Source organism: Schistocerca gregaria, chromosome 3 (assembly GCF_023897955.1).
Source record: "Schistocerca gregaria isolate iqSchGreg1 chromosome 3, iqSchGreg1.2, whole genome shotgun sequence".
In the NCBI taxonomy this organism is placed as follows: Eukaryota; Metazoa; Arthropoda; class Insecta; order Orthoptera; family Acrididae; genus Schistocerca; species Schistocerca gregaria.
Window position 1 is genome coordinate 760,452,972 of NC_064922.1, and position 72,089 is coordinate 760,525,060.

Consider the following 72,089-nt stretch of genomic DNA (forward strand, 5'->3'; position numbering starts at 1 on the left):
CCAGCCAATTTACCGCGGGAAGGGCTACTGGAAATTGAATGTCAGCCTTCTGCAGGATGCCCAACTTGAAGAGGAGGTGAACTTAACGTGGCAACAGCTCCAGCGGCACCGACGTCGTTACGCTAGCATTCTACAGTGGTGGATTCAGTGTGCTAAGCCTAAATTACGCCTCACCCTCATGAGCTACGCCCGACAAAAGAGCTTTTGGCAGAAACAGACTATTGAATTTTATTATCGCTGTTTGAGAGAACTGTACAGTCGCACTAACAATGCTTCTCGCGACATCGACGTAAAGATCAAACGATATAAAGCGAAAATCACGGCTATACAGCGCCAACGAATGCATGGCATCATCGTGCGAGCCCACCCCGAGGACGTTGCCGCCGAAGAACGGGCCTCTCTGTGACATCATCTCGCACGTCTACGACTGTTATAGTCAACTTCAAAAGAAGCAACTCGTTGATGAACACTCGTGCGAGGATTTTCTTAGGACCTTGAGCTGTCGCTTGTCACAACAGGATAATGCAAAACTGGAACCTGTTTTCACAGAGGACGAAATCCGACTGGCGGTCCACAGTGCAAAGAAAGGGAAATCACCAGGACCCGATAGTCTCAGCGCTGAGTTTTACCAGCGATACTGGAACCTCCTCGGTCCGACACTCCTCGAGATAGCGAATGAACTCTGGCACCTGGAAGTCATACCCAAGGCATTTACGGAAGGTATCATCCTCCCTTATCGAAAAAAGGGAACAGCAGGAAGGTCGAAAACATGCGACCCATCACACTCCTGAATGCCGACTTCAAAATCATCACCAGATCGATTAAGCTAAGGATGCAAACCGTTATTTACAAGGTTTTAGGCAGTTACCAGTACAGTGCAGTGCAAGGTCGAAGTGCAATCTCAGCTGCCTGCGATTTGACGGACATCATCTGTTCATATGCTGAAACTAAAGGACAGGGTGCTCTGATCTTTCTAGATTTTGAGAAGGCTTATGACCGTGTACGTCATGATTTCCTCTTTCAAACCATGAAGAAACTAGGATTTGGACCTCATCTCATAGAATTAATTCGCAAAATTACTACAAACGCCGCTTCACGGATTCTCATTAATGGCCATTTTACAAAAGTAGTTTCCGCTGAGCAATCCGTCCGCCAAGGATGTCCTCTGTCAATGATTTTGTACGCCATTGCAGTAGAGCCGCTACTGAACAACTTCGCGCATAGCGGGATCGGGCTTAGCGTCGAGTCTGTCACTATCCCGTGCATTGCTTATGCTGACGATATATGCGTAACTGTGTCATCATCGCAACAACTTCTGTCAGCAGCAACTCTTCTACAAACATTCACGTTTCTTTCAGGAGCAATACTCAATAGAACTAAAACCACAGTTTTGCACATCGGTGGCGGTATCGGAGACATAACCCATGTTACCTGGTGCAAGGTAAAGGATTCTCACACAACCCTCGGTGTTACTTTTGAGGCCAAACCAGACAAATTCCTGACGAAGAACTGGTCACACATGCTTAATAAATTACTTGCTGCTTTGATGCTTCACTCCGACCGTGACTTGAACATACTACAGAAAGTTAAGACCATCGAGATCGCCATTACGAGCAAGATGAATTATTTGGCGCAAATTCTTCCAATCTCCGACCACCTAGCCAACAGTATACAACAAGCGTTATGTTGGTTTAGTTTTAGGGGGCATATTTTCAAAGTTCAATTCAATACCTTAACCTTACCTTCGACCAAAGCTGGCCTTAACCTCATTAAAGTACACAAAAAATGTGTCACCCTGCTCCTAAATCGCATCAGGAAGGAGTTTCGTACCCGGAGGACCAGTCTCATCAGAAAACTCATCCAGCGGTGGAAGCCTCATAGCTTTGATCCACCCGTTAATATCGCCGACATTCCACTTTCTTACCGACATGTGCGACTGTACTACATGGAAATGAGCTACATTCGACACAACATCGTCGATACCGGAAGCCTGACGAACAGGAAGCTTTATGACCTTCTCATGACAACAAACCACAGGAAACGTCTCGAAGGAAAACATCCACATACACATTGGAGTATAATATGACGGAATGTGCACAACGACATGTTACCATCACGCGTCATAGCCGACTGGTATCTCACAGTAAACGATAAAGTAGCAACGAATGAAAAGCTAAATAAAATAGGCCTTCATCCAACGCCCAACTATGACGCATGCGGAAGAGTCGATACGCTCCTTGATAGGTTCACGTGCGGACATGCAGAAGAAATTACAACATTTCTTCGTCAACGATTTTCAGTGATAGACCGTACGAAGCCCAGTGGTGTAGACCTTTTAGAGATCATTCACCCACAAAAACTGAGGTATTCACGAGCAAAAAAAACAACGCTACAACGTGGATCATGGGCCACACAGCATCTTTTCTAATACAGAATAGGCATGCTACTTTCCTAGACTATTATTCTTACATAGAAATTGAACACTTTAAAATAAGCCAATATTGTGACTACAGGAGGATATTTGGAAATATGCTGAAAATCATAATTAACGGTTAAATGCTTCAAATACAATATTTGGATAGTAGAGGTTGCCAGTTACCTGTATGTATGAATCCTATTTGCTTCCTGGGACTTTAGTTCTTGCCGGAATTTTAAGATACTATTCAGATGCTCACCAATGCAGAAGGCTTTTTTTTTCTTTCCCATCTCCTCTCAACATTTTCCTTCTCTCGCAGAGCAGTGGAGCAATTTTCCTTTCTACAATGAAGTGATAGTCTTTTGTGCACCTCAAGAAGACATTTCCTTTCTTTTCTTATATTGCGCAACGGCAGCCTAGAACTGATATATACTATGTTCATTCTATTCTCATTACAAATCGGAGCACATGTTTATTTTTACCTTCCTAAAAAATTAAAAAAAATTTAAAAAATAAAAAAAAGATGGGAGAGCACTTGCCCGCGAAAGGCAAAGGTCCCGAGTTCGAGTCTCTGTCGGGCACACAGTTTTAATCTGCCAGGAAGTTTCATCTAAGCACGTTATTTAATAAGTGTATGTGACGTGGGGAGGAGATTCTAACAGAGATTCTAACAGTTCGGAGATTGCGCGGGTGATTTTAAAGCCAAGAGTGGAGACAATTTAAATAATGTTTAAGAACAAAGAGGCTTTAGAAGAGACAGTTGATGTGTAGATGACATCTTTCCGAGTCAGATTATGGAGAAGTGATTGGAAAATAATCACTTGGTGTTCTTAGGTCCTGAGAAAGCATATGACATAATGTCACTAGAGCTATTATTCGTGGCGCTGTGGTCAGGGAAGTGACAATACTTTTTGTGAGAAGTATCATAAACCACTACAAGTCGGCTGAATGTGTCATTAAAGCGGGGAAAGACATCTTTAGAGAGATTTCTAGAAAAACTAAATGACTGAATCATGGACACTGTCTGTCTCCTCTTTCAGATGTATTTGCAAAAGGCACTGGAACTATGGTGTAGAAAGTGCATGGGCACCGGTATGCAAGCACGGAACCATTGTATGTACACACTTTTATATGCTGATTATGACGTCGTTGCAGCAAAGGGTGAGGCGGATGTATCTTACATGTTTAGGAATTTGCAGGAAAAGTATAAAATGTGAGGATTTAAAATATATTTTGAGAATACGGAATAATTGCACTGCGGCGAGGAGGGAAGCAGCTTGAACACTGGCGGACATCATATTAACGTGTGTAAAGGGTTTAAGTACGTAGGAAGTAGCCCGTAATGTGATGGAATATGTGACAGAGACATCCAGAAACCTCTGAATCAGGACAGCGTGGCTACTCAGAAATTAAATCTTGAACTTAGGTCCCCAAAATGAAATTAAAATGCGTTCATTAAAGTGCGTCATGGAACAATTAGCGGGCTGTGGAAGCGAGCGCTGAGAAATCAAGGAAAGAAATAATAAGAGACCTCGAAATAGACCATTTGAGAAGAGCATATAGAAGTTTCCGACTCGACCACTTAAGAAATGAGGAATTAAGAGAAAGAATACAGAATCATTACATTATTGCGCATAGAATAGAAGTAAAGCAGCTTGGTTGGTTAGTACATGTCAAAGGAGTGGATGAAGACATATAGCCCGAGGAGTACTTTCAAGGTAACCTGCTGTAAGTATAAGAAAAGGAAGACTTCGGAAAGAGCTGTTAAGGGGTATCCTAGAAATGATGAACAGAGGACGAGGGAGAATGGCGTGATCGGGGGGAGGGGGGGGGGGAATATCGTGACAGCTGTAGGACACGTGTAAAAAGAAGACGAAGTAGCCGGAAGTATCTAACATACGGTGTCGTCGATAATCGATCACCGCAGTGGCGCCCTGAAGAAAAACATTTGTGGCCGTCGACAGAAAGGTGCTCGCCAGGGTAGTATCATGATGCCACAGGCAACCGCAAACATTTTTCCATGAAAGCACTGAACGTCTCAGCTCACAGGAGATATATTAAGGGTTACGGTGATTACTTTTGAAACACTGAACATTTTAGTTACTTCCTTTCCGTCTGTCTCTTTTTCATTTCACTGTCAGTTATATTTAATGAAAGAATTAATATGTTAAAAATTAATATAACCCTTAACCACATAGTTTAATTTTAAAAAAATTACAAAGTATATACTGGCTTCAAAATCTAAAGAGTCCTCATCCAACCAATTATGGTATTTGCTACATTACAGCTAGTCTTCCATTGGGGGTTCATTAAAGACCTCAGCAGATGCAGGACACTGCACTTTATTTGCTTTGTAAGTTTATTATTGTTGTTTAAAATATTCTCGTTCTGTGAAGTGAGCTTATTTATCAGTGAACATCTATTTTATTGGGGAGCATATCAAAACCGTTGCAATTTATATTTGCTTTGTAAGTTTATGTTTCTCTTCTCAAATATTCTTGTTCCACCACGTGTGTTCATTTATCAGTGAACATCTGTTATACTTGTGAGCATATTGAAACCCTTGCGCTTCAGCTTTCTTACCCAAGGTCTTCCTTTAGGTTTACAACCTATAATACATCGGTACTATGTGGTCTTAATGTGGCAGCTGCTTTTTTAGAGTATTGGTTTCTAATTATGGTCACCTCATGTACATTAGAATATTATGAACGCTTTGGATTAACATTTAGGTTTTTAGTCTGAGCCAATTTATTTTCTGTTTTGGTATCATCTGTAACAAGACAACGATCTCTGGATATTTCAGAAGCAAAATCACACCAGTTAAATACAGTGAGTTGGTAACGATCGACCTCACAAAGGTGGAACGCATTATTTGTATTCCTGACGATAGCTGCTTCGAAACAGTGCTCGACAGATGACGAGATCGTCAACTTGTGACAGTCGAATTGCGTCAGTCAACTAGCGCCAGTCACAGTACCTCAGTCAACTTATCCAAATCGGCTATAGTAAAAGTTTTTCAGCTTTCGAGTAGAGTTAACAAGAATAAACATGAGTAAAGAGTGATTGTGAAACTCATATTGTCTAAGGCAGATATGTGAGCAAATATTAAGCCAATATATAACCACTTACTCTAAAAAGAGCTAACGCTGAAAGTCTTGATAAACGTAACACGTCAGATAATGTACATGACAGTTACGTGACCCACACCGAAGTATACGACATAAGGTTCGTTGTACGAGTTATCAGTGTCTGACAGATTGCTATGAAGATGCTACCAGGAAATGCACAACTTAACTGAGTGACTGGCCATGCAACTCTATTCGTCAACTTGCTCAGTCTACCCAACTACATTTGCAATACTTTCTGATACATTACACGCGTATTCCTAATTGAAATGTGAACCCTGAGCCACATCCCACAGAAACACTACCGCATATCTTGCTTGACTGTACTTCCTTTTATTCTGAATGTGATTTTGACGAGTGAAGGGCGATCAGAAAGTTTTAGTTAGAAGGCAGTACAGTCCAGTATGGTATACCAATCTGGGTTGAGTTGGGTTGTGTTTGGGAGGAGACCAGACAGCGAGGTCATTGCTCTCATCGGTTTACGGAAGAATGGGGAAGAAAGTCGGCCGTGCCCTTTCAAAGGAACCATCCCGGCATTTGCCTGGAGTGATTTAGGGAAATCACCGAAAACCTAAATCAGGATGGCCGGACGCGGGATTGAACCGTCGTCCTCCCGAATGCGGGTCTAATGTGCCAGCCACTGCGCTACCTCGCTCGGTACCAATCGGGCAAAACCACCAGGTTGAAGACACCTGTTAGGTAAAACAACGTGTCCTGCTGCGTGAAGACGTTCGTAACTGCCTGCTGCAAATCCTCGTCCGATAATCGTCAACTTTACAAGACCTTTTTAAGGGACTACATGCAAACTGATAATCTCTTGTGGCAGATCAGGTCAACAGAGGTTTCCGACAGACATGCTGCCCCATGCACTTCCAAGAACCAAATAAGAGCACTTCAGTACTGTTTGGACACATTTGGTAATACACACTAATGCTGCCATAATTCATGTTTCTGCATCTATCGTATTCACAGCAGTAAGACACGAATACCACATTAATCCGTTACATAAATGTCACTGCTTATGTAGAGGCATTGATATGTTGCAGATACGCTGTAGCAACGCCCTCAAACAGAAACTTTTTGATCACTCCTGATAACAATAATCCAGCACAAAATTATGTCACGAGGAATAACACCAAGAAAATGAAGTATATGTAGCTCTGCAGAACTCCATTGTCTGATGACTGATGTGACATGTGAAAGGGACTATTACAGTCTGTTGTAATTTTGTAAATGCAACATGCTCCTCTCGGCCTCTCCTCTAAAAACATCGAGATAATTAAATATAGACATTTACTAATCATATAACAGGAAAGTGTGAAATAAAACCACGTAACTTCACCCCGGAGACCACAAAGATAGTCTTGAGGTCTAGTGTCTCGAGAAAAATATAAACAATCCTTACATCTGCATTTTTTCGCCGGCCGGGGTGGCCGAGCGGTTCTAGGGGCTACAGTCTGGAACCGCGCGACCGCTACGGTCGCAGGTTTCAATCCTGCCTCGGGCATGGATGTGTGTGATGTCCTTAGGTTAGTTAGGTTTAATTAGTTCTAAGTTGTAGGGGACTGATGACCTTAGAAGTTAAGTCCCATAGTGCTCAGACCACTTTAAACATTTTTGCATTTGTTCGATAATGCTACGAAAATTAAGAATCGCATTGCTGAAAACACAGCTGAGCTACCTTATTTTTACTGAAGTTAATCGATTTCCGTTCAGAATCAGACATTCTTTCGATTTCCAAAAGACTAAATTCAATTCAGTTTCGATATGTCCACTTGCAATCCCAAATGCCGCTTATAGAATGTTCTATTATTATTACTAACCCTCTTATGTGTAACAATTTGTGGAGTAAAAGCGTACCAAAGAAGCACTCCATATGCTTAAGTGGGTACTTAGACGAATTAACCAATTTAGAATAACCATTAAAAAAAGTAATTTGTTGGAAAGCATGGTAATTGATGTAACACTTTCTTACGCTAAGAATGGTGAAAAGAGCAAAACCACCAAACGATAAGTAGTAGAGGTACTTGAGTTATACACTGAGGAGAAAAAAGCCATTGCATACAACCTAATGTGTTCTCGGGTCTCCTTTTGCTCGCTGTAGCGCAGGAAATCGACGTGGAATGGACTCAACAAGTCATTGCAGGTCCTCTGCAGATATATTGAGCATATGCTGCTCTTTCATGGACCAAATTTTCGGAAGTGTTATTGGTGCACGATTTTCCCACGAACAGACCTGTCCGCGCATTGTCATTCATAAAAACTGCGTCGTTGTTTCGGAACTTGTAGCCCACGAGTGGCAGCATGTTGTCTCCAAGCAGCCAGATATAATCATTTACACTCAATGACCCAGACCATACCAAATAAACATAGCCATTACCATTCTGAAGCCATCGCAAGCTGGCACAGCGCCTTGTTGACAACCTGGAATCAAAGCTTTGTCGGTTCTGCGCCACACTCGACCATCAGCCCTTACTAAGTGAACTCGGACTCATCTGACAAGGCCACGGTTTCACCGACGTCTAGGGCGCAACCGATATTGTCACGAGGCCAGGAGAGGCGTTGCCGGTAATGTCACACTGTTAGAAAAAGCATTCGTGTCCGTCGTCTGCTGCCATAGTCAATTAACGCCTAGTTTAGCCGCACTATCCTAACGTTCGTCGTACGTCCTACTTTGATTTCCGTGGTTATTTCACGCAGAGTTGCTTTTGTGTTAAACTGACATCTCTACCAAACGCCGCTGGTCTGGGTCGTTAAGTGAAAGCCGTCTACCACTGCGTTGTCCGTGGTGAGAGGTATTGCCTGAAACTGGGTAGCCTGTTCACACTTTTGACGCTGTGGATCTCGGAATATTCAATTCCCTAATGATTTCCGAAATGGAATGTCCCATGCGCCTAGCTCCAACTACCATAACGAGTTAATTCCGTTCATGTGGCCTAAACGCGAGGTGGCCAGATAATATGTGCGGAGTCAGCTGTAGCCGGCGGCCCGCAAACATTGTAGTCATCGTGACGAAGCCACCTGGGTCTGGAAATCTGAGGTGCAGGGATGCAGAACAAGAGCAGGAAGTAAATGTTAATATACTGATTTCCAGCAACTTATATTCCTTCAACATGGTTCTTGATTATGAGTGCATCAGCAGACCCACATCAAGAGAATATTAATGTTGTTGTTGTTGTTGTCTTCAGTCCTGAGACTGGTTTGATGCAGCTCTCCATACTACTCCATCCTGTGCAAGCTTCTTCATCTCCAAGTACCTACTGCAACCTACATACTTCTGAATCTGCTTAGTGTATTCATCTCTTGGTCTCCCTCTACGATTTTTACTCTCCACGCTGCCCTCAAATGCTAAATTTGTGATCCCTTGATGCCTCAAAACATGTCCTACCAACCGATCCCTTCTTCTATTCAAGTTGTGCCACAAACTTCTCTTCTCTCCAATCCCATTCAATACCTTCTCATTAGTAACGTGATCTATCCACCCTGTCTTCAGCATTCTTCTGTAGCGTCACATTTCGAAAGCTTATATTCTCTTCTTGTCCAAACTAGTTATCGTCTATGGTTCACTTCCATACATGGCTACACTCCAAACAAATACTTTCAGAAACGACTTCCTGATACATAAATCTATATTCGATGCTAACAAATTTCTCTTCTTCAGAAACGCTTTTCTTGCCATTGCCAGTCTACATTTTATATCCTCTCTACTTCGACCATCATCAGTTATTTTGCTCCCCAAATAGCAAAACTCCTTTACTACTTCAGGTGTCTCATTTCCTAATCTTATTCCCGCAGCATCACCTGACTTAATTCGACTACATTCCATTATCCTCGTTTTGCTTTTGGTGATGTTCATCTTATACCCTCCTTTCAAGACACTGTCCATTCCGTTCAACTACTCTTCCAAGTCCTTTGCTGTCTGCGACAGAATTACAATGTCATAGGCGAACCTCAAAGTTTTTACTTCTTCTCCACGAATTTTAATACATACTCCAAATTTTTCCTTTGTTTCCTTTACTGCTTGCTCAATATACAGATTGAATAACATCGGGGAGAGGCTACAACCCTGTCTCACTCCTTTCCCAACCACTGCTTCCCTTTCATGCCCGTCGACTCTAATAACTGCCATCTGGTTTCTGTACAAATTGTAAATAGCCTTTCGTTCCCTGTATTTTACGCCTGCCACCTTCAGAATTCGAAAGAGAGTATTCCAGTCAACATTGCCAAAATCTTTCTCTAAGTCTACAAATGCTAGAAACGTAGGTTTGCCTTTTCTTAATCTTTCTTCTAAGATAAGTCGTAAGGTCAGTACTGCCTCACGTGTTCCAACATTTCTACGGAATCAAAACTGATCCTCCCCGAGGTTCGCATCTACCAGTTTTTCTATTCATCTGTAAAGAATTCGCGTTAGTATTTTGCAGCTGTGACTTGTTAAACTGATAGTTCGGTAATTTTCACATCTGTGAGCACCTGCTTTCTTTGGGATTGGAATAATTATATTCTTCTTGAAGTCTGAGGGTATTTCGCCTATCTCATACATCTTGCTCACCAGCTGGTAGAGTTTTGTCATGACTGGCTCTCCCAAGGACGTCAGTAGTTCTAATGGAATGTTGTCTACTCCGGGGGCCTTGTTTCGGCTCAGGTCTTTCAGTGCTCTGTCAAACTCTTCACGCAGTATCTTATCTCCGATTTCGTCTTCATCTAGATCCTGTTCCATTTCCATAATATTGTTCTCAAGTACATCGCCCTTGTATAAACCTTCTGTATACTCCTTCCACCTTTCTGCCTTCACTTCTTTGCTTAGAACTGGGTTGCCATCTGAGCTATTTTAATACACGTGGTTCTTTTCTCTCCGAAGGTCTCTTTAATTTTCCTGTAGGCAGTATCTATCTTACCCTAGTGAGATAAGCCTGTACATCCTTACATTTGTCCTCTAGCCATCCCTGCATAGAAATTTTGCACTTCCTGTCAATCTCATTTTTGAGACGCTTGTATTCCTTTTTGCCTGCTTCATTTACTGCATTTTTATATTTTCTCCTTTCATTAATTAAATTCAATATTTCTTCTTATACGTAAGGATTTCTAGCAGCCATTGTCTTTTTACCTACTTGATCCACTGCTGCCTTCACTACTTCATCCCTCTGAGCTACCAATTCTTCTTCTACTGTGTTTCTTTCCCCCATTCCTTTCAATTGTTCCCTTATGCTCTCCTTGAAACTCTGTACAACCTCTGGTTCTTTCAGCTTATCCATATCCCATGTCCTAAATTCCCACTTTTTTGTAGTTTCTTCAGTTTTAACCTACAGGTCATAACCGATAGATTGTGGTCAGAGTATACATCTGTCCCTGGAAATGTCCTACAATTTAAAACCTGATTCCTAAATCTCTGTCTTACCATCATGTAATCTATGATACCTTTTAGTATCTCCAGGAATCTTCCATGTATACAACCTTCTTTTATGATTCTTGAACCAAGTGCTAGCTATGATTAAGTCATGCACTGTGCAAAACTCTACGAGACGGCTTCCTCTTTCATTTCTTACCCCAATCCTTAATCACCTACAATGTTCCCTTCTCTCCCTTTTCCTACTGATGAATTCCAGTCACCCATGACTATTATACACTCCTGGAAATTGAAATAAGAACACCGTGAATTCATTGTCCCAGGAAGGGGAAACTTTATTGACACATTCCTGGGGTCAGATACATCACATGATCACACTGACAGAACCACAGGCACATAGACACAGGCAACAGAGCATGCACAATGTCGGCACTAGTACAGTGTATATCCACCTTTCGCAGCAATGCAGGCTGCTATTCTCCCATGGAGACGATCGTAGAGATGCTGGATGTAGTCCTGTGGAACGGCTTGCCATGCCATTTCCACCTGGCGCCTCAGTTGGACCAGCGTTTGTGCTGGACGTGCAGACCACGTGAGACGACGCTTCATCCAGTCCCAAACATGCTCAATGGGGGACAGACCCGGAGATCTTGCTGCCCAGGGTAGTTGACTTACACCTTCTAGAGCACGTTGGGTGGCACGGGATACATGCGGATGTGCATTGTCCTGTTGGAACAGCAAGTTCCCTTGCCGGTCTAGGAATGGTAGAACGATGGGTTCGATGACGGTTTGGATGTACCGTGCACTATTCAGTGTCCCCTCGACGATCACCAGAGGTGTACGGGCAGTGTAGGAGATCGCTCCCCACACCATGATGTCGGGTGTTGGCCCTGTGTGCCTCGGTCGTATGCAGTCCTGATTGTAGCGCTCACCTGCACGGCGCCAAACACGCATACGACCATCATTGGCACCAAGGCAGAAACGACTCTCATCGCTGAAGACGACACGTCTCCATTCGTCCCTCCATTCACGCCTGTCGCGACACCACTGGCGGCGGGCTGCACGATGTTGGGGCGTGAGCGAAAGACCGCCTAACGGTGTGCGGGACCGTAGCCCAGCTTCATGGAGACGGTTGCGAATGGTCCTCGCTGATACCCCAGGAGCAACAGTGTCCCCAATTTGCTGGGAAGTGGCGGTGCGGTCCCCTACGGCACTGCGTAGGATCCTACGGTCTTGGCGTGCATCCGTGCGTCGCTGCGGTCCGGTCCCAGGTCGACGGGCACGTGCACCTTCCGCCGACCACTGGCGACAACATCGATGTACTGTGGAGACCTCACGCCCCACGTATTGAGCAATTCGGCGGCAAACTGGCTGACACTGACGGCGGGGGTGCACAAATGCTGCGCAGCTTGCGCCATTCGACGGCCAACACCGCGGTTCCTAGTGTGTGTCCGCTGTGCCATGCGTGTGATCATTGCTTGTACAGCCCTCTCGCAGTGTCCGGAGCAAGTATGGTGGGTCTGACACAACGGTGTCAATGTGTTCTTTTTTCCATTTCCAGGAGTGTAGTTTCGTCTCCCTTCACTACCTGAATAATTTCTTTTTTGTCATCAATCATTTCATCAATTTCTTCATCAACTGCAGAGCTAGTTGGCATATAAACTTGTACTACTGTAGTAGGCATGGGCTTTGTGTCTATCTTGGCCACAATATAGCGTTCACTATGCTGTTTGTAGTAGCTTACCCGCACTCCTATTTTTTATTCATTATTAAACCTACTCCTACATTAGCCCTATTTGATTTTGTATTTGTAACCCTGCATTCACCTGACCAAAAGTCTTGTTCCTCCTGCCACCGAACTGCACTAGTTCCCACTATATGTAACTTTAACATATCCATTTCCCTTTTTAAATTTTCTAACCTACCTGCCCGATTAAATGAGCTGATATTGCACGCTCAGTTCCGTAGAACGCCAGTTTCTTTCTCCTGATAACGACATCCTCCTGAGTACTCCCCGCCCGGAGATCCAAATGGGGGACTATTTTACCTCCGGAATATTTTACCCAAGAGGACGCCATGATCATTTAATCATACAGTAAAGCTGCATGTCCTCGAGAAAAATTACGGCTGTAGTTTCCCCTTGCTTTCAGCCGTTCGCAGTACCAGCACAGCAAGGTCGTTTTGGTTAATGTTGCAAGGCCAGATCAGTCAATTATCCAGACTGTTGCCCCTGCAACTACTGAAAAGGCTGCTGCCCCTCTTCAGGAACCACTTATTTGTCTGGCCTCTCAACAGAAACCTCTCCCTAGTGGTTGCACCTACGGTACGGCTATCTGCCATTATGCTAATTGATTTATGACTCCCTGGAGATAAGTATTGTTATACTAATTGATTTATTATCCTCTGGGGATAATCTATACTTCTGAGAAACCCCACACCCCTCCCCCTCCCTCAACTTCTTCCCCCACCCCTCTGGTAAAAGGGATTGCCACACCTTCCCCACCTCAGTCCAGTTCTGAGAAACTTTTGCCCCAACTTAAAAATCAGCCAACCTTCCTCCCTGTCCACGCTTCGCCCTCCCCTCCCTGTGTCACTTTTCATATAAAAATGTTTGGTGCAAAATATCTCAACTGTGGTATCTCCACTCTTATGACCTCGCCTCAAAACCTATTGGTGGATACTGCATCGGTCACACAACTCATCGGTGTCCTTTTGATTGTTCTGTCCGCCGGCTACAGAAATGCAGGAGTGCTGGGAACTGCGCTGTGTGGGACATTCCATCTTTACACACGCACTTGTCTGGAGAGGCCCCTCACACACTGACCACGTCGGCAGTTTGTCGACCATCTCCCGAAAGCTCCGGGCGCTACCGCTGCCAGCCAGGGGAGGATCTAAGCCAGCGTTCCTCCAGCGTTCCTATGAGCGTTATCCTACAACGTCTGACAGTTTCCTAGTTCCTCTCCACCTCACATGGTGACGAGGTTAATGTGATGAAACAACTGCCTTGTACAACAAAGAAAACATTGATTCTTTGCAAAGAGGCATATCTGTGTGCCTCTAGTCCACTCGAAAACTTCATACAACCGCTGCTCGAAGAGTTTTCTGGTAAACCAAACTGACAATTGTCCTACAGCCCTTCTGCTTCAAACACACACATATCACAGTTTAATACAGACTACCACAACTGATTGAACGTAATGTAACACACGCACACGAGAAACACATACATCTATTGTAACACCGCACCCGTCGCTTATCTGGTTTTGGCGTGTGTTCACCCCAGGTAATTAACTAACAGATCAACAGAGAGTACAAAACTTCCGCAATGTCGGATAACGCAAAGAAAGTAATAAGGCCCTGTGACTCCTGATTGAACTGTGGTGGCAGTGTTGACATTAATTGATTCAGAATTGATCCCTTTTAATTAAAAAGGGGGGCACATTGATGTTATATTCAGCTATTGAACACCAGATGCAAATGTTGAACATTAAATTAATTAAGAAAGTAACTTCGGAAGTCAACTACTTGATTGAAAATAGATGCAATCGATTTGCACAAATTTATTTTAACTCACGAACTTCAATCATCACATTATATGACTCTCCTATCAGGCAGTGGTAATAAATTGCGTTTGCGTGGAGTAAAGCGCGATAACTCCTATCGACTGACCCAGGCGTAAAGCGAAGTGCGGGAAGAATTCTACAATACACGTCCCATGAAACCCTCGTGGAAACTTTGCTCACATGATCCACCAAATTAATCACTATCCTAACTCAAGCCGGAGCTGGCGCAATATCACCGAATTGGCAGGGCGTCGTCGTTGTGTGGACGTCGGCCGACCTTGTGTTGCTGCAAGACTGCGCTCGTCTATTCACTTCTAGCTATTTTGCTCAGTACATAGCTGAATGAAAACTTTCTATCTCCAGGCTCAATCATTCCGTTTGCTAAGTCCTAAACTGCAGAGATGCTCACTCTTTCTCAGACAAGCTGAGCAAAGAACGCCACATCCACACTCTAGTCAAGCTGGGAACGGAAGACTTCTATGGAGACTTCTGCCAGTCCGCTCTTCGTCTCGGTTTCCCCTCCAGCAAAATCACTTCCGCCAATTGCAGAACAAGTCAAGTTAATTATGCATCGCTTCCCAGTGCCGACCAATGCGTGCTCCGGGAAGTGAACAAATTCGGACAAAATTTCCCTTCATCTCAATTTCTGCTATTTAGCTCCTCCCAGGCCACCCATCAAGGTTAGCATCTGCACAAATCACCAACTTTTCCGGAATTATGACTCCCAGAAGAGTACCACAAATTCCTTGCTCTTATGTTCCCATCATAGGCCGGCATATTTCATTCTGTCGCTCTTCACCTGATTTACTTGTTGACCGCTCCACCGTAGCTTTGCGTGGCTTTCTCACATGTTTCGCTGAAAACAGGACGATGGACATTTATCAACAGGTGTACAGGTTCTCCGTCTGCCCCCCGGTACACCAGCATGGGGTCAACCACCCCCTCTCACTGTCACTCATCTTAAGGCTGCTGGAGGCTGCGCCCAGTTACTGCTTTCTCTGAGTTTGAGCTTTCTTAAGCTGCTTATTGTCGCTTCCCTTCACCGCTCCCCAGCCTGGCCGCAGTCAACTCTGAATACTTCCTTGGGATAAACTAGCCTCCAGTAAATCGACGTGTTTCCAAAAAAGTTTTCATGTTGCGTGAATTACTTTAAAACCATCACCCAACATTAATTATTCCAATGCGTTCATACTATACCCTCTACAAGATGCATTGTGACTTGTCAGTCATTTTTTTTCAGCTCTACTGTTCACTCAACGTGAGTTCGGTGATCTTTAATGACTTCATGTAAGGGGCATAGTTCTTGCCATCTTACAATATTCCATATTTAGTAATTAAATTTCTAGAAGAGAAACACTATCCATAGTGCTACATATATGAGAGGTCCTTATGCACCATCATCTGAGAATACCAGCACCATCCTCCACTTCTTCCATCAAACATACAAAATCGTGAAGGCAGTCCAAAGCATACTCAGTAGTTCTCAAAGAGAGCGCTCTCCCATCAGTTCCTCAAGAAACAATAGGAACCCAGCATTCGCTTCCTCTACCACCTGAATATTGATGGGAGCCAATATTAGTGCATAAACGCTACATCTGGTCACGTGACATTGTGGGTATTTAAGAGGATGTGCTCTCATTTGCAATCTATCAGTGGAAGGACCATAAAGCGTCAAAAGCAGCTAAGATCCCCATCTGTCTCTGTCTCACAGAAGAAGTGTAGGGGTAAGAACATGTGGTTTATCCCAGTATCCTTGTTCAACATCATGTCTTTGTTTGGGGATTATTATTGTTTCTTCTTTTTTGTTTAGCAACCTCCTGTATAACCAAACCAGCAGCGACCTCCAGTTTGTCTTGAACAGCAGCAGCCACAGACCTGCCTGGGGCCAGCAGTGGCAGCAGCACTATGGGTCTTTGTAGCACACCTGACTAAAATAATGGAGCAGCAAAATTATCTGTTTATTGATGAAGACACCCAGCTACTCTCCATCTCTCAGAATAATGGTGATGGGGAACATATACAACACAGTGCACATCATTGCTGGTCTCCATCATATGTACCATCCCATAACATTCTGGTGCTACGGCAAGGACACAGTGCTGATGTGAGAGAAAGAAGCTGCCAGTTCCTCCCATTATTCTATTGCTTTTCACTTCAACTTATAATTTAACAGTTAGCGGTTCAAACCGCGTAAATATTTGTATGTAAGCATTAGTGGACAATGACTGGCATGCTGTATTAGAGATCGAAAATGCACTGAGAAGTGTTAAAGTATAGTTCATGGAAATGGAATGGGATGAAATATGTCATGCAGACACTTACGTTAATCAACAGGTGACATCCAAGTATTGTCTGTCTCCTCATCTCCTGGATTTTTACTATGCTAACCCAGTGCTACCTATTATATCATTGTGTGACAGTGAGGCGCTCAGGGTAAGAGCAGGGGCTGATCCATTTATCTGCAATACTCCACTATTAAAAACTTGTTTAGATGGTGCTATCCCTTTAGTTAGAAAGACTGAACCATGTGCTTCCTCATGTTAAGCTAAGGGGTTACTCACCACTTTGAGGGAAATAAACGCTGAATTCTGCCCCTTCAAGAAAATTTTATTTGCCAATTTCTGTACAGGTGTGATGATAAAGAAACAATCAGTTGGTTTATTTCATGCAGTGCGTCATATGAATGACTTCTGATAAAAATTACGCGTGTCCCACAAACAGTGCTCTTAATTTGCTGTACCTCTCACAAAAATGTTACTACTATCAGTAATTTCAGTGAAATGTCAAGAAAACTGTTACAGCCGCAAACTGTCTGAATAACGTGATTTTTACATTACAGCCTACATCATGCACAAGGGGTCCCAGCTATCTTCTCCACCCAAAATATCCCTCGAACAATAATAGCTACTGGAAAACGATTTTAACCGGTATCAATGTAGGCTGGAGCCCATAAATGTACATATTTGGAAACATACTAAAACGAAAGCATATGTGTTTTTTAACACAAACTTATATTTTTTTTAAATGGTCCTCCTATATTTTTTTCTTCAGCAATCCATAGCATGACAAAGCACATACACAATGGCGTTGATTGCATCACAATATTCCCATTACATCCCGAGATGTTAAGACGCGAATTTGAAGCTTGAAACGCCCGACATGCGCTGCTAGCGCACGTCCTGAGTCTCAGGCGTGAACCCCATGCTGCCCGTAATCGCGATGTGATTGACATGCGGAATCACACTTCCATACTTATCAAGAGGTTCGAAACGAATAATACGGTCTGCTGCCATCATGCATTAACGTCGTGTATTCCAGCAGGTATTTATCCCATAGTCTAGGGTTGATGCGGTGCTGTAACATATCTGTGTACCGCAACGTTAGTCACAAAGTTAACGTTAAAACTTGATTTTACTGTAGATCTAGCGCAGGTGACAGTTAATCATTCACTCGTAATAGTAAAATTCATGTTGATGGTTTTAGTGAAACGAGCAAGTGGACTAAAAGTTTTACCGATGCTTAGGTAAAAATGTTTTGATTTGGGAAGTTCAGGTGGGACATAGAATATGAATGTAAACATGTTTAACCAATTACTTTTATTATCACATAATTATCAATGCTATGTTTATCTAATGCGTTAAGGACAAATTGTTGCAAACAAATGTTTCTTAACATCACTGGGTAAAAAGGCCCTTTGTAGAAACTTCCACTGTGATACCAGCACTACATACTAAACGTAGCGTTCACATCTCATGCTCAAAGTGATGCCCATTGGCTTGCATACATAGGGTCACTCTGCGGATGAAGGATGCCCTACTTCGTGCTACTGTTTCCTCTTTGATGGCTGTACAAGCATCAATAATGCGTTGCTTCATGTCCTCTGGTGTTGTTGGTTCATGTTGGTAAACAGCATCCTTCACTGATCCCCAAAGAAAATAATCCAGCTGTGTAAGGACCGAAGATCGTGCAGGCCACCTAACTGGGCCACTTCGTCCAATCCACCTACCAGGGAACTTATGGTTCAGAAGTCGTCGTGCTCGTAAGGGCATCCGTCAAGCTCATACCACATGACCTTTCTCCGGTTCAGAGGTACGGTGTCCAAGAGAACAGGAAGATTGTGTCGCATAAATCTGGAGTATTGTCTGCAATTTTGGATGTCATTTATAAAGAAAGGTCCGGTAATGGTATCTCCAATAGTCCGACACCAAACATTAACATTCCACGAACGTTGATGCTCTACCTGACGTAGCCATTTTGGATTGTCTGCGGACCAATAATGCATATTTCTCATATTGACAATTCCTTTGTTGGAGAATGATGCCTCGTCGGTAAAGAGAACATCTGCAAAAAAATTTGGATTAGTCAGAAGGTTTTGCTCAGCCCACCGACAAAATGTTACCCTATTGCGGAAGTCATTTCCATGAAGATCCTGGTGTAAATGAACATGGTAAGGATGAAATTTATGACGTTTTAGAATACGCTGTGCCCTTGATTTCGACCCACCAACTTCACGTTCAATTTGACGTGTGCTGATTTGAGGATTCACAGCTCTGGTAGCGAGCACAGCTACTTCAGCACGTTCATCTGTGCGTGTTCTAGAACGATGTCGAGGTCTTGGATTTAAGCTTCCCATTTTACGTAGACGAGATGTGAGACGACCAAACATCCGGTGCGAAGGCGATGGCTTGTCAGGGAATCTTCTTCGTCCACCTACAACAGGTATGTAGAGTAGGGTAGAAAACAGACATATTAACTTAATAATCATAATGTTCGCTAACAGTACTATCAACAAACAAGCAATCTCATAACGTATTTCCCGTCAACGTAGATCAGCAGCATTTTTACCATATCTTCATGTGTGTACATTATACTGTACAGTATAAGCTCCACAAGACAACGTTTATTCACAATGTGTACTACCTCGGTGCCGTCACTAGATTACTCTGATGCACGACTACACTGGCAAGCGGTGTACAGCACGCCAAAGCAACAACAAATGGGATGCTCGGAGGGTGGTGGAGTACAGGAGTTTGCATGGGTCGCAAATCATAAACAAGGCGAAGTGGTAACTGTGGCAGTAGTGGGAACTACGTTGGACAGTTGACTAGGTAGAGCCAGGCCCTGCGCGACAGGCAGAATGAGTCATTTAACGCATTAGCTAAACCTTATTTTGGGTGTGCAGTATAAATAAGACAACCTGACGTTTGTACGCAGATCGATACTGGTTCATATTGTGTAAGTAGATACGTAACACGTGCAAGAGGAAAACCATTATGTGCTTATGAGAGCTGATGGCAGCAGACAGTATTATTCGTTTCGGACCTCTTGATAAGTATGGAGGTGTGATTACACATGTCAATCACATCCCGATTACGGGCAGCATGGGGTTCACGCCTGAGACTCAGGACATGCGGTAGTAGCGCATGTCGGGTGTTTGAAGCGTCAACTTCGCGTCTCAATATCTCGGGATGTAATGGGAATATTGAGAAGCAATCAACGCCATTGTGTATGTGTTTTGTCATGCTATGGATTGCTGAAGAAAAAAAATAGGAGGACCATTTAAAAAAAAACATAAGTTTGTGTTAAAAACACATATGCTTTCGTTTTATTATTATGTCTCCAAAAATGTACATTCATCGTCCCCAGCCCTACATTGATACCGGTGAAAGTCATTTTCCAATAGCTGTTATTGTTCCAGAGATATTTGGGTGGACAAGATAGCTGGGACAGCCAACAGCCTTGCCCCAATGGTAAAACCATTTCCCATGCAAATCACCTAAGTTAAGCACTGTCAGGCTGGGCTAGCTCTTCAGTAGGTAACCATCTGGTCTACCACGGGCTGTTGGCAAGTGGGATGCACTCAGCCCTTCTGAGGCAAACAGGTGAGCTACTTGATTGAGAAGCAGCAGGTAATGCCTCATAACTGACATACGGTAGAGAGAACAGTGTGCTTACCACACGCAACTCCATATCTGCATCCAGTGATGCATCTGGATTGAGACAGACATGGCGGCTGGTCGGTAACATTAGACCTACAAATATATATACACACATCAAAAAAAGTTTAGCATCAGGCCAGTTTCCAGAACTACTGAATATAAACGTTGACTGTAGATGTTGTATCACAGACACAGTGTCTTTGACTGTTCAGAGATGTCACTAAACCCACTTGAAGATGTAAACAACCATACTTGACAGCGCCTATTAGACGGAGAGGGTATGACAGCCGATTAGTTCCAATCATTCCATCAGCAAGAAGGTATGCAGCTCGTGGTGTCTGTAGTTCAACCATGCCTAGGACTGTCAATACCGCTGTTCGATCCTGTCGGCATTGTTACTTTCTGCTACGAAGGGCTCTCTACAAGCGAAGTGTCCAGGCATCTCAGGGTGAACCAAAGCGATGTTACTCGGACATGGAGGAGATACTGAGAGACAGGAACTGTCGATGACATGCCTCGCTCAGGACGTCCAAGGGCTACTACTTTAGTGGATGACCGCTACCTACGGATTATGGCCCGGATTAACCCCGACAGCATCGCCACAATGTTGGGCAACGCTTTCTGTGCAGCTACAGGAAGTTGTGTTACGACTCGAATTGTGCAGAAAAGGCTGCATGATGTCCAACATCATTCCTAACATCCATGGCGAAGTCCATCTCCGCAACCATGACACCATGCATTGCGATACAGATGGGCGCAACAGCAAGTTGAATGGACCGCTCAGAATTGGCATCACGTTCTCTTCACTGATACGCATACGCCTTCACCCAGACGTTTGTCGGAGACGTGTTTGGAGACAACTCAATCAGGCTGAACGCCTTAGACGCACTGTCCAGCGAGTGCAGCAAGGTGGAGGTTGCCTGTTGTTTTGAGGTTTTGGGGAAAACGTGCGCCGCTGGCTGTCATGGAAGGCTCCGTAACGGCTGTATGATACGTGAATACCATCATCCGACCAATAGTGCAACCATATTAGCAGCATATTGGTGGCGCAGTCGTCTTCATGGACGACAATTCGCGCCCCCTCAGTGCTCGTCTTGTGAATAACTTCCTTCAGGAAAATGGCCTCTCTCGACTAGAGTGGCCAGCATGTTCTCCAGAAATGAAGCCTATCAAACATGTCTGAGATAGACTGTAAAGGGCTGTTTATCGAAGACGTGACTCACCAACGACTTTGAGGAATCTAAGCTGAATCGCCATTGGGGAGTGGGACAATCTGGACCAAGAATGCCTTTACGAACTTGTGGATAGTATGCCATGACGAATACAGGCATGTATCAGTGCAAGAGAGTGTGCTACTGGGTATTAGAGGTAATGGTGTGTGCAGCAATCTGGACCACTATCTCTGAAGGTCTCACTGTATGGTGGAAAAAAGGGCAGAAAACGATGTTTATGTTGATCTATATTCCAAAATTCTGTACAGGTCCTGGAACTCTCGGAACTGATGTGATGCAAATATTTTTTGTTGTTTTGGTCGCCATATGGATGTTGACGTATTTTACTTAAAACATTCTCCAGAATCGTGAACCCTCCGCCACACACCGTCAGGTTGCTTGCGGAGTATGGATGTAGATGTAGATGTAGAAATAGTTGGTATGGGATGATGCCAGTCTCCTTATAGCTTTCAAAGAAGACAATTTCAATTTAAAACTCATTCATCAGGCGCATGTAGGAACCGAAATATCATTGAGATATTTTGTAAAAGTATGTGTAGAATTCTGGAATCATATACAGTACAGGTTTCTTGTTATTCATAAATCAAGAAAATTGAATGACAGTAGGTATCGATGCAACTTTCAGGAGTTTCTTTACATTTTGGTATGAAAACGGTTATGAGTGCATGAGTTTACATCACATCATGATAGAGTTCACTTGTATGTCAGGCACTCAGCGAGAGTGGATAGGTGCATATAGACAGAAAGTGTGTCTATACATAGTTGGAAACTTTCAGCCCCTGGAATGTAGAGTTAAGGACCTAGAGACATATGGCAAGTCTTTCTGGGACTATTCAGTGAGTAGATGCTAGGATTGAGGAACTAGAGATGTACCCTGGGAGAATTCCGAGTAAGAAAGTAAATACTTAGGTGCACTGGTTGATGGAATGGAAAGGACACAACATAAATGTAAAGGTTGAAAAAAGTGGATGAACTGAGCTTTACGGAGAAGACAGGTAAACTCCAATGGAAGACTCTGCAGGAGAGACGCTCAGTAGCTCGGTACTGGCTTTTGTTGAAGTTTCGAGAACATACCTTCACCGAAGAGTCAAGCAGTGTATTGCTCCCTCCTACGTATACCTCGCGAAGAGACCATGAGGATAAAATCAGAGAGATTAGAGCCCACACAGAAGCATTCCGACAATCCTTCTTTCCACGAACAATACGAGACTGGAATAGAAGGGAGAACCGATAGAGGTACTCAAGGTACCCTCCACCACACATCATCAGGTGACTTGCAGAGTATGGATGTAGATGTAGATGTAGAACTGTATGTACGGTGCCTTCACAATTGTGTGTCTTGCATGGAATGCATGAAGGAGGTGCTGGTGTTCTCAAATGTTAGTACATGCAAGACTTCTGATATATTGAGCCCCATGGCGAGTGTTTCCCTTTCCTCGAAATAAATTATTTCATCTTAAAAATATGTGTGTGATTCTCATTTATATATCTATCTTGCATTATGAACCATTGTTTATGAGTGGCTGTTTTTTAACTACAATTTTGACTTAATGACAGTAGTGAGGTATCTTCCATCTGTTGTCTAGCATATACTGAATGAGAATCTGTGCATGTTTCAAGCACCATGGCTGTAGCGTAACTGTCAGTTTCGTTTCCCTGAGAAATCTTCCAGCAGTAATTGTAGAACCATTTCAAGTAGAACTGTGCACTGTCGCACACAGTAACGCCTCGTTACAAAGAATCGATATATTTTTTTTTTTTGGTGCACTACGTAGTTATTTTATCACCTCAGAGAGAGACTTGCAGTATGAGACACTGTAGGATAACTCCTACAGACGGGTACAGGAAGAATGCTGCGTTTGAACCTCACCCAGCTGGCGGCGGTGATGCCCAGACCTAACGGGAGATGGACACGCAGGTGCCGATACGGTGAAGGTGTGAGTGGGTGCCTCCTTACGAGCTTGCATGCGAAGACACAATGCCCCATAGGGCACAGTCCTGGTATGTCTTTAGTTGGCAAATATTGAGTTCAGAAGAATTTGTCGCCAGATATTAGTTATGACGGGTGTTTTAAGTGAGCTTTTTCCCGCAAATCGCAATATTGCACACAGTCAACAATTTTGTGAGATATCTTCTGGAAAAATACCCAAATGAGCTGCAGCAGTCGAACGAAAGTGTCTATTCTATGTGGGAAACTGATGGATTAGGCATCGATGCAGTAAAGAGTTTTACCTAAGTGCACTGGTGTCCCCAACTGATTGTGGGATGACACCATAATAGTGGAGGTACACCAGCTGAGATATTTCCACCCATTTTTTTATTATATGGATGTGCAGGTGACAAGTTGCAGGAAGGGAGGTAGGTTGGCTGATTTCCCAGAGGGGAAACGTGGTTCAGAACTGAACTGGAGAGAGGAGTGGGTTGCAATACCTTTCCCCCAGAGAGGTGAGGGAGGACGGTGAGGGGAAGGGGAAGAGTGTGCAGCGTCTCAGATTATCGCCAGCAAGTAATAAATCAATTAGAAAAATCAATCGATTAGCATAGTAATAGATTAAGTAGATTACATTATCATCAGTAGCATACAAATTGATATCAAAAGCGATGTAGAAAGGACTTTGCTCCACAACTCATCGTTTCTCTTTAATTGTAGGTGTACTAAACTTCGCTATGTGAGGCTGTGTTGAAACTTAATTGGCAGCAGTCTCATACAACACTTCACTGCAGGCAAGGTCAGGTGAGTTTGATGGGCTAAACAAATGTGGCTGGCATAGAGGAATGCAGATCTGGCTGGTAGTATATTACTGATGTACGGTCATGTACCTTGTCAACTGCCATTTATTCTAACGGTGTATTATGTTCACGAGTGTGTTATCCAGCATGGTCTGTCATTGCAAGTTCTTTCAGAATCATCTAGTGTAAAATATGTTGTGCTTTTTAGGAAATAAAAAACATTAGTACTGCCTAGACATTTATGTTAAAATCAAATTTACTCAAATCTCAGAGAAACAACCAACAACACCACATTGCAGTCCACAGTATGGTGTCAAATATAATCGAATGCGCTATGATAATTACAATAATCATTCCTATACAACCACCTTAAAACTATGACATATCATTGCTAGTGTTACACAAAATATTTTCTTAACCAAATGGTGCAGCAGAGGAACAATTCACAAATACTTACCTGACGTTAGCTGGTAAGGAACCAGATAACTACATACACAAACTGCCAAACAACCTGTATACCATTCACCATACATGACATATCCCTACAACTGAACATAACGTTCAAAGTGGGCACGGTTATAATACTCACAAAGGCCCATACAGTTACACACGTGATCTCAACACTGTTGTAAAAATACCTCGCAGCAACACCCCTGCTTTCCTCATCATACCCAGCCAGCTCTGTGTCAACACTATTCTGCAGCAAACTCTGTTCATGTGCCACGCCAACTTCTATTTCCTGGGACCGCATTCCTCCAGATGTAGCAAAGCATGCTCCACACCATTCATCATTACATGTGACAGGCATTGCCCAGTCAAGTGAAAGGGTGTGTATGGAAATTATCGATATCAAACTTCTGCCAGCTGGCAGTTATATGCACACAACAGAGTCTCGCCCCCCCCCCCTCCCCCCAAAAAAGAAAGAATAAATTGGTGTGATCTTTCATTAGAGATCCATTAGAGATCAATGTCATCCTTAATCCTATCATGCATCTTAAGTTGGCTAAGGTGCAACCTGAACAATCTTCTAGTGGAGACAACTTGCAGTAAGAACTTTACTGGTGAGTTCACCATGACCACTCTACAATGTCTCACAAATGACGAGGCGATATTTGCGGTGCTATTGAGTCCTGTAGTTCAGTGCCCCAAAAGTTCTTTACATACACACAATCACTGATCCACAGTGAGATGGCATATATTCCCTTGTTACAGGTGAACACCTGCTTCCAGTGTGAAAGCCCTATATTTCTGCCAGTGGCCTTCCAATTGCTTTGATGACGTTTGAATTTTTATTCTCTGGAAGACTGTCTTTGACTTTCCCTAAATTACAGAGTGACGATTTCTCTGGGCAGGTAAGCATCAGTTTGGTAGGGGAGGTCCAGTGGGTTCATGAACTGTGGAGTTAAATACCAGACCCAGAGACTAGTCGCTCTTAAAGTGACGTTTCTGATGCATATAATGAGGACCAATTTAAGATTTATATTTGCCCTTTCAGCAAAAGAGGGCTGTGGCTGATAAATTGTAGTGGCTATGTGGTAAAACGAGAACATTTCAATTCCAAAGACTTAAATGCAGTGGCATTATCTCTTATGATGTCCTTCGGTGTCCCAAATATGGTGAATATGTTGCTCAAATGTCTGGTTGTTATACTGCTGGACAACAACCATACAAAACAGTAAAACCCATCCAGCATCACCAGAATGAATTTGTTTCCCAGCTTGGTATGCAACAGCTGTCCCAAAGATTCAGTAAAAACCCTGTTTTTAGTGTGCTCCGCTTGGTCTGAACTGATACGCCAGGTTGGTATTCTCACTGGATTTTGGCTCGACAGATTCCTCACACTTACTTACGGACGACCCTATCGAAGGTAGGCCAGATGAAATGTTCTTTCACCTTCTGAATGTCTGTGTACTCTCGCAAATGTCCCCCAAAGCAGGAGCGATGAAAATAATCAAACGCATTTGGTATCAGTTTTGAGGAAGACCAGAACAGATAAATGCTGAGTCAAATAATAGGTTTCCTTTAAATTTCTGGCCAATAATAGAATTTGGTGGTCTCAGCGAACGCACATAAGCTATTCTGATATTCTTCCAACGCTCTCAGCAGCTCTTCTCTGAAACAAGATTTTGAAAACTAGACATCAGTATGATTTATTTAAAAATGTTGTTTACCAAAATGAAAACAACGTTGTTTATAAAATGAGACTTATGCAACTATTTACGATTTAAAACCCTCAATTTATTTAACACACATATATAGTTCTTATTTTGTTTTTATTGTAGTGTCAAACTTGTTGAATCGAAGACACAACATTTTTCTTTTTCAGCTATCTATCTACTGGAAGTAGCTTTCAGGATCTTTCCTTGCAATTTTACAGACGTAAATCAACTGTCATTTACATTGTTCATTCGACTTGTGCTGCTATACGGTCTCACTTACAACTGCTCTACATGAGGCAACCAACGGAGGAAACTTGGAGGCAAATATCAAAACGTTATTATGAGCATTGAAAATTAGGTAACGGTGTTGCTTCTATCGATGGCAAACATTTCCGCACTCAGTGTTCCCCAAATACTGGGTCGACAGATTACAATTATATAGGAATCTTTTCAATAGTTGTGATGGCTTTGTTGTCGCAGATAGAACGTTCACCGCAATAGAGGTTGGAGACTACGAACAGATTAGTGATGGCTCTGTGTTCCGCAAATCAACGCCCGGATAATTATTGCACAGTAATAAATTGAGAATACCGGAAGCAATTCTCTTGCCAGAAGAGGCAAATGACAATCCTTTTCCGTTCTACTTTGTGGCGGATGAAGCATTCCCTCTCCAGCATAATGTAATGCGGCCATTACCAAAAAGAGATTTAAATGATGGGGGAAGAATATTCAACTTCCGTCTATCAAGAGGCAAGAAAAGTAGCTTTGGAATGCTAACCTTAAAATTTCGTCTATTTGACCGACCAATTTATACCAACAGAAGTAACGCTGTGAAGACTATTAAGGCAGCATGGGTACTTCATCATTTTATATGCAGACGAGAAGGCCAACTGTATGTTCCACAACAATTTAATAAGTTTTCTGTTATAGCAGCATTACCAGATAATAGTGCATTCAATCAAAGCAACAATTTGAACGAACAAATGGCCTACGAACTAAACTAGGTGAATACTTTCTGAAACCAACTATCCCAATCCCTACACAACTGAGATGTGTAGGTTAACAAGACCCAACCATTTAGTACAACAAATTCTTGATATACCTATAAACAGTTCAAACTAATATAAAAAATACGAAAATTTAAAGTAAAACCGTTGGGTAATGTTACTTAAAAACCGTCTTGATTGCATTTTTTTATTTTTTTTATTCATATGACCGGTTTTGGTTCATTCAGAACCATCTTCAGATCTGATATTTCAGTTACATGAGTAACCCGTCCAAATCCAGCAATTTTCACACGCTACGTCACATAAAATTTTATGTTCTACCTCACATAAAATTTTATGTGACGTAGCATGTGAAAATTGCTGGATTTGGACGGGTTACTCCTGTAACTGAAATATCAGATCTGAAGATGGTTCTGAATGAACCGAAACCGGTCATATGAATAAAAAATAATTGCAATCAAGACGGTTTTTAAGTAACATTATAAAATCACTAATTGCTGTTATCCCATAAGACATTATGTCTGTTTTTGCAAAACAGTTGGGCACACTTCATCATCCAGCATTATTTGTTAATTTAAAATAAAGTTAAATTCTTAAATTTATCACGTTAATGAAATTTTAATTTGAAGCAACGTTTTTGTAAATGACAATTCTGTCAAACTGAATTGTAATTAATCTTTGAAATATAATTGAATTACTTATTTCGTGTGAGGGTTTCTAAGTATTTACGGTAGTAGTTAATAATATTACAACTTAATTACTTAGTTGTCCTTCACGTAATAAATAAATAAATAATGCATCCACCTGTGTCTTTTATTTCTGATGAAATTTTCTTCTCTGCCGGTTTCGTCACATCTGTCTTAATGTAAGCGGCAATGGAATAATTCCAGACGCGCTGATGAGCTTTCACTAAATTTATGAAACGAAATACAGAATTGTGTTCTCTTCTTCCCGTCTTGTTAACAGCTCGAAATATCGTACTCTGCTTATCGCTGCAGAGACTGGCAAGCGGCACTGGGGGAGTTATGTCACTCCCTTTAAAGTTCAGGTATCTGTCGCTTACGATATATCGCTTATCTTATATCGCCTTAGTATGAACGGCACCCTAGAGTAACACTGCCACAATCATTTTGTTCGGGGAATCGGTGTACAAGTGCGATCCTTCCCACTGGAAGTGTTCCCACTTTGTGTCCTAAGTTATTTGGGTTTGGTAACTGCATGAAATTTAGTATAAACTTATAAAAATTTACATGTCGGTCAATCCAGCAATGTCTCTCACCCCTTGGTACTAAGTTATTTGGGTTGGGTAATTACATGAAACTGGGTATAAACTTATAAACAAAAGGTACATGCTGATCAATCCAGCAGTGTGTCTCTTATCTCTGAGTCTGAGAAACATGTGAACGGCTTTGGTTCGGTCATGATTAGTTCTCACCCCTTTCTTTGCCAAAATGTATACTGGGAAGGAAGACTCCCTGCACACAAGATTAACATTAGCCAGTTTAAAGGTATGACCCGCCTCCTTCATCAGCCGAAGCACCTGATCACTGTAAAATAGTAATTCCTCAAATGTTTAACTGTAAATAACCAGATCATAAAGGCACTTATACATTCACTGGAATTTAAAGGCTTCTAACGCAAAATCCAAAACATGTGGCAGCACTTCTGCTCCAATGGACAGTCCAAAAGGGGTACTATCATATTCAAATAAGTTCAGGTCAACAGAGGAAACAGTGGGAGGTTTATATTCGTTAGTCAATGGAATATGATGACATTCCCGATTCAAGTCCTTAGTAGTAAAATATCCCCTACCAGGAAACCACGTAAAACAATCGTGGAGCTCCGGCAGACGGTGTGATTCTTGAATCACCTTGTGGTTGAGTGCCTGGCGGCTATTTTACTGCTTTAAAAATGTGCTTCGGATTGTTGCTATTCTGATCAATTATAACATTTAAATAGAATTCATAGTCAATATTCTCACAACATATCGGTTTTTTTTATCTAACTAAAGCTTAAAATCATTAAATATCAAGATCTGATCGCGTAATCTTAAAGACTCTGTTATTGCCTGATGCTCTGCTGAGGTCACAGACTAGAAGTAAGATGAAGCTACACATCTATTATATGAAAGTTAGCCGAAGTTATATAGTTCTTAAGTACCTTTTCTGCAAACGGTTTACCTATTTAGTGATGGAAAACGTAATTATATCTCTTAAGTAACAAGAGAAATGAATTTTACGATCGCTGAAGTGGAATCCTTGTAAGAGTTGATGCGTTTACGCTCCATTCTTTTAGAAAGGCGATATGTGCAATGGGAGACAGTCTTTCTCTTTCTCACAGCCACATAATTAAACTCGCTCAAAACCAAGGAATGGTAGAACTTTTGCAAATGGTTCCGAATATTATAACTAGATTATCGACTATCAGTCAATAGCTACAACCCAAAGCACAATAAAACTGTGCTTGGTGAAACTTAGTGATGATTTCCTCTGTAGAAGACACTCAGCAGAGAAAGAGTCTGCAGTATGAATTCGGTAGCGCTACGGATAGCTCATTTGACCGCTGCTGTTCAAAACCTGGAAGAGTCACTTATATTTTTTTTTAAATTTTTACAGGAAAATGAAAACAGCGTGAGCAGGAACTGATTACAGCAGTTATTTCAATTTTGGGATGTGTTATATACAGCTTCTCATTAGTCTTGGTCTGAGATATGGACACCACAGAAGGCCGGAGTGGCCGAGCGGTTCTAGGCATTTCAGTCTAGGCTACGGTCGCAGGTTCGAATCCACCCTCAGGCATGGATGTGTGTGCTGTCCTAAGGTTAGTTAGGTTTAAGTAGTTCTAGGTTCTAGGGGACCGATGACCTCAGATGTTAAGTCCCATAGTGCTCAAAGCCATTTCAACCATTTGAGAAATGGACAACAGAGGATAAATGAATTTAGTTTTCGGACAAGTAATTCACTTTTTTGGAAGGCGTTGTTAGTAGGGAAGATATCACCACACGCTCCAGTACAACAAGGTGTAGGAAAATGAGTTTATGCAGAGAGATACAAAGCTTGCACAACTCGCTGGTGACACAAAAAGACTGTGATGTTTGGGGGTGTGAACTAACGTTAGTATCTGAAGCAAATTTACGTCTACTTTATGTAAGACGATGAAACTGCAAAAGTTTGAACAGTAAGGATCCTAGCAAGACAGTACGAAGATAAAGACATTGTTTCTAATGAATTAAGAGGTGTTGCTCACATTAACTAGAAAATATCTTTTTGAACGTGACGTGAAGTTTGTGACAACGATTGCAAACGTAAGCGCGTCTAAACAGCAAGAAAATTACAATAACGTTCTCTTTCTGTTCAATATGGTGAAGTTTTGTAATTGTGATTTGGTTTTCCATATGAGAGCACTAGCGAGTCATTTTACAAATGATGTAAAATATTCCTTCGGGTTAGATTCGAACTAGCGATCTATGGATCTCATCTTACAAAATTCGACGGTCTATCGCTGTAACAACTGAGCTACCGAATAATTAAGGTGCAGCCGGGTAAAACGACAATTTTCACTAGGAGTTCAATTTCGTTGGATGACGCTATCCTTCGTTGCAACAGGGGGAGGGAGTATCTAGGAGATAAGTTAATGTTAACTTGCACGTCGATGTGGTGGCAATTTACCGGTACAGTGCAACAACATTTTACGCATCTTCTCATTCTCTAGAACACTCGAAAACAACTTTTCAGGAATTTTTGTAGATGTATTTCTACAGTATGGCAATACACACCATTTGTAACCAATTTTCAGAAACATCAATTCCAAAACAAAACATCGTTGTGAATTAGAGGTTTGACAGTAGGTGCTGCGAGCTAGCCAGTGACGTCACAGACATCACATGACTCGATTGGAGCATTTTAGTTGACTTTCGAATTATTTGAATTTCATTTCCGTTCTTATGACAGAATACTGGAATTCAAGAGAGAAAAAGCACGTTGTTAGTATAAAATGACATAATTCTTCATTTAAGACAATCTCCAGAAATCAGTCAAATATCCTATTACTTACGACTGGATAATACCCTTCTGTGTTAGGCTTGGGGACTGGGGACATGGGTGAGGAATATTGTGATACTGAGGCCATAATTACCCATTCCTTCAACTTCTGATTATCAGTGGGAATAATCTATAGGCGACTGCTGCACAGATAGTTAGTCAGTCAATTATGCTTTATTTTATTAGTGATTCACAGCCTCTCAGTGTGTACCTTGGGATATTGCCCCAACACATCTAACAATCTCCCTTCCTCTTCTTCAGTCGGATGTGAGGTATCAAACACTTATTGCTACGCCCTTACAGAACAAACAACGCTTGCTCCCATGCTCACATGAGGAAAACTTCTACCCGAGCCTCAACTCAAATGTGAAGACTTTATCTACATAATTCAACACCCTACCCATCACTGGCTAGGGCCTCTTACTTACTGCCTGACATTTCTCATCCTTGCCTTAAACGAGAGGTAACTTCCTGTAGCCGACCAGATGAAGACACCACTCATTGCGGGCCGATATGGCCGAGCGGTTCTAGGCTCTTCAGTCTGGAATCGCGTGACCGCTACGGATGCAGATTCGAATCCTACCTCAGGCATGGATGTGTGTGATGTCATTGGGTTAGTTACGTTTAAGTAGTTCTAAGTTTTAGGGCACTGATGACCTCCGATGTTAAGTCCCATAGTGCTCAGAGCCATGTGACCATTTGAACACCACTCATTGCTAATCAACAAGACATTGCTACCAAGTCTAGCGGTGCTGACACCAGTCCACCACTGATGGTCACAAATATTAATAGTAGTCTCCAGTATGCGACACCCTTGGCTTTACGCCACTTCTTTAGTAGCCCACACATGTTCATGCATTAAAATACTACAGCCTGGATTCAGCTCCTTCCCACTTTATCACGCGGTACCAGGTAATCATGTACAAAGTGCCTGTATCTTTAAACCTAAAACTTGCTCTCACTAGCTCCTCCTTTGGTATTGCCCTCTCGTCGCTAACAGTGAATATTCCTGCTTTAGAGGACACCCTGTTCTCATTACGACACTGCACATTCTCTATGCTCACGACTAAGTGGTCTAATTCCAAAAACGTTCGTGGTTTACTTAAGAATAACGGTCCTCCAGTCTCATTCCCTCTAATATATTATCCGTTTCCTCACCCTCAGGCATATTCAATCAGAAGGCTGTCACTAGGTTTTGTCCCAGTAATTTTCAGCTTAATTCGTTCGGGGTCTGCCTTGCATAAAGAGCTTCCAATACCCACCTATCAAACTTAACCTGTGCCACCGTATATTGGTTCTCAAAAACTACCAAATCAGGGATGTGAAAAACATTCTCTTAGTTTTCTAAGTGGACTGAGAACCAAATTACTTGGATTACATGTTCGTAAGTGTCAGTAGATAACCCGGTAATACCTTGGACCAGGGACCAAAGAGGATTAAGTACTTCGTTAAATAACTTCCAACCATCCCCATAATCTGAAGAGATAGGAGTCACACTGTGCTACACCGAGCTCAAATCATCTTTACTTATCATATTCTCTTGATAATTAAACTTCCCTCGACTTGTAGCCAAATTACCTGGAATCTCAAATTCTCAGTTACCCTTTTCATTTTGGTATCAACATAATCACAGCCAGGTTCCATACACAACTTACTAGATGGCTAAGCGGCTCTGGATTCAGACAACTTAGGCTCGGAGAAGTACCTTGCAATTGTTTTGTGTTTGCCTCAACCATGGAAAAGACACTTGCACAATCTGGAGAAGCTTTACCCTCATCACACACGGTTTTATGGTTTCATTTGTGACGACTAGGCTACGCCCTAACACCCCACATAAGTATTGTGCCAAGTCTGCAACACTACCTTCCACTTAGGACCCTCGTATGGCCAGTTTGTATTGCACCTATCTCTGCAGTAGTTCTGAAATCCCAACCACACTCCTTGGTGCCATGACCTCTCCTCATAACAGTAACCTCAAACACAATTTTTTATCCCACATACTATATAACATTTTATCCTTCCCTACCACGTACACAGGATCAGAATCCCAACATTCAACCACAGCCGCTCTCTGCTACCAGCGAGGTGGTACAGCAGTAATAAGGTTGACTTTAGCATCGACAGTATTTATTTATGCTTTCGTGTTAAAAACCTCATAGTAATACAGTGCTTCCAAAATTACAAGTTAATCAATCCACAAAAGTCAGATAATAAAACTTCATAGAATAATTCGGAGACCAGGTTTACACTAAAAAAAAGGTAAAGTACTCACACACAGGTATTATCTAACTACCGAATCAAATAAACCAATTAATGAATACAAAAATTTCACTGTAAGTGTCTTATACACTTTTGCAGTTTACATAGAACAGTTCCACACACCTGTTGCCTGGTTAGACATAAACTCAATTTTTCACTTGTTGGAGCGTGGAACAGAGCTTGCATTCTTCCCCAGTCCCATAAAATAATAGTAGCAAAATAATTTTGAAGGCTCTGAGGACTGAACATAAGATCCAAGCTGGAATGGAGATGGCAACCATTACACATTCTGCTCAAACAATTCGGTTCGTCAAATTAATGCAGTTAATAGAAGTGGCCCAAACCAAAACATTCTGAGCAATTCCCTTGTAGGATTACCAATTAATGACCACTTCTATCAGTTCACGGTTGTTATTAATTAATCTTTTGGAGACTCTGAACAATATACTGCAAGAGCATAGTCCCACAAGAATTGTTTTAACAACAACAGCGAGTTGAAAAAGAAATTAGCACGGTCAAGACAGGTACGCAGGTGAGCAGATGATATTAAACTTACCTAAATCCGTGAGTATCAAACAATACCTAACTTCAGAATTTGGTACATTGTCAAACAGAAATGAATGCTCTATGACATTTGTAACAATCAGCCCTGTACCACTATCTTAAACCTGTAACACACGTAATTGGCAGTTATGGTGTGTGTATATTGTCGCTAGTGTCAACCAAAATATTTACTTTAGCAAACCTCGAAAGATCAAAAATGAGGAATAATTTACAAATTCGTCACACTAGTAGCCAGTAAGGAATCGGACAACTGCAAATAGATAGCCATGATGGCTAGAAGTTCAGCCCCACAATACAGTGCGTACAACTGCGGTCTTAATGCTGCTGGTATCAGCCTTAGCAGCCTTGCCAGCCTGATTTAGCAGCAGTACGTCTCTTCAATACAAAAAATCGAATAAAGTTTCTCAAATGACGGCAGCTAAATCTAAAAAAAAAGACAGTGGGCATACATACTCTCTGCTAAAGATCTTAAAAAACCGACCAGCAAACATTCAGAGCCACTACACTTCGGATGCTTATTAAATGACGAAATGTATTTTCGATCACCTGTGTTCTCACCGTTTTTCGTTACTCAACTGAGAGCAGAATCCTATTTCTCGGGATCGACTTCCTCCAGACGCAGCATGCATCCGTGTAAATATGCTTCTCATCAGCCAGCCGAATTAAGGAGTACACGTACAAAGTATTGATATACAAGCTGCCCCAACTGGCAGTTAGTTACATTCACATGGCATAAAAATTAATTAGGATAATTAGTGGAAATAGTGAGAATACACAACAAAAGACTGTAAATTGTTGTGGTAGTCGAAAGAGGGGTGAAAAGGTACCCACATAATGTCTATAATAACCAAAGTTACACTCATTCTCATAAATAAGGATAATGCTGATACATGGTGAATCAACGCTCTGGTGGGCGGTTTCCGGGTTTACGACACCTCGGGGTATGACCATTGCAGTGCAGTTGACCTGCTGTCGTCGCACAGTGGCATTGACAGCAGTCCACATACGCAGAGGTGTGTTGGTGCATGTCAGAGTACAGTGCAGCGAGTAAGTGTGCAGACGTTTTCAGACGTGCTGATGGTGACTGTGTATTGAAAATGACTCAGAGAACACATTTTGATGCTGTTATGAGGGGTAGAATTCTAGGGTGACTGGAGGCTGGCCAAACACAGCAGGTCATAGCACGGGCTCTCCATGTGCCACAGTGATCTCCAGATTATGGCAACGATTCCGACAGACAGGAAACGTGTCCAGGCGCTACAGTACGTGACCTCTACAGAGTACAACCCCACAAGAAGACCGATATCTCACCATCAGTGCCGCATACGGCCACGGAATACTGCAGGGAACCTTGCTCGGGACCTTACCACAGCCACTGGAAGAGTTGTCTCCAAACACACAGTCTACAGAAGACTGAACAGACATGGTTTATTCGCCTGGAGACCTGAACGGTGCATCCCACTGACCCCTGGTCACAGGAGAGCCCGTTAAGCTTGGTGTCAAGAACACAGTACGTGGTCATTGGAACAGTGGTCCCAGGTAATGTTGACGTACGAGTCGAGGTATAGGCTGAACAGTAATTATCTTGAGGTTTTCATCTGACGCGAACCAGGGACCAGATACCAACCCGTTAATGTCCTTGAAAGGGACCTGTATGGAGGTCATGGTTTGATGGTGCGGGTTGGGAGTGTGATTGGTGCACGTACACCCCTGCATGCCTGTGACAGAGAAACTGTAACAGGTCAGGTGTATTGGGACGTCATTTTGCCCCAGTATGTCCACCTTTTCACGGGGGTGGGGTCCCACCTTCCTGCTGATAGATGGTAATGCACGGCCCCACCAAGCTGCTATCGTGGAGGAGTACCTCGGAAAAGAAGATATTAGGCTAATGGAGTAGCCTGACTGTTCTCCAGACCTAAACCCCATCGAGCACGTCTGGGATGCTCTCGGTCGACGTATCGCTGCACGTCTTCAAACCCCTAGGACACTTTAGGTGCTCCGACAGGCACTGGTGCAAGAATGGGAGGCTATACCCCAGCAGATGCTCGACCACCTGATCAAGAGTATGCAAACTTGGTGTGCGGCCTGTGTACTTGTGCATGGTGATCATATCCCATATTGATGTCGGGGTACATGAACAGGAAACAGTGGCGTTTTAAAGTACATGTGTTTCGGGACGGTTTTCTCAACTTATCACCAATACCGTGGGCTTACAGATGTGTCGCGTGTGTTCCCTACGTGCCTATGCTATTAGCGCCAGTTTTGTGTAATGTCATGTTGTGTGGCACCACATTCTGTAATTATCCTTAATTTATGATCATGAGTGTAGTTTAAGATGTTGGTATCTGAAACTCATACAGAGTTTAAAAGCACTGGAGGTATGCTCAGACATGTCAGTACGCTGTGATAACAATGTAAACTCTAGAGTTGACAATTAAATGACTTTTGCAGTTAAGCATAATCATTATCATAAGTAATTATGTTGGAAACTTATTAACTGATGCAGTATATTCTTGTACTAAGAATAGTCAAGACAGCATAATGATCGGAGGATATGTAATGAGATATCTGACATTAAATTCAGCGATCCTGTCCGAATTTTCTCAGTAGTGACTGGAATGTGAGAAGAAGATAGCACATTGAAGGGCAGGTGCCCCTTTCAGCCCCCAGATATCGCTATTCAGCGTGGCGGGCGAAGTCACCAGGATCCGGAAAGTGGGAACACAGGCACAGGGGTACTGAAACAAAAAGAAAAAATAAAACTAAAAGTTAAGACATAGTTGATAATGGCGGATATCTCTCACTTTGATCCCTGTGGTGAGTCCAACGATGAGCCCTTAGCAAAGGACAAATAATCTATATTATTGTTTATTGTCGTGGACAGGTGAGAATTTGCTGCAATTATTAAAGTAGCGTTTGCGGTTTGTCTCCATATCAGTAATTATTTGACAATAGTTAAGTTTCAGGTATGGAATACTACAGCGTCTGACGTCACTGTCACTACGAATAGGGAGCAGTGGGAACAGTTGTTGGAAGGTAAGTGGCGTGATGTTTGGACCAGGTGGATGCGTGTCATGTGTCGCTCTGTGGGAGTGATCATACATTTTGCTAATCCTGATACTGTGCTATTGACTTTGTCCACAAGTAAAACCGTACGGCAAGAGAGGTTTATCAATGTGTTTTAAGTATATCTGTGCTGCCGACAAAGTGAATGAAGGAGCCTATGTTACGTTTGGCACAACACTCTAGAATATAGTGGTAGACTGGGCGCGGTGTACTGCTAACCTGTTAACTACTCAATTGTTGTGCTGTTGTCTTTGCTGATGACCTTGTGGTCATAACTAGTAATTTACCGGAAGACGTCAACTCGCAGAACATGTGCATATTTCCAGTTTTCCAAGTTAAGCTGGCGATCTGTGATAAGTCTTGCACGACAAAGAGCATTAATTGCATCTCTCCAACAGATACTGGAAGTGTTGTGGCGAATACAGAACAAAAATTCTTACGTGAGTGAAGTTTAGCGTGTGACCTTTCTTGCCTCTGCCATCGGCACACTTGCGTTTGAGCATGTTCTGTGAATTCTGACAGGTGCCATCTTTCACTTTGTTTCGACGCGATTGTAAATGTACATCCACTTGTTCTGGGGACACTGGACCTCCTCAACTGAGATCATGTTTAACAGAGATTTTTTCTCTTTATTTGATGCTATATTAAAATTTCCCAAGTGTGGCTGAGTCGAAAACTTAATTACGTTAAATCCTCGTGTTGGAGTCCCCCTTACCGATGACTGCACTGTAGGTGAGTGATGTGAAGTCATGTAACAGGTTTGTTCTCATTTCTAATTGGTTTGAAGGTTGTGTCAGTGCTATTATGCACGCTATAAATCATAGATCAGACTCACAGGTCTTACAGAGACTTGCTTCTTAATCACGCATTTAGATTTACCCATCATCAGGTCAGTCTGAAAAATTCCGCAGAGAACCACAATTTATGCATGGAGCACAGTAGGTAACGACCGGTAAATACAAACAGGAAATATATCAGAGTGCAATGTGAAAACACCACTGGGGATTGGGTGGTCAGTTAATATACAGATAGGGAGCCATCTATCTTAACCATAAGACAATGCAAGTCTGAACCATTGCCGAAGTTGCGCCATTCAGAAAGACAGCTAGGCCAGCAGGTGGCAATAATGAAGAGCCATAATTATGAGACTTAAATTCAATTATTATAACACCATGAACGTAACGAAAATACGATTCAAAGGTTGATTAAGTGCCCCTGGTCTTCACGAACGCAGTATGGCAGGTAGTTCAGTGTCGATAGGGGGCCACGCACCCATATGAACTGCCGCGTATTGTGTAAGGGCGTTATGTGCAATTGTACTTTGCCTGACGTCCTACGTTCCCTCAGAGTCAGGCAACGCAAAATTTATTGCGATAGTTAGCAACACCATTGTAACACTCAGTTATACTCAGTTTCTGAACAAATCTGACCACGAGAAGATGTTAGAAACATTGCAAGTTGTGATCTGACAGTATTAGAGACTGTTCTGTCCACCTTTCTCTCACTCTGATTGCAAGAAGTAATCAAGTCCGTCTGGCAGTAGTTGAGCCGCAGTCGGGGTGAAGTGTGTGTGTGTCACGTTGTTTTCGCTGGCAGGAATGCTTCTGTCATTTCGTAGCTTCACAGAGAAAATAAGCGTAAGTCTCAAGAAGACTGAAGCATTTTTACATATGATGATGGCCACTGTGGCTGATTTTGGAGAACTAACAGAGTTAGAGAAACCATTGTGGAACGATAAATCAAAAAAAAAAAAAAAAACTTGACGATTTATACGTAGACCTCCTCGGCTGTTGTCACATTCAATAAAATTTTTCTTGGTTTGTGTCCGCATTCTCAATATGTAAAACTACCGACGTTTCGGTCCCTGTTGCAAGTGGTCTTCTTCAGGGTGTCTTTGTTTACACCTTGAAGAAGGTCACTTGCAAAAAGGTCCGAAATGTCTGTAGTTTTACATATTGAGAATGCTGTCACAAACCCAGAAGAAATTTATTGACCTTTATGATTATTTTGATGATAGGACGGGCCTAGGACATCCAGCTCAAAAATTTAAAGCAGTTTTCGACACAGTGTGAGCAAGTCACATGAAGCTTCAAAAATGCTGTGATTCTAATGTTTCTTGCAGGCTTCACAACAAATAACTAAGCGAAAGACGAAACTCCTTTTCAAATTGATGTCAGTTAAGCTAATCTTACAAGTTTCCTGTCAACTGGCAGCTTGAATATTGGGCATCCTGTAGACTAAAATCAGACTTTTGCAGAAACAGCGAAGAAGCAAATTCTCAACTTGTTTAGCATTGCAGAGGGAGCACTGGGAATTGCATTGCTATAGATAATGTTGTTACAATCTTTTACAATATAATGAAACAAAACTTAGTCAAAGCTCCTCCAGTATTCTCTTTCTAAAGTAAACAGAAACAGAACAGCAGACGGAGTTGACAACCTAATAACAGAAAGCTTAAGGTACCGGTATCTGCCAGTAACAAAGAAGGAGTGCTGGGAATTTCACATGGATAAAGTGGATATTGACCTTAAAATAAAACTGTTTTCATTTTGTGAAAATGGTTGTGTAGCATTTGTTGATACAAGAACCACAAAAATAACTTGTCCTGCTGAAAAAAACAATAAATGTCATGTATTATTGCTAATGTCACCATTAATCCTGGGATGCTACGATGGTTCCATGTAAGCAAACTCCCTGCCACTCATTCTATCATGCAAAAAATGTTAGTCCGGATGGTCCTGATTACGTACAACAGATCATAAAGTGTGTTTTTACTTTCCGTCTATCTGCACTTTTTGGGTGTAAGTCAATAAATTCTTCATTTTACAATATGAAAGTGGCATTTGGCATTGAAACTGAACAAAAGATAACTCAATAGCTTTTCGAAACCGTGAGATTGATTCTGGAATGATATCAACTGTCTTCAATACAAACAAGTTCTATTTATTGTACAATGCTGTTTCTTTTTCAGCATTGCCTACACAAAATAATGCCAAAGACAGTATTAATATTGTCATCATTTACAAAATAATTATATTATTACTACGCATAAGTTGATCATAGTTCGAACAAAAGTAGAGAACAGTGATTACTTCAGAATACTGGAAAATATCTCCTTTAAAATTCATTTAAACAGCGTTACTTTAACCCCATTGAAAGAACCCGCCTTTACTTGGGGACTAACTTGCACTACTGTTAAATTTCTTCTTTTTAAGTACTCTGAAAGACATAATTGCGCTCACGCATATTGGTCCGGGGAAGGCACAAATCTGCGAGAATCAGGTGTTTAAATATCGGGGAGATGCATAATGAGAGTTGTCATTCTGTTAATAATTAGATTGGTTGAAATATTTCGTTTCCATTTTCCACTGTGACCTTAATTAAATTTAAAGTCTTCAGTTTAATTTAGTTTGTTACTTCCATCTTTTCTGGTTATAAATGCCCATTTGCCTGCTCACGGACTTTTTAACGAATACTGAAACTTTTATAAAGTAATCTCACCACGGGGTGCGTCCTTTGCGGCTAACATTGCGTTTCATACTTTACGTGGGACATTTTCCTTTTTTTCATCCTGTCTCATACGAGCACACTTAATTTTCATTTTCATGTTGTATGCAAGCGTATGTTATCATACATATCTAATTGTACTGCGTAGTAATCGGTTCCGTCTCGTTGTCTTCACATGCAATATACAACTGCACATGAGCGCTAAAGAGTGAGATTGCATGGAATAGAATTTACAATAAACAGTTTGACTTAAGAGCTTTCTTTAAATAAACTGAAGGAGGCCATACACATATTTTGATGCGCTAACAAATATTTTTGATACAAATACGCGATGCTTAGTAAGTAGCTATGCGTATTACATCGAAGAAATATGTATCTTCACAGAAGTGAAACAAGAGCCCGCGGAAAATGTAATCACAGACGAAACTAAGTGCAAATAAAGAAGAATTATTAGCGGAAAATGGTTGACAGTTATTGTACAACATAGATTTTAGCGAAGAAGAAATTATATTAGCCAAGGGCTTTTTGCATTTTAAGATCTGTTTCAAAAACTCACAGCAAACACCCATTTCAGGAGTCGTAAGGTAACTGTACCAATTTTGAGACGTGACTAAAGTTGAAAGATGATATTTGGAACTGTTCCCGAAGAGGAAGATTTCAAATTATTAAAGGAGAATATCTTAACACTGTTAATCCTAAGCAATAAGGGAAGAGTGAAAGCAATGGATGGAACAACGATGAGGAAGGACATTTCAGTGAGATCGAAACACTCGATCTGCTAACAGTGGAGAGAATGAAAAGAGAGGAGGCAGCTTAATAGAAAAGTTAACCCTTCACTTCAACAGGAAATAATGGAAACTAAGGAATACATCTAAAACAATGAAGTAAATGGGTCAGGGCAAATAAAGATATACACGTTTTTTTTCCTGGACGCACGATACAAACATGCACCAGTAGACTGCACATAGAACTAAATAAGCAGGAAATATGCCAAAGCGAGACGAATATGGGTAAGTCGGAGACATAATGAGTTAAGAGAGAACAGTCGGTCAAAACTGGTTAAGTGTTTGGAGAAAGTGATACGAAGTGATTAGGTCATCCGCGTTATAAAATTGGGCTAAATAAAATACAAAGACAAGCATATAAACTTTCGAACTCTGATATAACACTTCACGCTTTCAAATATCTGAACTGAAGACATCATGACAGAAGTTATATCGATTTAAAAACGTTACGGATAATACGAAGAACTTCTCTTGTTTTATCCGTGGTAAATCTTTCCCATTAATTTGCCTGGTAGTAGAAAGCAAGTTAAAGTTCAAGAATCATATCTGGAATCGTTTCCGCTAAGCAAGGTTTCCAATTACGTAAGGGGAGTAACAGCTGTAGAAGGAAATGATTTTAGAGGAGGAACAGTGACATAATATATGCAGCTCTGCGATATCGTGGTGGAATAATGTAAGCTGAACGTCAAGAAATATAAGGTACGTCATATTGAGGAACTTGGACCAGGGAATAATTATTTGCTGATGATACTCTCAGCTTATTTTTTGTTATGTTCGAAGAGAAGTAATCTGTTGTTCACTTTTAGACGCACATACGAAAGGACAGATAGCGTTCCCAAAGTAGCAAGTGTCTACATTCTGCGGTGGCATCTGGTGAAACCAGGGAGAGGGGATGGAAAGTCTGTTGGGCACAAAAATTAATTTAAGGTTAGGGGAAACACATCGAAGGTTCTACAGAGAGGGACAGGAAATATTATCAACCAACTAAAAATCAACATTCTGTTTTCGTTTTGTGTCCAGCAACTTTATGTAGTGAGTTCTGAAATTTTCCCGGCGTATTTGTTCTTCTAATAATTTCCGGGTATGCAGCCGGATCCCATCGACATTCTGCCACGATATTTCGGCCCAGAGACGTCCGGCCATCATCAGGTGAGTACAGTAGTTGTGTACTCACCTGATGATGGCCGGACGTCTCTGGGCCGAAATATCGTGGCAGAATGTCGACGGGATCCGGCTGCATACCCGGAAATTATTAGAAAAACTTTATGTAGGATTTTATAACAGTCATTACTTTATCTTACCTTTTGCCTACAAGCCGCAATTAACATCTTCAGAAATTTGCGAAATATGTACTACCATTCGTGTTTCACAATATTTGTTCCTTGACGGCTTACCAGTTTTACGAATGCTTTGATTCTTCTCATTACTTTCTTTCCAAAGGTACATTTCTACCACCGAGATGGCTCACTATACACACTCCCTACACTCGAATTTCGGGTGAGCGGTGTTCAGATCTCCAGATAATTCAAATTATGAAATTTTTTCATTTCTATATCGATTACAGGAGTAGCAGGTTATTTTCTTTGAAAATGTTAAAAACTCTCCGAGTTTTCGGTCGTTTATCCTAAACTTTCTTCGATCCTGCTATTCATCTTCGTTTCGTGCTTTACCTTTTCATGCACTTTGTGAAGTCCTGCTGTAATGACGCATTCTTTCCATTCGATTGAATGGCAACTTAAAACTTGTACTGACATCCAGGTTTATGTTTCGTTGAATTCCCTAAATCGCTTCAGGCAATTTCTTGTATGTTTTCTTTGAAAGTTCACTGCAAATTTCGTTCGCATCCTTCTCCGATCGGAGTTTGTGTTCAGTCTCCGGTGACCTCCTGATCTATATGATATTAAAACCACATTTTAATTCCTCGTACTTTTATTCTGTTCGATTACCTAGTGTATAAGCGTTGCTTATTTGATACGTTTCTTTTCTTGAAATAAAGCACTTTCCGTATGCACTATTCTCTTCGATAGTCTTGTACTATTTTCCTTTCCAGACAGAGTGTAGATCCTTGTATTAACTCTAAAATGCAAACTAACACTACCTAAAATGTCAAATTTATTAAAATGTTACGGGTATCACCTCTTGGTCGGATGAGTTTCTTGTTGAACTCCAGCGCTTGGTTGCCATTTGCGGAGGACATACTCCACAGGGTTGAAGGTTTTTTGAAGGTCCGGTGCACACCCTGCGTCTTTGCGATCTGAGGTAAAACTGGGTTTAATAAGGTACTGGAACAGATGAATCGGATTTTTCGTGCCGATGGTGAAGACGTACTTTAAACGGAACGATAGCTTCTCCGATGACACGGGTGGTGTAGCCACAGAATCTTCTTACCATCAGTGGTAGCCAATTTATGTAAAAATTCAAAGAACAGATATTAGGAAATGTCAACAAAAACCCGAGTATATGGTTATGTTGCGTGGTTGATACTTTTGTGTCCTGGAGATATGGAGAGCATTTAGGCCGTTTCAGTGAAAATTTCAGGGAGTTTAGTCCGAAGGCCCAGTTCACTGTCGACGAGGAGTACATAGCAGATTCCATATCCTTGATGTACATATCTTGAAGAAATAAGATCGTAGCTTGTGTCTCTTGCCACACTGAAAAAGCCCGCACATGGGCTGGCACGTGCACCGGGTTTCCAATCGTCATCCACTATAAAAGTGATATGTTATGTAAACGTTAGCAGATGAAGCAATGGACTTCTCAGAACTGGAACTGCTCAAAATGGAATTGACATTGGCACCAACGTGTTGCAAAAGAACCGATATTCGATGGATCAAATAAAAAGAGCATTAAGACAACCAAGTAAAGATTACATCTGTGTTCAGGCACCTGCAAAAACCAAGTTTTCGTACCGTTCGTAAAATAAGTTAACTGAAAGCGCAGGAAAGATATTGACGTAACGGAATCTCCCAGTATTGTACAAATGCAGCCGGAAGACAAAGGAACATCCTATGTTGGCCATGGACGGTACTAAAACGATGGAAAAAGAAGGAATTTAAGGGAAACCAGGTAGTAGTAGAGGCGTGTACGTGGGTACTTCTAAAATGACTGTCGATAAACTACGGGAAGAAAATAAAGGCTATTGTATGAGGGAAGATATGACACATCAGCTGTTCCGGAATATCGTTAGAGCCTATAGACAACCGGATTCGATTTAAAAGGACTCAGGTAGTGGTAGCCACAAGATTATGCAATAAATGGCTTTTCGGAGTGGCTGCATAATTAGTAAACATTCCAAAATTTTAATCGGAAACAGTGTGAAAGTGAGTGGCGTCTAGATTCTGCTAGTGACGAACATATGTACTCTACATCCACCTTTTGGCAATAGCAGCAGTGGAAAACAGCAACTACCAACGGCCATTTGCACGTAAGTGTCGAAAACATGGCGTCATGCCTCTGCCCGGGAATACGTGGAAATTTTACTTAAGTCAGTACCAAGCCAGGCTCGGTACCTGTCCTTCGAAAGACCTACTGCTCCCCTAGAAGATGCCCACCGCAGATGGGGTTAAGAAAATCGGATTTTATCAGGATGTTCATCTCACCGCGGCATAGCTGGCGGAAATATTTTACTAAGTGTCAATAGGGACTCAGCATTTTTATGCGAAATATGTTAAAAATGGAAAACTGATAGAAACCGACCTCGGGGAAGATCAGTTTGGATTCCGTAGAAATGTTGGAAGACGTGAGGCAATACTGACCTTACGACTTAGCTTAGAAAATAGATTAAGGTAAAGCAAACCTGCGTTTCTAGCATTTTTAGACTTAAAGAAAGCTTTTGACAATGTTGACTGGAATACTCTCTTTCAAATTCTGAAGCTGACAGGGTTAAAATACAGGGAGCGAAAGGCTATTTACAATTTGTACAGAAACCAGATCGCAGTTATAAGAGTCGAGGGGTATGAAAGGGAAGCAGTGGTTGGGAAGGGAGTGAGACAGGGTTGTAGCCTATCCCCGATGTTATTCAATCTGTGTATTGAGCAACAATAAAGGAAACAAGACAGCTAAGGACTTGGAAGAGCAGTTGAACGGAATGGATAGTGTCTTGAAATGAGGACATAAGATGAACATCAACAAAAGCAAAACGCGGATGATGGAATGTAGTGGAATTAAATCGGGTGATGCTGCGGGAATTATATTAGGAAATGAGACACTTAAAGTAGTAAAGGAGTTTTGCTATTTGGGGAGCAAAATAACTGATGATGGTCGACGTAGAGAGGATATAAAATGTAGACTGACAACGGCAAGGAAAGCGTTTCTGATGAAGAGAAATTTGTTAACGTCGTGTACAGATTTAAGTGTGAGGAAGTCTTTTCTGAAAGTATTGGTATGGAGTGTAGCCATGTATGGAAGTGACACGTAGACGATAAATAGTTAAGACAGGTAGAGAATAGAGGCTTTCGAAATGTGGTGCTACAGAAGAACGCTGAAGATTAGATGGGGCGATCACATAACTAATGAAAAGGTATTGAATACAATTGGAGAGAACAGAAATTTCTGGCACAACTTGACTAGAAGAAGGGATTGATTGGTAGGGCGTATTCTGAGGCATCAAGGGCTCAGCAGTTTAGTATCAAAGGGCAGCGTGGAGGGTAAAATTAGTAGAGGGAGACCAAGAGATTAATAAACAGATTCAGAAGGATGTAGGATGCAGTAGGTAGCGGGAGATGAAGAAGTTTGCACAGGATAGAGTGGCATGGAGAGCTACATCAAACCAGTCTCTGGATTGAACACCACAACAGCAACATTATACAAATGTCATACACACTATTAAGGAAGTGAGACATAAATCGTCATTTTTGGAGGAAATGGAGATAAACTGCAAAAGTAAGATATTCCATACGGCCATGATTTTGAAATTTATGTGATTTCGTTAAGGGAACTGACTAAAACCACATTCTTATTGATAAGGTAATGACTCAATAATTTAGGATATATTTTGTAATTGAATCGTGCCTATTGGAAAGAGAGGTGCTCGTATTTATCAAGAGAAGTACGTGGTCAGGATCGCAGATTTCCAGACACGTATTGGAAGTGGACGGCCATAAGCTACGTACTATGCTTCTGGCAGAAATAATATCCCACTGTGGCTGGCCATACAGTCGCGACCGTTTCTTGTGTGATTGGCAGTTACTGCAGATCGTGCAGACAAACTAATATGGCTCCTCGTTTCTTCTATGAGACTGCCAGCTTACTTCGTTCAGTTATGGCAAAAGCTCGCGGCTTATCGCTAGTGAACCGACTACTCGTGGACTTCTATCTGGAGACGTTGTAAAACAGTAAAACGAACTGACGTTTAGAAAAGAAAGGAAAAGATTTTCGAAGGTACCGTGTTATGTAGGATATAACGCATTTAAAAATTAGACACATATTACAACTAGGTGCCGAAACGTAAATCGATTGTGGACTGTCGTTTATACTCCAACGTAATATGTAAGTAATTTTCATGTAATGGGCTCAGAATAAATCTTTTATTAGTCAAAAGCATAATTTATTATTTTTATTGATTAATAGCTTTGGCTAAAGTTGTTAGCCGTCTTCTTATCACAAGGGTCTATGTAATACAATAATTTCACAATGAATACGACATACTCATATACTATGTGAAACTCGTGCCTTATTTTCTGATGCTTCACCTCTAGAGTAACGTAGTGGGTTAATTGCTATCTTACACAGTGGATACGACGATCTCTTAGTCTTGGATGATTTTATATTAATGTGTCTTCGAGGTGTGTAGCACGCCAGCGATTTGCAGAGAATTTTCTATCTGTTGGCGACTGTACACAGAAGAAAGGTTTTTATCATCTGAACTGAAGATAGCTAACAAGTTTAGCCGAAACTAATAATCAATAAAAATAATAATTGCAATCTTGAGTAATAAAGGATTTCTTTTGACTCCAACAACCGTAAACAATTACAGATCGTGTGTCTCCAATTTGTCAATACCGTGTTAATGAATTGAACTGAAGGTCGCAAATATTCCTCAAGATTTCAAATAAGGAGCCAAATTCTCTTGAGTTAGGATCATAAAAAGAAGTAGATTACAGCACATTTCCCTACTTAGTGTTTCCAGAGCAGGCATTCACCTACATTATAAAAGGAAAACTAACGACATCAGGCTACCTTCCACTAGGAAAGTGGGGGCTCTCAACGACTGTTACGTAATTTATAAATGATAGAGAACAGAAATCAATCGTTCTTTTTTTGCAAAACGAGATTTCGGCTAGTGCCTTGTCATTATCAATGCACTATCTTTTAATCTCAATGCATGCTAGTTCTCTGTTCTTCGGACGTCGGTGACTTGTCCTTTGCAATTTCATCCTTAGTTTGTTTATTTTTGTTGATAAACAGTGTACATAAACCAAACGTCATTATGTACCACTGGACACTGCCAGTTATTGAAAACCGGACGCCACTAAAAATGCTATATTAGCACAGTAACGCCTGAAAATATGGCAGCTTCCATTAAATACCGTGATTTTCTAAGGACCACAAACAAAACATGTAGCAATACACTTAGAGAAGAAATTGAATAGTAATGCGAATGTCCCAGTTGTACACAGTACAACTGCTCACTAAGGAAGTGACGAACGAGCAACATTTTATTGTAATAATAAAGTCATCATGAAACAGTGTGAGTCACAAGATTGTAAAAATGTATTTACAACAGTGTTAAACTACAGAGGAAAATTTCTGTATTCGTCACTAAGCGATAAGGATCACTGCTTGTATATTTTATTTTGCTTGGTTTACGAGAAAGTCTATTACCATAACAGGGAATGTTCTGTCGGAATGGGCTGTGATACTTGCGTAGCACTGAAACATGTGGGGAAACTATATATGCATGAACTGGTAATTTAATTTGTTATAATCTAATACCTCCTCTCTCTGTAACCAGAAATTTTATTTATTTGCGAAGGATAAAAAGGTCGTGTGAATAATTAGCTGGAATTAGTTTAGCGGACATGTGCCGGCTTGCGAATAAAATCAGAGAGAGTGCTGAATATGCATGCTCACATCTCTTACGTATTACAGTAGATCCGATTTAAGTTACACATTTCAGAGTACTGGTGTGTTTCTGGCGGGCAGGCTCAAATGCATGTAGGATGCAAGGGTTATGCAGGGATGAAGGGCTAATCACAGGGCAGAGTAACGTGAAGAGTTGTATCAACCCTGCCTTCAGTCATAAGGCCACCGCAAAAGGAGTCGTTTAACAGAAGTCCAAATTTAAAAATATGGAGCAAAAACATGCACAATGGCTGTGCGTTTAACGCTTTTGGCATCTTCTCTATAAATAACCCGTTTAGTAAACGCACTTGGGGGTAGCAGAATTCTGAGTATACTAACTGAGCATGCATCGATTGAAGGACACAGCTATCAGTCAAAATCTCATGCACTTTACTAGGTAAACAAAGGGAGAAACTGAATTGATTCAAAGCCCCGTAAACTAGCAAACTTCTGAAACATAGCCCACATTTAAACGATCATGTACAGCTCACAGCTGCCCGGGGTAGCCTCACGGTCTGAGGCGCCTTGTTACGGTTCGTGTGGAGTTCCCCCCCCCCCCCCCACCGCCCCCCTCCCTTAGGAGCTTGGAGTCCTCCCTCGAGCATGGGTGTGTGTGTTGTCCGTAGCGTAAGTTACTTTAAGTTTGATCAAGTAGTGAGTACGCTTAGCGACCGATGACCTCAGCAGTTTCGTCCATAAGACTTATCACAAATTTTCCAAAACCACAGTTCACAGCTCCCCTGCCCTAGAATTCTCCTCACTCTTCGTAGACTGTTCCTACGGTATCTACTGCAGCTTTTGCTTCAATCTTTCACTTTATTTATTTGAATTATTATGAATGTTGGCGTATACAAAATTACTGTGTATTCTTTTGTACTGTTACATAATCATCTTCCTTTCAATAAGTGTAATTCATCATCCTTACTGTTACATTACATATTTCCTGTTATAATCGTCAGCGATATCTGTTTCCGCCCCGCCTCACATTTGTAACAAACTCATTTTCTATGTTTTCTCCATTACTGTTGACCTTTGTTTGTAATGTTTTATTGTGATGCTAATTTAATTTAAATTGTTATATACGCTATTAGGTTGATTGCATCACGTAGAACGTCACCTTTGTCAAGCGCAATTGTTTGACTATGTTCTCTTCTTTCTCTTCAAATTATTATGCCTGCACGTGCGCATGCACACAAACACAGTTTTCTTCTATGTTTATTTTGTTTTCTGCGAGGACGACCCGGGACATACTTAAGACAATTCTTGAGCTGAAACGGGCAACAACGCCTAATCCATGAAATCTGGAACAAAAATAAGAAATTCTTATTTTAACTAATAAAAGTTGCGGAAGACATTAAAAACTCGGTAACATTTTATGAAGAAAGAGGTGGTTGTTCTGGGTACTGATTTCTGAGGATCGATGCACCCAAATTGCGTGAAAGTGTAATCACATGTCAGTTTTGCTGTAATATATTTGTCCAATGAACACTCGTTTATCATCTGCATTTCTTCTTGGTGTAGCAATTTTAATGGCCAGTAGTGTACATACGTGTAATTTTAGCAAGTGTTTTCAGCAGACCTGTAACACTGTCTGTGGTATTTTGAATTCTAAAGAACTGCTATAACATTTGCTTTCTTGAATTATTACTTATCAGATCCACCGGAATAAAATTAAAAAAAAAACCTTTGACCCTATTTTCCGAGAAAACGTTTCATTGTACATAGCATATGGAAGTCTTTTGAAGAATTTTACTATACGTGTTTTGTTGTCTGTTGTGTCAGTTGTGGCATTAAGACTTCTTGAATTAAGTTCGCGCTACAGTCTGGAGCCGGGCGGCCGCTACGGTCGCAGGTTCGAATCCTGCCTCGGGCATGGACGTGTGTAATGTCCTTAGGTTAGTTAGGTTTAAGTAGTTCTAAGTTCTAGGGGACTGATGACCTTAGACGTTAAGTCCCATAGTGCTCATAGCCATTTGAATGAAGTTCTGGCCCATTATGAGTGTGGAGTGAGTGTGACAAAGCTGATACTACTATTTCCTTCTGAAGATCTTTGGCCAAAGAGATTGTGGACTTAGTGTTCTCTCTGCCGAGCCAGAGAGTGTACGCCCGGCGTGATAGACAGCGCTGAGTTGCTTCTTGACGGCCAGAGGAGCAGGCGCCGATTTGCGAGGATAGTTGAACTGATAATTGTGGCTGTAATGGGGCCACTATAACGAAGATTTGAGAGCTGTCTCTCCTTGTGCATTGCGTGTTAACGGCTCTTGAATACTGCTGCAAGCGGCATTATCGTCCGTGCCGCTCGAGTGCGGTCGATGGTCGATGGTCCTGTTGGAATGTGTTAGCAAGGAAGGTGAACTACCTAGTTGACGTATAAGTAGCGTCTGTGGGAAGGCTGTCCAGCTACGAGACTTGGAAACTGAAAAGGGAAGTCGCTGTGGGCGGATTAAGTTGCCTTGCTCATTTCGTAATCGTTCGACTTCAATGTTGTCTTTGACGTGTTAATGAACTGCTCAGTTTTTTAAAAACAGGATTGAATTTTGCGCTGCCTTAGCACTTGTTGGTGCTATACCTTAAAACTGAAAGAAAATTTTTCTTTTGATATTCCATACTAAAAGGTTTCCGTAGTTGTCTCTGTTTGTCAAATAAAATTTATTTGTCAAAATGAATTGGTTAAATTTTGAGAGCGTTGCCTTTCACGGGCAAGTGCTGTACCAGTAGAGGTAGAGCACTTGCCCGCGAAAGGCAAAGGTCCCGAGTTCGGCTCTCGGTCCGGCACACAGTTTTAATCTGCCAGGAAGTTTCATATCAGCGCACACTCTGCTGCAGGGTAAAAATCACATTCTGCAAATATCCCCTTGGCTGTGGCTAAGCCATGTCTCAGCAATATCCTGTCTTTCTGCAAGGTTCGCAGGAGAGCTTCTGTAAAATTTGGAAGGTAGGAGACGAGGCACTAACAGAAGTAAATCTGTGAGGACGGGGTGAGAGTCGTGCTTGGCTAGCTCAGTTGGTAGAGCACTTGCCCCCGAAAGGCAAAGGTCCAGAGTTCGAATCTCGGTCCGCCACACAGTTTTAATCTGCCAGGATGTTTCATATCAGCGCACATTCCGCTGCAGAGTGAAATTCTCGTTCTGGTTATACTTTGATTGTACGGTTTCCGGTTTCCGCTATACTGCAACATCAAAGAAAAGTTTCAGGAGCACAATACTCCCTTTTAATGAAATTCATATTGACTCAGCTTCCTGTTGTGAGTTCATTGTTATTTACGCCATATTATTCGTTATCTACGTCAGTGAGTTCATGGTTACACAGATACTTCACTTTCCGTGTAAGCTACATCAGACTCTGAATATTCTTTTCCACTAAGAGATTATATCCAGTCACCAAACTATGCTAAATATACGATAACTTCATCGCCATTTTTGAAAAGAAGTATTTGACAGCTGTTCTCTCTGAAGCCGATTTCACCTTCGTGCTCTGAAGTTTTGTCACATAACGAAGAAGCACTGATTTATATACACTATGTGATCAAAAATATCCAGACATCGCCAAAAACATAGACTTTTCAGTTTAGTTGTATTGTGCTGCCACTCGTACTGCCAGGTACTCCGTATCAGCGAACTCACTAGTCACCAAGCATCGTGAGAGAGCAGAATGATGCGCTCCGAGGAACTCACGGGCTTTGAATATGGTCAGGTGATTGGGTGTCACTTGTATCATACATCTGCACGCGAGATTTCCATGCTCCTAAACATCCCTAGGTCCACTGTTTCCGATCTGATAGTGAAGTGGAAACGTGGAGGTAGATGTACAGCACTTAAGCGTATAGGGCGACCACGTCTGTTGCCTGACAAAGACCACCGACAGTTGAAGAGGGTCGCCATGTGTAAAAGGCAGACACCTGTCCAGACCATCACACAGGAATTGCAAACTGCATCGGGATCCACTGTAAGTACTATGACAGTTAGGCGGGAGGTGAGAAACATGGTCGAGCGGCTGCTCATAAGCCACACATCACGCCGATGAATGCCAAACGACGTCTCGCTTGGTTTAAGGAGCGTAAACATTGGACGATTGAACAGTGGCAAAACGTTTTGTGGAGTGACGAATCACGGTACACATTGCGGCGATCCGATGGTAGGGTGTGGGTAAGACGATTGCCCGGTGAACGTCATCTGCAAGCGTGAGTAGTGCCAACAGTAAAATTCGGAGGCGGTGGCGTTTTTCATGGGGGAGACTTGCACCCCTTGTTGTTTTGCGTGGCACTATCACAGCATAGGCCTACACTAATGTTTTAAGCACCTTCGTACTTCCCACTGTTGAAGAGCAATTCGGGAATGGTGACTGCATCTTTCAACACGATCGAGCACCTCTTCGTAACGCACGGCCTGTGGCGTAGTGGTTACACCCCTGTAATTGACTAGCCTGTACAGAGTCCTGACCTGACTCCTACAGAACACCTTTGGGATACTTTGGAAAGCCGACTTCGTTCTAGGCCTCACCGACCCGCATCGATACCTTTCCTCAGTGCAGCAGTCCGCGAAGAATAGGCTGCAATTCCCCAAGAAACCTTCCAGCACATGATTTAACGTATGCCTACGAGAGTGGAAGATGTCATCAAGGCTAAGGGTGAGCCAACACCTTATAGAATTACAGCTTTACTGCAGGAGGACGCAACGAACTAGCAGTCATTTTCAGCCAGGTTTCTGGATACTTTTGATCCCATATTGTATTTTGAACAGTTGTCCTACTTTTCTTACGGTCATTCCTCTCGACGCAACATCAAAAGATTTGTTCATAAAGTCTTTGTCTACTGGAAGATGAACTGTCCTGCGAGGATCTCTTGTGTAATGCGTCGGCATTGTCTCATGTAGGTGTAACCTACAGACGTGAAAATTATATAGGACTCATAAATATACAAGCATCAATAAAATTGTTTAGACACACAATATGCATAACAATAGCAGGTACTATGTACAAGAGCGATCCGGAATGTGATCCAAAATCGCTTCCAACCTATGTCCCTAATAACCTAATTTTCCACACACTGTTATGAAAACTGTGAACAGTTCTAGAAAATACAAATTTTAATATAAGTGCTATCAGTTTTATATGGCTTTACTCACCAAAATACAGAAAATACGAAGTGAAACCGTTTCAGAACGAAATGCAATCACTTCTTACTGCCGAACAACATTTGTGAAGTTATAATTTTTAGAAGAAATGAACAGCTGACTATGTGGTTTTTGCCCACACGACATAAACAAATTTTAGAATAACAGATTCTTATACCGCAATGATGGAGGCTTTATCCTTATCTGGTGATATAAATTTTGTTTGAAAAAGTACAGCTGACAACACGGTGTTGCCAATATGACACACATTTTAGACTGACAGGATCTTATACCATCATGATGATAGCTTTTACTTGAACCAACAGTATAAAGTTTCTTTAAATTACTCTGAAGCAAAGAGAACGGATTCACACTAACATTTTTCTGGGGTTTGCCACTATTCGCCTCTATGTCCCCATTCGCCAGTTAGTAAAACGTGATCTAGACTGTTTTGTTTATTAAATAATGGAACATATTACTTATCGTACAACAACGTGCGCTTTCGTAGCCCTCCTTACAACCCTGTCTTGCACGTTACTGATCACTCTTTTTTGTACAATGAAGAAAACTTATTGCTCTATTTGCTACCACAAGACACAATAGAGCTTGTAGCGGAAGTTATGCAATCAGAGATGGTGGATTTCACATCTAAATAAAAGTACAGTTTTTCTTGAATTTATGTGGTAAGGTACCAGTGATTACCTGTGTATTAAATATTGAGCGACAGATCGTGGCAGATACATAAAAAGGTGGCCAGGCGTGCGTAGGACACGCACACTGAAGTTACGTGCAAACTTAATTATATTTACGCACTTTCTGTAGTTTTTGTATGATCGCTCGTCTTACACTGCACTGTGGCTAGTTTTTTTTTTTTTTCATTCCCCTGCCCCATATGGGCAGGGGAGGGCTGTCAGCATCACAACCCGCCGCTCTTCAGCCGAGTGACACTACAACTAAAACAAGAATAAAATGATACATACATAAGGAGATAAAAAAGGGGAACATGGAAAAAAGTATGGGGAGAAAATGGAGGTAAAATATACACGGACATGGAGACGTTCATGGGGGAAAGTTAAACAAAAATGTCACCAGAAAGTTAAAAAAAACACAGTTGGCGATTCTTAAAACACAGAAGACACTGAAGGCGCAGGCACAGGTTAAAAGTCGGCCACAGTAGTAAAAACACTCCGCAACAACACACTTAAAACCCACTTGGAGCACACACGACGAAGAATAAAACTGCCAGGTGGAACCTGCCGACGCAAATGGTCAGAGAGTATGGGAAAGGAGGGGAGAGCATGGGGCAGCTGGGGAAGCGGCGGGATGAAGAGAGGAGGGGCATCAGTGGGTTTTCGAAGAGGTAGGAACCGTGGCTAGGCATAGCGTCGCTTATATTCTCTTCGTATAGATGCCGCACCAGTCGTGGTGGCGTACTGCTAAGCGTGCTATTGGCTGACGTCGTCTCACAGCCTTCTCTGCTCTTCTGTTCTTCGTCGTCGCGCCTCAGCTTGTCGTTACGACGTAACACATGCACCTTAGTATCTGACACAAGGGTGAGCATGATACGTCAAGTTGTTCATGAGAGAAAGCGCTCTCAACAATCGGACAGATAGACAGACGGACTGATAGACACACGGACAACAATTTGGTCCTGCAAGGGTTCCGACTGTACAGATTGAGACAGAGATGCACAAAAATTAGTTTGCACACTTGTATTCGAAGCCTTGGCTGAAACTTCGACACTTAAAGTGTTACCGCACTCAAGAAAAGTGCTGGAATGTGTACAATGCAGCCTACGTTATTTTATTTATTTTACTTAGCGTGTGGCAAAGGGGCATAGCTAACTGATCGTCATCGTCCACATGTGACAGAAACATAAGGTAAAATACAGGGTATAAAGTTCATGTATTCGATTGTACCTTATGTTACAGGAACAAGTCTCATTGCCTTAGTGTGAGAAAAAAATATTAAAAGAGAAAAAAAATGTACTGCACAATTCTGTGATGTTGTAAATGATATTTTATTGCCACGAGTTGACATTTGGGTGAATCTGCTTTCTCATATCGTTTCAGTCAACACATCTACCATGGTCTGAGACTTCTCCACGTATCGTAGGTTCAGAGTCACCAGACGCTTCCCACATCTGTTGCCCCGTTTCAGCGTTATTAAAATTGTGTACATGACGCTTAAAATCGCAACGGAATATTTAATAACACACTCCAAAATACTCGTTTCTTTTCTGAAAATAATTTCTGGCAGTAACTCAAGTTTCTTTGTATCACCTGAGTGCTCATCGCACAACTAAATCTATCAGAATACTAAAGTCAGTTCATGTACGGCGAAGATTTTAGTTAGAACAATGTCCACCGCGGCTTCGACGAAGCTAAAAGCAAATATAAGTGTCTCGTACCAGCTAAAGTGATGTTAATTTCAGTACGACACTGTAAACAAATTACGTTACGCATGCAGTTCCTTGTATGAGGGTTGGTGCGATCTGACGAAGAGTGCTTAAATGTTGATTCTAAAGCCCTCTTCGTTGGTTTCATGTCTGTGAATCTCCGGCTCCGAAGACGTCACTTGAAAGAAACGGAATAGTCTACTCAGTACAGCTAATGCACCGTTTTCACATGTATCGAACTCTATGTGTCATTCATTGCTTACTGAACGCGCCCTACAACGTACTGCAGTGACCCCACGATTGTTTCCCGTTAGTCAGTTTACTTTTGCAGCCGGCCGACGTGGCCGAGCGGTTGTAGGCGCTTCAGTCTAGAACCGCGCGACCGCTACGGTCGCAGGTTCGGATCCTGCCTCGGGCAAGGATGTGTGTACTGTCCTTAGGTTAGTTAGGTTTAAGTAGTTCTAAGTTCTAGGGGACTCATAACCTCAGATATCAAGTTCCATAGTGCTCATAGCCATTTGTACCATTTTACTTTTGGAAACTGATGTCCCAGGCTTTCAACTTTGTGGCTGGCGTGGTTTCTCCTGTTCTCACTGAATAAAGACTATTGTGGACGCAACAGTAAATCATTTGCGGTGTCGTGGTGTTCGTTTCGATTATCGGTCTGGTAGTACGTTTTCATGTAGGAAGGACTAATACAACTGTAAAGCAACATTCGGCCCTCTGGTTGATTTTAAACTTGATATTATGCAGCTGGAAGCGGAACACGATCAAAAATAGCTGTGAGTGAACGTAATGCAACTTTAAAATGAACAAGAAAAACTCGGTGAAAAATTTTTTCGTGGCGTGGACGTATTTAGTTTCTACTACGGCAGTGTCGCCCTGTGAGACTAGTATGGGCGTGGGTGTTTGATTTGTGGATATGAAAGGGACAGAGAGAGAGAGAGAGAGAGAGAGAGAGAGAGAGAGAGAGAAAGAGGGGGAGAGACAGAGAGAGAGAGAGAGAGAGAGAGACAGAGAGAGAGAGAGAGAGAGAGAGAGAGAGAGAGAGAGAACAGGGTGAAACTCGGGTTTTATACAATGCTGTCACAGAATATAGTAATAAATCGCATCTTCGAACGTTTGACCTATTTTACCGGGCTCTAAATGCGATCCGAGTTCGGGGTTGAACTTTTATCGAAACAGTGAACGAAACTAATGTAAAATAGTATGTTCGGTTTATTACTTTAGGCATTTTGTTTGGTGGGGTAATTATATAATGACGCGTTTCGGAACATTTTGTGGGGTTGTGCGACACCGCACCGTTTGTAAATACACGATTGTCTTTCTTTCTTTTTGCAATGAGACCCGTAGCGCTACGGGCCGGTCACAATGTCAAATATGTTGTGGGCTCCTAAGTAATCATTTTGCTTGTTTGCTATTTATACGTTCAATTGACAAATTTTGTCCGAGGTGACGTACTTCTAAATGATAATTTCAGGTAAAAAATTAACACATGGGAGAAAGAGTACTAGTTGTAATAAAGTTACCTTTTTGAGGAAATATGTCCGCAGTTGGATTTTTGTCAATGTTGAAAAATGTGGTGTTTACGTGCTTTAGTTACTAACAGGAGTAATGTTTTTTTAAGAAACCTTTTACAATAGTGCTGACCGTGGTTGCTCTTCAGAAAATTTTAAGATCACTGTCCATAAGGGGTTAACGTTTGTTTCATAATGCGCTGCTGTGCAGTAGACTGAGGAAAGGAAATAAAGTACAGTAACCGAAGAGAGAGACTTTGATTTTAAGGACGTCTCTTCCTAACTTAACTGAACGGCTAATTCAACTGCTATGTGAATACCATTAGGGAAGATAACCTATCAATAGCTTAAGAATATTTCAATCGATGTGATTACTATTCTACTTCAATGACTCTAAGTTTTCACTCACTTGAACTGCGGAAATCTGGTTTATATTTCATACACTTGCAGTGGTTAGTCTTTTCATACTGGCGTATATTTATGATGAACGTTCTTACTGTGACGTAGAGTAATGTTTGACATATTTGATTCCTTTAAACGTACAATCAGTACCGGGTTGACACTTATTTTACTGCGTCATTCCCTTCCACTCGATTAAGCTTGCTGGTTTCAGTCTCTCCATTTTCAGATTCACTACATTTAATGAAATATTTTGGGATTCTACTGCTCGATGATTATCATTAAATTAATACTTAAATATTTTGATTAGTATGAAACGCTTTAATTGATATTGAAGAGATTTAGTACTGAAATGTTTCCAGTAAAGTATTTGGAATTTAATCTACACAAGAAACACATTCAAATCCCCTTGCATTTTTTAAATTTACCAAGTGATTAGTTCTGGCAGCTGTGTCCAGAAGACCAGGCAGAGAAAAGTCCAAAACTCCAGCATATGTACAGGAAATTCGTATATGTCTGCATAAAGGAAATTTCCATTTGTCTGAAATGAAGTAGGAGATGAAAAGTGTCTTTACAGTCGGATGCTTAAAGCATTATATGTCTACGGAGGTGTCAAATAACTCGCATTTCTCGTTCTACTGCGAGCAACAGCTTGACTTTTACGTGAAGCAATCAAGTAACAGAGAAAATTTGTATTTCCTCAGAAGCTGTACTGCTGGATTCAAGCCTCATGAGCACATACGTATTTCAGGTGGCTTATTCAGAACGACATAATAACGAAAGGGGAAGAAATAAATTTGTAAGTTAACGAGAAAAAGTGTCTGCAAATTATTTCTAAAATTCTGTAAAATGCAGTCGAACGTGTCTTTCGAAGAACTACTTGGCCGTAGTATACGTTACGCAAAACTGGTTGTATCTAGGGTGACATCCGCAGTGCACTTGTCCACAGGCTCCCTACGTTCACAGAATCACACACGCATGTATAGCATTCTTTATAGTTTTAGGACGGTACGACCTGTTGTCACATCGCCCATCACTGTTTCTAAAAAATGGCTCTGAGCACTATGGGACTTAACGTCTGAGGTCATCAGTCCCCTAGACTTAGAACTACTTAAACCTAACTAACCTAAGGACATCACACACATCCATGCCCGAGGCAGGATTCGAACCTGCGACCGTAGCAGTCGGGCGGTTCTAGACTGTAGCGCCTAGAACCGCTCGGCCACTCCGGCCGGCTCACTGCTTCTATTACCATTTGCAAGAGAAACTTGGGATTAAAATTCAGGCTGATAGAAAAAGGAGGGAAGGAAAGAAGATAAGAGTTTAACGCCTCGTCGACAGCAAAGTCATTCGAGACGTGGTACAGGCTCGTGTTACGAAATAATGGAGGAAGGAAACCAACCGTGGCCTTTCAAACACCCAGGAATTTGCCGTAAGTGATTTAGGGAAATCAATGGAGGGATTTGAACTTTGATTCTCCTGAATGCCTTGTGCGGTGGGGTGGTAGGATATGAGTGACAGATTCGTTAATGACATTGGAAAAGCGCGGAATGATTACAAGAGCTGTTGAGTGACAACAAAGAGAAATGAAACTGTTGTGTAGCTGCAAGTATTAAGTCACGAACTTAAAATTATTTGGGAGCCACGTTTTGAAAAAGGAAAAGGATGTTTTCGGCACTGAAAAGATATCTCATAATAGACAAAGTGAGGAGAGCGTAAGAAGCAAAATAACACAATAAAAGGGTCTACTCCACACGGAAGAACACTGCTAGTGTCAAACACAAGTTCTACATAATATGAGGACGAAATTTCCGAGAACGCACGTCTGGAGCAATCGTTGTATGTAGGTGAACAGAAAATGAGGAAAATCTAAGCATAAGAGACGTAATGTTACTGATGGTTACTAAAAAGTAAGTAGACTGACAAGGAGGCAACATAATAATACTGTACCAACACCCACTACTTAGGTTTTGTTTAATCAAGCAACCATTTTCGAGGTTCCAAACACGTTATCTTCAGGTTTGTCTTATGAATACCTCGAAGTACCATTCGTGCACGCATAAGACAAGGCACCAACACTCCTATCTGGTTCCATAGATATCCGGACACATGCCAATGAAATTCAGATACGTACTGAACCAGATACGAATATCGGTGCCTTGTCTTTTACACTCATGAGTGGTACTTGGTGTCATTGATGCAATAGGCCTGGAGATGACATGATTTTAACGTCGAAACTCGTTAGCCTGATAAAACAATACCAAAATAATGGCTGTTGGTAGAGTGTTATTATATTCCATCGACGAGCCGCTGTTCCACGCTCCTAAGCCCAAGACAGTTACATTTCGGGAAATGAGGAAATTCGTTTACATCGAAATAAGATTGTGACTAGGAGTTTACTATATGCAGATAAGTGTTTAATTGAAAATTTTATACTAACAGCCACCGATAACGGAAGAGAATGGAAGCGTGCTGCTGTTTAAATTACTGCAGGAAGCACAAAAATTACCCGATATTTACACATTTGTTATATCTGTTCTGAGGTGCGTGAAACTGTTTGAAAAGCGTGTGTTAATATTAGACACGTCTGATTAAAAGTTGGTACTTGGTTTCTTCGTTTAACAACGATGCGCCTTCTGCGCCCGTGAAACGTGGACGACGGGTGGGCTCCAGAGCTCTACGGCAATCAGAGTCCTCCGGTGTGGTCGTTATATGAATTCGAGGTTCGATCTTCTGGGAAGCAATAAAGCCACGGAGCTGCCTGCGTCTGTGCGATACAGAGAGTTTTCATTTACGGCTCCTGAGAGATATTCACGAAATATTGCGCTTAAATTAAAGCCTCTTTTGCCCCTAGTATCGTTTTCACCGCACCGTTATTGAGGTCACCGCAGTCCAGAGATCTTTTTAATGAAAGGAATAAAAGGTTGGCGGAATTTAAAACTGAATTCACGAACTCGAGGGGGGGGGGGGGGGGGGGGGCACGTTTGAAAACCTACTCTTGCGGTAGGCTTCTTTTCCATTATAACAATAGGGTATTAAAACTTTAGTCTTACGTGCTGCTACGTAATCTAACAAACGATATCACTAACGAACTAACAATAAAAAACAACAAAAACTCTGTATATAACAAAGACTATAATGCATAGTTAAATTGGAAAATGAATCAGAAAATATTTAAATGTTTATATTCCTCGTGAAATAGCAATGGTGCGATTTATCTTACGCCATATCTTTTTTCTATTTTGAATATGCGATATACGATGTCCCGCAGCAATTTCTTCTAAAATAGTTTATCTGAATTTCGTTTTTGTGATGCTTTGCAACTCAATGAGTAGTGAACCTTTAAAGCTGACGGAGAAAAACATTGAAATGATGTGATGGATAAACGGTAGCTGGACCTGCATACATGAAACGTCATGGGCCCTACACCGTTTCTTAATCTCATAGAAGAAAACTACATGTATTTCTTAGTGCTGCTCTTTATTGGGTATAGTACTGTTCAGCTGGACAGACATGTAGGTAGAACACTGTAAATAAGAACACAGTTAGACGCTAATAAACCAGGAACTTTAAAAATTTTCACATTCAGTTATTTCAAGTGTATGTAATCAAGTTTCTATTTGAACCGTGCACCTTAGTTTATGCCTTGGGGATGTAACAGCGAATAGAACGATACTCAATCAACCACAACAGAAGATATTTTAGACAATATCTTTCTTCGCGATTGTGGTGAGAGTTCATTGTTCTCTGCTGAATATAACCAGTGACATAGGCAAAGAGGCCTAATCATTTTCTGTTACGACAATCTCAAGTCTATATAACCTGCATGACAATAAAGAGAAGCGTCTGTAAGGGGAAGAGGACAACAAAATAAAGCTTCTAGTGTTGGTAGGATATGTGATGTTACTGTGATGATTACAATATTGTTTCAAATTGACAAAGAACTTGGCAGGGTGAAACCCAATCATCAGTACGACGTTGCACCCGCTCTGGCCTCGATTTCATAAGGAATGGTGTCATAAGGCCATAGTATCCTCCCCTAAGAGAAGCTGGCCCACAACTGTTGTAGCTGATCCTTGATATCCTGCCTACCAGCACCAGGGTGAAGTTGTCGTACGAGCCGGTCTGACACATGTTCAATCGGAAACAGATTTGGGGGTCTTGATGGACATAGGAGTACCACAGCGTCATGCAGACAGTTCATAGAGACACGTCTCGTGTGTAGAAAAGCATTGTCCTGTAGTAAAATGGCCTCATAATTCTGTCTCATCAGGAGAAACACGATTGTTATCGTCCTGAGGTCGGAGTGCCCTCAGTCACTGACAGGCGTAACCAGAAACCGTACGAAATTTGTCTTCACACCATGATACCAGCTGTGGGAACGTTATGCATCTCCCAAATACTGATAGAACGGGACATCTCCCCAGGTCACAGTCATAATCGCTGACGATGCTATCGCGTACAATGCAGAACCGTAACTCAACGCCTAAGTCAGTGCGGCGCCCTATACAGGGTGTTACAAAAAGGTACGACCAAACTTTCAGAAAACATTCCTCACACACAAAGAAAGAAAATATGTTATGTGGACATGTGTCCGGAAACGCTTACTTTCCATGTTAGAGCTCATTTTATTACTTCTCTGCCAATGACATTAATCATGGAATGGAAACACTCAGCAACAGAACGTATCAGCGTGACGTCAAACACTTTGTTACAGGAAATGTTCAAATTGTCCTCCGTTAGCAAGCATACATGCATCCACCCTCCGTCGCATGGAATCACTGATGCGTTGATGCAGCCCTGGAGAATGGTGTATTGTATCACAGCCGTCCACAATACTAGCACGATGAGTCTCTACATTTGGTACCGGTGTTGCGTAGACAAGAGCTTTCAAATGCCCTCACAAATGAAAGTCAAGAGGGTTGAGGTTAAGAGAGCGTGGAGACCATGGAATTGGTCCGCCTCTACGAATCCATGGGTCACTGAATTTGTTGTTGAGAAGAGTACGAGCACTTCGACTGAAATGTGCAGGAGCTCCATCGTGACTGAACCACATGTTGTGTCGTACTTGTAAATTGACATGTTCTAGCAGCACAGGTGCAGTTGTTGTTGTTGTGGTCTTCAGTCCCGACACTGGTTTGATGCAGCTCTCCGTGCTAATCTATCCTGTGCAAACTCCTTCATATCCCAGTACCTACTGCAACCTACATCCTTCTGTATCTGCTTAGTGTATTCATCTCTCGGTCTCCATCCACGATTTTTACCCTCCACGCTGCCCTCCAGTACTAAATTGGTCATCCCTCGATGCCTCAGAACATGTCCTACCTGCCGATCCATTCTTCTAGTCAAGTTGTGCCACAAACTTCTCGTCTCCCCAATCCTATTCAGTACCTCCTCATTACTTACGTGATCTACCCACGTAATCTTCAACATTCTTCTGTAGCACCACATTTAGAAAGCTTCTATTCTCTTCTTGTCCAAATTATTTACTCTCCATGTCTCACTTCCATACATGGCTACACTCCATACAAATACTATGAGAACGACTTCGTCACACTTAAATCTATACACGATGTTAAGAAATTTCTCTTCTTCAGAAACGCTTTCCTTGCCATTGCCTGTCTACGTTTTAAATCATCTCTACTTCGACCATCATCAGTTATTTTGCTCCCCAAATAGCAAAATTCCATTACTACTTTAAGTGTCTCATTTCCTAATCTAATTCCCTCAGCATCAGTCGACTTAATTCGACTACATTCCATTATCCTTGTTTTCCTTTTGTTGATGTTCATCTTATATCCTCCTTTCAAGACACTGTCCAATTCATTCAACTGCTCTTCCAAGTCCTTTGCTGTCTCTGACAGAATTACAATGTCATGGGGGAACCTCAAAGTTTTTATTTCTTCTCTCTGGATTTTAATACGTACTCCAAATTTTTCTTTTGCTTCCTTTACTGCTTGCTCATTATACAGGTTGAATAACATCGGGGAGAGGCTGCAAACCTGTCTCACTCCCTTCCCATCCACTGCTTCCCTTTCATGCTCATCGACTCTTATAACTGCCATCTGCTTTCTGTACAGATTATAATTAGCCTTTCACTCCCTTTATTTACCACTGCCACCTTTAGAATTGGAAAGAAAGTATTCCAGTCAACATTGTCCAAAGCTTTCTCTAAGTCTACAAATGCCAGAAACGTAGGTTTGCCTTTCCTTAATATATTTTCTAAGATAAGTCGTAGGGTCAGTATTGCCTCACGTGTCCCGACATTTCTACGGAATCCAAATTGATATTCCACGAGGTCGGCTTCTATCAGTTTTTCCATTCTTCTGTAAATAATTCGTGTTAGTATTTTGCTGCTGTGACTTATTAAACTGATAGTTCGGTAACTTTCACATCTGTCAACACCTGCTTTCTTTGGGATTCGAATTATTATATCCTTCTTGAAGTCTGAGGGTATTTCGCCTGTCTCGTACATCTTGCTTACCAGACGGAAGAGTTTCGTCAGGACTGGCTCTCCCAAGGCCGTCAGCAGTTCTAATGGAATGTTGTCTTCTTCCGGGGCCTTGTTTCGACTCCGGTCTTTCAGTGCTCTGTCAAACTCATCACGCAGTATCGTATCTCCCATTTCATCTTCATCTATATCCTCTTCCATTTCCATAATATTATCCCAAAGTACATCGCCATTGTATAGACCCTCTATGTACTCCTTCCACATTTCTGCTTTCCCCTCTTTGCTTAGAACTGGGTTTCCATCTGAGCTCTTGATATTCGTACAAGTGGCTCTCTTTCCTCCAAAGGTCTCTTTAATTTTCCTGAAGGCAGTATCTACCTTACCCCTAGTGAGACAAGCCTCTACATCCTTACATTTGTCCTCTAGACAACCCTGCTTAGCGATTTTGCACTTCCTGTCGATCTCATTTTTTAAACGTTTATATTCCTTGTTGCCTGCTTCATTTACTGCACTTTTACATTTTCTCCTTTCATCAATTAAATTCAATATTTCCTCTGTTACCCAAGGATTTCTACTAGCCCTCGTCGTTTTACCTAATTGATCCTCTGCTGCCTTCACTACTTCATCCCTCTGACCTACACATTCGTCTTCTGCTGTATTTATTTTCCCCATTCCTGTCAATTGTTCCCTTATGCTCTCCCTGAAACTCTGTACAACCTCTGCTTTAGTCAGTTTATCAAGGTCCCATTTCCTTAAATTCCCACCTTTTTGCAGTTTCTTCAGTTTTAATCTACAGTTCATAACCAATAGATTGTGGTCAGAGTCCACATCTGCCCCTGGAAATGTCCTACAATTTAAAACCTGGTTCCTAAATCTCTGTCTTACCATTATATAATCTATGTGATACCTTTTAGTATCTCCAGGATTCTTCCATGTATGCAACCTTCTTTTGTGATTCTTGAACTAAGTGTTAGCTATGATTAAGTTATGCTCTGTGCAAAATTCTACCAGGCTGCTTCCTCTTTCATTTCTTAGCCCCAATCCATATTCACCTACTACGTTTCCTTCTCTCCCTTTTCCTACTGTCGAATTCCAATCACCAATGACTATTTCATTTTCGTCTCCCTTCATACCTAAATAATTTCTTTTATCTCATCAAACATTTCTTCAATTTCTTTGTCATCTGCAGAGCTAGTTGGTATATAAACTTGTACTACTGTAGTAGTCATGGGCTTCGTGTCTATCTTGGTCACCGTAATGCGTTCACTATGATGTTTGTAGTAGCTTACCCGTACTCCTATTTTTTATTCATTATTGAACCTACTCCTGCATTACCCCTATTTAATTTAGTATTTATAACCCAGTATTCACCTGACCAGATGCCTTGTTCCTCCTGCCACCGGACTTCAATAATTCCCACTATATCTAACTTTAACCTATTGACCTTTTTAAATTTTCTAACCTACCTGCCCGATTAAGGGATCTGACATTTCACTCTCCGATCTGTAGAATGCCAGTTTTCTTTCTCCTGATAACGACGTCCTCCTGAGTAGTCCCCCGAATGGGGAATGGGGTACTATTTTACCTCCAGAATATTTTACTCAAGAGGACGCCATCATCATTTAACCATACAGTGAAGCTGCATGCCGTCGGGAAAAATTACGGCTGTAGTTTCCCCTTGCTTTCAGCCGTTCGCAGTACCACAACAGTAAGGCCGTTTTGGTTAATGTTAGAAGGCCAGATCAGTCAATCATCCAGACTGTTGCCCCTGCAACTACTGGAAAGGCTGCTGCCCTCTTCAGGAATTACACGTTTGCCTGGCCTCTCAACAGATACCCCTCCGTTGTGGTTTCACCTACGGTACGGCTATCTGTATCGTTGAGGCACACAAGCGTCCATACCAACGGCAAGGTCCGTGGTTCATGGCGGTAGAGTATCCCGTATGAAATCACGGTAACGTGCTCCATTGAGCGTACATGCTGAGGAAACTAAAATGAGCTCTAATCTGGAAATTAAGCGTCTCCGGGCACATGTCCACATAACATCTTTTCTTTACCTTTTTGTAACACTTTGTATACATATCAGTCACGGCGCAAGTTCAAACGCGGCTGTTTGTGTTGTGTTAAATGCAGCCTACGCATAGGGCGGTAACTCCGTAGTCCCCCTGATGCTACTTTCCGAGGAATGGTGCGAGGCGACACAGAGGGTTGTAGGTTGTCCATTACATGTTCCCGGATGGGAACCGCACATTAGAGACTGCACATTAGAGCGATTCTCCTTCGTGATGGCCAGTCAAGGTCAGTTGGAGTCTTGAAAAACAGTATGCATGTCCTCATAATCCCATGCTGTCAAAAACGAGATCACTGTTACATTCGAAAGCACCACAAATCTGAACACTGCACTTTTCGAACCACCGGCCAAATGGAGTTCCTCATGAAGGCCCTTCTCTAACTTTGACAGGTGTTGATGATAAAGTCTCACATCATTGCACAGAATCTCTATGTTCTTCACAGTGATCGATCAAAATCTGAGGTGTTAAGGCCCTTTATATTCCCTATCTGACCGAGTAACAACACTAAACTCAAACAACATTAATGAACTGCAGTTGCCGTTCTACCTGTCACAGAGCTCTGTAGCTCTTATGAGCTGATGGTGCTTTGTGTATAAATGTACATTAGCATCCAATTAAATCTTTTGCATTATTTACTTTTTATGTCAAGCCGTGTAAATATGATGTTCATAGAGTTCTTCACATGTTTGTAGTTTCGAATACCTCCCACATAATTCTGGGGTTGGTAGTTGCTCAATATTAATAACATTTCTGCAGCACAGAAGATTTTATTCCATCAGCTTTCTCGTTAGGACGTTTCTTCCTAGAGATCACACTTTCAGGTGTGTCTAGTTTGCAGACATCCTTTATTATCCGTGCTTATTTTCGTTGCTTAAGATCTGTAGAAACGGGAGTGGTTGGTGATTCGCCGCTACGCTGTAGGACATGGAAAGGAAGCTAGGATTTAAGAAGGTAGATTTTCAAAAATATGTGTTGCTTCAGACAGATTACAGCCTCAGAGTGTGATATGTCAGTTTTTAAATATCAAATCCTTCCTATTATACGATGTGATCAGCAATTAGCCAAAGGCAGTAACCCCCTAGAGCGAAGCACACACTTTCGCATTTATGTACTCTCCAAGTAGTTCTGGAATTGCCTTCAGAGGACCATGCTATACTCCGTTTCATGCAGTCCTCCTGATCACTATATTGTATATTATTCTTTACATATTTACCTCAACCTTCTCAGTCATCTCCTTACATCCTGCCGTGCAAGGTGGTGCAATGGTGAGGCATGGACTCTCGTTCGTGGGTATTTCGGTTCTCATCCACATCTGGGCCTTCTGATTTAGATTTTTTGGTCATTTCCCTAAATCGATCAAGGTGAGTGACAGGGTGGTTCTCTTTCAAGGGCACTGCGAAATCAAATTGTTCCCCAATTCCAATTTCAGCTCCACCTCTAATGGTATTCCCATTATTGGAAAGAAAAACTCTATTCTTGTACAAAATTACCCTTTATTACCTTCCCTGTGTTTCGTTCGCAAGTTATTTGCCAGTTCCAATCACCTTCTTGACTACTTCACACAAATCTGCCCTGTGCCGTTCTTAACTTTTATTGTTCTCGCGTGGCTAGTTGTGATGTTGTATGCATCACATTCTGCAAGTCACTCTCATTCTTCTGGACGTCTCGAACAGTTCATTCCAGCATATGATGAGATGGTCGACAGATCCAGTAGACTATTTACTCTACGGTCGATTGTTTAGTAAAAGATAAGAATTTAATTTCTTCTCTTGCCTAGAGTATGGCATATCTTAACGAGTTACAGTCTTGTTCCTGATCGCTGACGAGCCACCCACAACACCTGTAAATGGATAGATTGCTATCCAAGGCCCTCAGATTCTGCTCATACCTTCTGAGATGAGCTCTGCAGGTTATTGGTCGAGTGCCATTGGCGTACACATGACTACTTCAAGTGTGCCAGCGAAATGTTAGGGACTAAAAGGAACTTTAATAAGAACAGTTAAGCTTAAAACCACACTTATATCGCAATGTCTGTGTGTGTACATGAATCATATTAATATGTTAGAAAAGCGTTTTACCTAATATGTGGAAAACAGGTCGTATCTCCATTTATTATTTCTACTTGATTACTGATTTCGTCTTAATTAATTTTGGATATTTGGATTTTATTTGTTGGTATATGTTAATTTCTTTACGTGCTTTATTCACGGCGACGATGTATTCTGTTTTATGTTAGGTGTTTGAGTACTTGTTTATCTTACTTTATGCCTTGTTTCGTTGATGAAAAATCATCTTTCTTCTTTTTTCTGTATTCCGTCTACACAATCTAGGTCATGTTGTATACAAATAGGAGGTTTTTGCTGTGGTTCCAGCACAAAATATTCAAGGCAGTTCTTTCTAATGAGTGGGACAGCATTACTTGGCAGCCACTGAAACGCAGGCATCTTCCATAATCATGCACTCTCGCACTAAATGTGAGTCACATATCAACTCGAAGACCATCCCACCGCCTGATTGAGCAGTGCATCTTTTCAGCAGCAACTGGCAAATATCTCGTAAGGAGACATGAAAGTTTTGACTGGTGCCCTGAAGTCATACCACTGAGTGTATATTTTCCAGTACGACACCTTGTGCAATGTGAGCACAAAGTACTCTGGATTCTGGCTCTTGTTCTTTCCATACTGGCTTATTCGACCAACAACTATTAGCACTATGGTGAGAATGTAGCTTGCAGTCAGCATTCAGTCGTATTCACGTGTTTAGAAATCACGTGTGCATTTGGATTCTGTGTAACTGCGTCTTTTTCACGTTGCGTTTTGCATTATAACTAGGTGTGGAAAATGTTATGCTTGTGTCCTCGTTTTTGACTTTGTGTGACCACCAGTATAAATCTGTTAGTTAGGCATCCGTAAAAATAAGTGATTCACAGCTTTTCTCACTCTTAAGATGTTTCCGAAGTGTGTGTTTTTGTTTATGAATATTCTTATGCCATGATGGTCAGAGGGGTGTGAGGTGGTTTAATCATGTAACTTTATAAATATTGGCTACTGGAACATTATACTGCGTTTGTCATCTATTTGATGGCCATGAATTTATTACCTAGCACCTCTTCCTTTTTTCATGTGTTCCACCACGTGTCCCACAACTCCATATGCGAGTACGGTAGCATTTTGTACCTTGGAACACTTTTAGACATCCGATCTAGTAAGCCCTCTGACAGTAATTATATGTGTTTTCTTACTTCACTTTCATCTGATCGAATTCAATTCTAATGTACTGGATTTATCTTTTTGAAGCTGCGAAAGTTTCTACATGAAAGTAACGTTTTTGCAAATGTGCAAACATGTTCCGAGATAAGATATAGTCATGTAGGTAGAAGCAAAAACTCTTCTGAAAATTAAAACGGCTGCAATCGAGAAAATTTTCTCAGGGCTGTACTTAATAGTCCGTCTGTTACATTATTACTCTTTGACGACAGTAAGAGAAATGATATTAAAATTAGTATGAAAAACAAGTTGCAAATTAAATGCATTTAGAAATATGGTATAAAGTATTGAAATCTAATACAAATTTCATACCCAGGACAGATGAAATTGGGAAAACATTAAAGAAACTTAGATAATTTGCAAAAATCACTTTTTCCGTAGCAGGAGTCCTTCAGTTTCAAGGCACAAGAGGGTCCACACTCGACACAACCAGTTTTAAAAAATATGAAGAATTTTACTCGCAATGGAATCCTTTACCTGAGGAGTTAACAATACTTTCAAAATAGCTTTAATGTACCATGCAGCGTTTAAATGTACAGAACTGAGAACATTTACAAATTCTATACTAAACACAACCTCATGTATCACAACAATACAAACAGTACAAATTGTCCCAACTGCTTGTGAATGTCTCTAGTGCACACCGCTTCATGTTATTCCGAAAGCACTCACTAGACAGAGACACCAAGCGGGAAACATCAAGTGTTCCTGTGAGCACTATCCATCAAATACAACTCAATCCCCTACTTAAGATTTTCTTTGTGAAACGTGTTGCATTCACTTGTACGACCATCAGTTCCAATGCTGCGATATGCACAATGTGCAACTGACTGTCTTTCGTAAGAACGTAAATGCCTTACTTCGAGACACGCAGAAGCATGGACGGTGTCATTAAGAGTTGTTTCTCCTACCACACGAGCTTAAAATATTTAAGGTTTTTTGAGAGTGTGGGTAACAAATGATGAACACAATTGTACTGCACAAATTGAGTCTATTAGGCAGAATATATTACACTTTGAGGCAGTGTAGTACGATGTTTAGAGTTAATTCTCTAATATAAACTTCTGTGTTACTTCCGAGTAACAGTCGAGGGAAGGGGTGGGATGCTGAACTTCCCGAAAGTTTGCCACCTCCGAATCTTGATAATAGTATTCAGACTGATTTATTAATGGGTTAGGTGCACTTTCTGGTGGTAGGCAGGGAAGGCTCACAATCTTAAATGAAGAAACTCGTTCAGTTCGAAGACGAAGTATCAGGCTTTCAATTTTAAATGTTATCCAGCTTCCAAAGAGAATAGTAGATCAGTGAGGTTATGTATTGCTGCGTAATTGTCGGTGGACGGTGTTTGACCATATTTTTACTTCCAGAGAGAATGGTAGACCAGTGTGGTGATGTACTGCTGCGTAATTGTCTGTTGACATTGTTTGACCATATTTCTAGTTTCCTGTTTATTCCTGCAGTGTCCAGGTATGTCTAAACACTCGGCAACGGTCCATCGTGCTTCCACCACGCCATGTTGCATTACACTATCCTGCCAAGGCCTTGCAAGAAACATGCAATCGCAAGACAATCTGTTTATGGGCCTTGAAGGATCTATTTCAAAGTCTAATATAAATGATTTATAAAAACCTCCACACCAATTCTGTGAAACAAATTGAAACAATACTGTCCACCACTAGACTGTCTTTGGCTAATGCACCTTTTTAATGTATATCTTCTTGTTAAATCCTTTTATGTATGTTGTGTTGTTGTCTTCAGTTCTGAGACTGGTTTGATGCAGCTCTCCATGCTACTCTATCCTGTGCAAGCTTCTTCATCTCCCAGTACTACTGCAACCTACATCCTTCTGAATCTGCTTAGTGTATTCATCTCTTGGTCTCCTTCTACGATTTTTACCCTCCACGCTGCCCTCTGATACTAAACTGCTGATCCCTTGATGCCTCAAAATATGTCCTACCAACCGATCTCTTCATCTAGTCACGTTGTGCCATAAACTTCTCTTCTACCCAATCCTATTCAATACCTCCTCATTGGTTACGTGATCTATCCACCTTATCTTCAGCATTCTTCTGTAGCAC